The following is a 72089-nucleotide window of genomic DNA, read 5'->3' as shown; positions in this document are numbered from 1 at the left end:
TCAACAGTGTTGCTTTGTGTCAGTGGTACTTCGTGTCTGCTTGTGTCTTCACGTGCCCCCCTGTAGCATTGTTACCGTGCGTGTCGGTGTGTCACCGATGCGTTATAGCACATGTCATCACACAGGGTTCTCCCACTGGCACATCTGGCCCGTGAAGGCTTTTGTAGTGGCCTGCCGAGGTATAAATACAGGTTTCCCTCACTTTATGCGGTGGATAAGTTCCCAAAAAAAGGGCACACAAAGTGAAACCGCACAAGACAGCGTCCTGCCGAGTAGTATATACGTACACATGCAATGTTGTGTCACATCTGACCGCAAAGTGGCATATAGAGTGAGTTCAAAAGACATTTAGCGAATTTTGTGGAGAAATAGGTAAGCCGCATATACGTGAAATCGCACAAACCAAACCTGAATAAACTGTGGAAACCTGTAGATACAGGTTAGTGAGATGAAAAGTGATATACAAGAGATAGGGATGAGAGTTGGAGACAAACTATGGTGATTAGCTGTCACATAGCTGACGTTATGACGTAAATAAGTCACGTGACGTAACATGTACGCGTGGCACGTGATATTCCGTCGCTAACTTTTTGTAGCCCGCCAGATAATATTTCTGAAGAACCATTCGTTTTCATGTGCCTCTGTGCCAAGCACATGTCTGCATATCTCCATGTGGGTGACTCTGTGTTCCATAATCTCAAAATGCACCTAGCCTGGCACAGCTGCTATGGTCACATCACTCAATGGCGGCTGTTCTCTTAATTTATTCACTGGTCACTATCTGTGTCCTCAAATCTTGATGCTTGCATTTCCACGTGTGTGTGTGTCCCTCCACATCTTAAAAATAATATTCTGCATGTATTTAGCATCTTGCATGAAAATTCCATCTATAAACGTGGTAGAATTTGTAACACATGCAGTTTTCGCGTGGAGGCATGATAATACACAGACAAGCGGGCAAAATAGCCAGAACCAGTGCCAACAATTGCTCAAGCTCTGTGGTCCTATATTGAGCGGCCGGCATGTGGGTCAGGAGTGTTCCACTTTTCATCCCAGTGCGACCCGCGGTTGCACACTTCTCCGTGATGCAGGGGAGGCTCCCGGCAGGCGTTCCCGAAAAAATGAAGATGTGAAGAGAGGCGGTGAGAGTCCTGGAGGGGAGTGAACTGGCATTGGTGCAGGGAGGACAACAAACGTCTCCCATTGATACGAGGCGACATCAACAACAAACGCAATTAACAGCAACATCCAGGATCAACTGGCGAATTCGAACAACACGCAGTTAACAGCAACACCGAGTCAACTGGAGTATCTAACAATACATGGGAGTTAATAGCGACATCTATTCGGCCAGTAAATTCTAGCAACAGAGTTCACAGCAACTCCTAAAGTCTACCAGAGTACAAATAAGACACGTAGTTTACACCAACTGCTCGAGTCACACAGGGTCTCCTGTAACTGCGACGTTAACAACACACGGATACAAGTACCCTGTATTTTTATATGGCCAAGATTATATGGCCTTCCAAAGATACACAAAGAAGATACACCCCTTCGTCCCATCGTCTCTACTATCAGCTCCCCCACCTACAAACTGGCACGTTTTCTTGCTGATATACTGCGACCTTTCACTGGAAAAACCACCTCTGCGGTACTAAATTCTACTCACCTGGTATCGACAATCAAAGGCATTTCCCTGTCCCCAAACGACCTGCTTGTCAGTTTTGATGTGGTGTCCTTGTTCACCAAAGTCCCGGTACCTGACACCATCACTATCATTGAAGACCTGGTTCATCAAGGACTGCATACTGATGTACCCCCCCTGGTGAGACATTGCTTAACCAACACTTACTTCACCTGGAATGGAACTTTCTACAAACAAACTGAGGGCACCCCAATGGGCTCCCCCCTATCTCCGGTTGTAGCCAACGTATTCATGGAAAAATTTGAAACTGACGCCATCCAGACTGCCACTCTACGCCCGACCTTATGGAAGAGGTACGTTGATGACACCTTTGTCATCTGGCCACATGGCCAGCCTGCTCTAGACCAATTCCGCGACCACATCAATTCCATACACCCAGCCATCAGATTTACCATGGAGGTCGAAAAAGATGGCAAACTACCATTTTTGGATGTCTTAATTAAAAGAAGACATGATGGTTCAATGAGCCACTCTGTCTACAGGAAAGCTACCCATACAGATGCTTACTTGAAACCGGATTCCCACCACCATCCATCCCAGAAGAACTCCCTCATCAAGACTCTATACCATAGAACCCAATGCATTTCCGACCAGGAACACATTACCAGTGAACTCAAGCACGTACACCAGGCTCTCAGGGCTAATGGCTACTCCGACTACACAATCCGCAAAGCCATCACTCCAGTCATGAAGAAGGATCCTCTTGTGGAGCCACTCTTCCAGACATACAGTACCTGGGCGTTTACAAACTAAAGTGCCTCTGTGGTAGTAGCTACATTGGAGAAACCAAAAGACATATCTCGGACCGCATCCGCGAACACAAAGCAGACTTGAAACACGGTAGGACGAACTCCTCTGCCGTGGCAGATCACTGTTATAATTCAGTGGGCTCACATGACATTGACTTCTCCAAGACGGAGGTTCTTTGCAAACCAACCGGCTACCATGAGAGATTCGTTCATGAGGCCATTCACATATACAAGCACAGAGACAATTTCAACCGAGAAGATGGATTCAGGCTTAGTAACCACTGGAAAGATGTTTTAAATCATTTCTGTTCTTAATTAATTGTATTTTTACGATGACCTTCAGACCGCAGCTCTTTCGCCAGCATTGCCTCTTAATACCTCTCACACCACGGTTAATGGTATAGTTTTACAATATGGAGCATACTAGGGCCTCGCAGCTGTCTCTCTCCCCCTCCTCTGTTCCGACCATGGACGAACTCGTCCGTCTGAACGGGACCCGTAGCTATCCGTGGTGCTGAAATTTGAGGGTAAGAATTCACCCATTTTTTCGCCATATAGCATTGTGATATATAACGACTTATTGTTGGTAGCTTAGCTGATTGGAGAATATAGAGTTTATTGATAACATGAAGGTAATTTATATTTGAGTTTGTATTGGTTCACTATATAGTACTGTGAATAGCTCAGATGTGTAGTCATTTCTGTGACCAGTCACTAGCTAATCACTCAGTTGTTTCAATGCTGGATTCGCCTAGTTATTTCAATGCTAAATTCTCCTGTTTGATTTGTACTAAGGGCCTCGGTGAATGTGTATGCTCTGACTTTAACGTAGCTATTTCTGCAGCAGGTACAAGCTCTATTTCTGCAGCAGGTACAAGCTAACCACTCAGCTATCTCAATGCTAAATTCTATGCTAATTCCATTGTCAAGATGTGTATGCCTTAACTTAGCTATTTCAATGCTAAATTCTATGCTAATCCCTTTAACAATGGGTGCCTCTGCGGGTGTGTATGCTTTAACTTTTAACATAGCTATTTCTGTGACCAGTCACAAGCTAATCATTCAGCCATTTCAATGCTAAATTCTATGCTAATTCCTTTGTCAAGGCGCTTTGTTCCTCTCACACAGCTTAAAGGCCGTATCTGAACGTGGCTCTTTCACTCCAGCGCTGTCCTACCAGACAGTCTCGCCCCCTTCACCTGATGAAGGCCGCTTGTGTTGTGGCCGAAACGTCGTGAGAATATTATTGTTATTTTATTTTATCAATTTATTATTTTATTATCATTCTACGTGACTTTACCGAAAGAACCAAAGAAGAAGTACCCTGTATGGCCAGTAACACCCAGACTCAACGGCAACACCCCAAAATACACCCAGTGTCACCAACATCATCTCACATTATCATTAACAGCTGATAATACCAGCTACAGCCAGCTACATTGAGCATCACCAGCAAAATGAGTGATAAACCAGCTTTAATACTTTCCATCAAATAATGAGAAACTCATGTCCAGCGCGTGTAAATAATAAGTTTTCACACGTGCAATGCCCATGCACTCTCACACAATCACATGAACATAGATGTTAGCACTCACATGTGCACACATATGCGCAAGCTTTTTTGATAACCCTGCACCCCCTGCATTACCAGTTTAATGACTTGTTCCCACATGGATGTTGTGGTGCTGACAAGTAGACCGCAAAGAAATTATAGAAAAATAAATTTGGTTTCACGTTTTTAAGCCTTCTCTCCTGCAGGAGGGACTTTGTCAAACGTGTCTTTTGTCGCTGTGTGTGTAGGTGTTTAAGGTGGGGAGTGGTAATGAATGTTGAACTTTTTTCTTCATGCTTTTGGAGTCCCTGACTGCTCACAATCATTAAGGACCTTGATGATGGTGGGTAGGCCCGAGTAAAGCTACGTGGCTGGGAGTCAGAGCCATTCCCTGTTCACCTTTGGGTGCGACAGGGATGTGCTGTGGCTCCAACATTATTTAACATCTTTTTCGACAACGTAGTTCGAGAAGCCTTCCTTGGCTGTACTGGCGGAATATCCATCTGGTACAGATACAGTGGGAGGCTGATCAATGTGGTCAAGGGATAGCTCCCTATTGGTCAACCATTTATATATGCTGATGATCTGGTGATTGCTGTTCACTTAGAAGAAGTTGGAAGCGCTGCTGCTAGACCTGGAGCATGCTACAAACTTACCATCAGCCCCACCAAAACTAAGCACCTGGCTGGGTATTTTGTGCCATCAAACACTCCACCCCCTCAACTCCCGATTGGTGATGGGGCAGTTGTAGAGAGAGTGGAGAGTTTTCCATACCTGGGCAGTGTGCTTATGACCAGCTCCGATTTGATAGCAGAAGTCTCACTCCAAATCAGTCGAGTGGCATCTGTTCATCGGCTGGGTAAAGCTGTGTGGAAGCTTCCTGGTCTGTTGCTCCACATGAAGCCTCGGGTATTCACGGCCACCGTCATGCCCTCCTGTATTCTTGCGGAAAAGCGGACCCCCCCCCCCCCAATGGAACATCTTCGCCAGTAAAACACATTCAGGCTGGCATGCCTACGATCCATCCTGGGTTTAGCCAGGCTGTATTGTGTGAGGACTTCACAAAATCTTGAAAGAGCTCGACAAAGTTCATCGGTGAGCTCCGGGAGGCAAGGCTGCGTTGGCTGGGTTATAGAGCCTGCATGTACAGCCACCGCATGCCTAAATAGCTTTTGTTCAGCCAGATAGAGGGGGCCAAATGGACGTGGCAGGGGCTCGAGAAGAGATGTAATCATGTGGTACAAGAGGATGTAGAGCTAAGTGTGCTTTCCGATGACTGGTACCAGCGGTGTCAAGATCGGCCTCTGTGGAGGAGGCTTGTGAAGGACGCTACTGGGTAGTTGGAGGCAGTCGCCCTTCAGCATGAACGGAGGGCTATGGAGCGACGCTCACCAACCCGAGCAAGCGCCAGGTGGCTAAACATAGTAGGTGGGCACAGTTGGGTGCACAGGTGGTGCATCGGCCAGTCGCCTCACTTTAAAGTGCACTTCGCCTGGCATAATCACCGTGGTGATGTCACCGCCACGGAGTGGCGAATGGAGGTTGTTGTTGAACTTCTTTCGCACCGTCTGCATTCAACCGTGCTAATCAGAGATGCGGGGGAAGGACAAACTAAACACAGTTTTTTAAGTTAGTTTTTAATCTAGATTTAAAAGTGCATATCACCAGTCGTTTCCTAATATCGTCAAGAAAGCATTTCAGACGGCCGAATAGGACTCAAAATGTCATTCAATTTATTTTATTTTATTTCTACGTGACTTTACCGAAAGAACCAAAGAGTAATTCCTGCAGTCACGAAAGCTTCAAATCAAGTTTGGATCGTAATTAGGTTACAAAATTAAGGTATGGAAAAGTTGAACAAGATACAGGGGTGTCTATCGATGTGTAAATAATGAACAATTCGTTGATTGGGATTGACGTTTAGGTTCACCAGGTGAGAAGAGCGCAAGACCTGGGTCACCAACATGACAAAAGCGATAGAGTGAAAACATGTACATGTACAACGGTGCAGAAAATAGAAATTATAGCAAAAACAGCCAAACAAAAACGAACACGAAACAAAACTCAACACACTCGCCATTAACACCGCTGAAAAGGAAAACGGATAGTCTGCGAAATGGCCCTTCTTCATATCGCATATAATTTAGATCAATTATCGCTGGTATAACTCTAACACAATAAAAAAATCGCAAAAAAGTTGTATTATTATTACATATTTTTTAAATATAACTGACGCTGATTTAAAACTTTCGTGACTGCAGTAATTCATATTCTTAGCTCTTTCGGTAAAGTCACGTTGAAGGGAAACAATAAAATACTAAAATATATATAAAACAATAAAAATATTTTATTGTTTCCCTTCAACGTGACTTTACCGAAAGAGCTAAGAATATAACTGACGCTGTTAGCAGGGATATACATATTAATAGCTATATTTCATATTCTTAGCTCTTTCGGTAAAGTCACGTTGAAGGGAAACAATAAAATAATAAAACATATATAAAACAATAAAAATTCTCACGACGTTTCGACCATAACACAAACGGTCGTCATCAGGTGTGTGGGTTTGCATTGATGTAGACCACCCTTGGCAGTGTCACCAAAGCTCGGGGCGACGTTGAGTGACGCAGAACCGGCCAGGGTGGTGACACCTGGGGACAACACGTTGGGTCTCACGCAGGCCGAGTGGGGGCGGCTGCAGGTAGAGGATGTGACATTGTTGAGCTTGCGGCGCCGCGCTGAGTTGAATCGCAAAGACCCTGCTCATTGGGGACTTCGCAGGTAGTCCCTCAGAAGGACTTTTGATGAGGTGGGACGAGGGGCTGCAGCATCACTGCATGGTGGTTCCCACTAGCCTGCAGGGGTCGGTTGATGCGGGTAGTACACGAGAATAAATTGTTACACCTCAGGGTTCCAAAAACGTTGCCATCTCTGCAGGTGTCTGATTTGTCGCGACTTGCTTGTCGGGCTTGGGAAGTGGTTGTCGGTGGGACGGAGGATGTCGGCGGCATTGTCGTTGACAAGCCATCACTCTGGCACCCTGGCACAATGTGGCCCAGTTGCTCACACCGGAAGCAATTCGTGGGTTCTTGCGGTAGAGGGGGTCGCCCTCTCTCTCTCTGCCTCCGATCTCGGGGCCGTCGTCGTGATGTCTCCTCCCTGCGTCGACCCCAGCCTCGCACTGCCACCGCCAAGTAGCTACACAAGGGAGCAGACATCGCGGCTCTCGCGATTGTTCACCTGAAGACGGGCGCTTGTGTTGCGTTCGAAACGCCGTCATTTATTTTATTTCTACCTACGTGATTTTACCGTAAGAACCAAAGAGTATAGTGACACATGCCACGGGCCCCGCGCTTTCAAGGGCCCCCCACTTTCAAAGCGAGGGGCGTCTCGGCCTCCCCTCGCCTCCACTGCAGGAATTTCCTCTGCACATTGGATGGTGGATCGAAGGCGGCTGCCATTTCGGAGGGTGCCTCGTCCTTTCTCGGGGATGTCTCGGAACGCTGCCAGAGCGTTATCGTCGAGGGCCGTCGGCAAGGCCCGTAGAGCCTCCTCCTCCTCCGTTCATCCAACAGATTCGTATGCTGCTTCGAACCGACAGGTAAAGGCGGTCCGGTCACATTCCCTCTGCCACGAATTCCCTGACGGGAGGTAAATGTCTGGGTCGGCCCTCCGCTCCCTCGTGTGCTGCCGGAGCGATCGTGCCTTGCGTCGTTTCCCGTGCTTTGCACGAATTGGGGGGGCCGTCGGACGCGCTGTGCCGTCAGTGGGCGAATTGGTGGCCAGATGACCGCGTGGTCTCCCCAGCGGGAACATCGGCGGCTTGAAACCACCCCGTCTAAGTCCCCTTCTCGCCGCAGCCGTGGGTAATTGTGCGTCGAGCTGCGCGACGGACACCAAGAGGCTCTAGTTATTCTCATCATGCTGATCGATGTCTCTTGATGTCTCTTGTATTCTGTTCATCTGCTTCCCATTCTAGTGCTGGTTCGTCTTCGTCATCTGTTTTTCCCGACTTTCGGCATGCAGCGGACCCATATTTGTTTCCAAGGAGCCGTGACATAAAACATTGATTATATCACAATATACATTTTTGTAATCTAACTCGGGTCGCTGGGTAGGTAGTGCTGCGTGCTAAACATTGTGCTTGCGTTCCCCACACACAGACACGAGGTCACGTATGCACATGCAGAAACACCCACGCGCGTTTACACACGGACACTCACGATCACGCGCATTTTGTTTTTTACCAGCTAAGGCTCACTGAGCTATTTAGCACTTTTTTTAAGTGACCCAGTCGCAAATAAAATGTCAATGAAGTGTATTAAAGCTTTCGTGACTGCATAAAATTACTCATCATATATACGTGACTTTACCGAAAAAAACAATGAGTCAATGAAGTGTCTTATGTCGAAATATATTGCAGCCAAATACTCTAAACGCGTGTTTTTTAATGTGTATGGAAAAACCGGAGAACCTGTAGTGGATTGCCTTTATGAATCTTGGGGAGACCATAGAATCTAGGGGGTCTTGCAGCAGAAGGTTTTAAGGAGGGACGTTTAGTTGGTTCGATTAGGGAGGTCGAACTTGTGATGATCTTGTTGGTTTTTATAGTAAGGCTATTAGTAGGGTCATTTTTATTTTTTGAGTAACTTCCATCGTAGAGTAGGTTCTGGATTTTGTTGTTGTACGAATCTTTATCCATAATTACAGTAGCGTTTCCTTTGTCGGCTGAGAGGATGACTATATCACTTCTGTTTTTTTAAATTCGCGAGTTTAGAGCGTTCATTTTTGCTGATGTTGCTAATGGGTTTCTTAGCATTCTTAAGAATAGTGGCTATTTCAGCTCTCGCAACGTCTGCTTGGATGTGTCCTATGCCTTTAAGGGCCACATCGACCTGAGAGATGATATCATCTACAGGAATATGTTTCACCGCACGTCATGTTGCTCTCGTTTTGCGCTGAACAGCACACCATTCTAAAACCTAAAATGTTATGCCAAAAGGAAATATATCAGAACTCTGCTCTGTCTCTATGTATAAACAAAAGTATTATTTAGCACATTGGCCTATTGGCTTTTCAGTCCGTGTTTCACTGCTAAAATTAGTAATGGGCAGCCCCAAAACCCTCTTGCAGCCTCTCCATACAATAGCCATTGTTAACAGTTGATTGCATGCGATTCTGCATTACCCAAAATACCGTGCAGCATCTCCAATCTGTCGCGTTATTATGGCTGCCGTGGTCACGTGACGGACTCGATGGACCCCGAGGAGCGATTCGAAGGGCTGGTGGATGCCACCGACACCATCCTGGAGCGTGTGGTGAGTGAATCTTACTTTAGTACGAGTGCAGCTGGGCTAGTGCTGGGCTGATCTGTATTTCCATGAACTGTAGTGTTTTTCCACCGTGATTGCCACGCTCCCCTCTTATTGACCAGCTCTTGGTTCCCAGCAACCCTCGTCTGCCCGTATGGTCTTACTGTTGCTAAGCAGAGACACTGAAGTCTGAAATGCAAGGCGTTTGGATTGAAGACTACTTATGCTGATGTGGTTGTGTATTTTACACGTGTGTAGTTTGTACGTGTGACTGTGCTTGCTTATTGCACTTTGTATTGACGCTCAAGTACATGTCTGGTTGGGAGTATGGCGATGTGTGTGGTAATATGTGATGGTGTATATTTCTATGTTACTGGTTGTGTTTACATGTTGTGTTAATGTGTAATATGTAGGATGTATGGTTGCATTAGTCATCGGATGTGTGGAAATGCATGTATTGACCAAACCACCCTAGATCTCCAATGATTAGCAGGATTGTGCATGGATATTGCTTGCATGAATGATCACAATTCCTAATCGTTATTATATGTTCCCTGCACCTCCGATTAGCATGGTTGGCTACATATGGTGTGAAATAAGTTCAACATACAAAATTCATTTCATTCTCTACGTTCCCACATTGATGCTCCCCACCAACACACTAACCCACACTGAACAAATGTGAAGTATGGTCAATTAACCCCCTCAACCCAAATTGCATGGGGGAGGCCCTCATCGATGAAGTGGTGATTGAGTAAGTTGTAAATGGAGTTGTAAATAGGGTGTATGGTTGTTGCGACATGAGTAGTAGGTGTCATTTGATGTCATGTGATTGTTGAGTGTTGTATGTGATTGTATAATTTTTACGTGGCTTTTATGCCTTGTGTATACAATTGTGTAATTATGTCGCTGTGTGTAGTTACATAGTTGTGTTGTGTATGTGGTTGTGTCATTGTTTTGCTTCGTGTAGTGATTGTCGTCTGTTGTGCATGTGGTTGTGTAATAATTTTTCCCTGTGTGGTGCAGGGCACGTTGTTGGACGAGGTATCAGGGGTGAACAAAAATAAGGCCCCCGTGCTCCCCCAGGGAACCCTGCCCCCCAAGACCATCGTGTCCTCGTGGAATCGTCGGGTACACAAATACACGACATTCACGACGCAACACACGACGAGTATGCACTAAATTCACACGCCTTATACGTGAAGTGTTGGATCCTCGCTGTCTGAAGATCACAGGAGACGGTCTTAGATGATTGGCAGATGCACCAACTTTGACATACACACAACAAAGGCATTTGGGACCCCCACATACACAAGACATGTATGAAGTGGTTGGGTGGCTTACGATTAATACTGGATCAGAGATACTTGAGCTGGTACCACTGTGATCCTGGGTTTTAATCTGGGTTTCAGCCACCAAAATCTCAGGTGTATTGAGATGGTCTCCATCTAGTCACCAGAAGATTGAAAACACGTTTCAACCTTCTGTCAGTACACTGCTGTATGACTATAATTAATATAAAACGTGACACGCTCAATTCAAAGCGTGTGTCTTAAACGTACAAATCAATTTTAATGAATCTGTATCGTTGCATGCCTAGTTGTCATCGACAGTGATCCGCTGACTCAACGTTTCAGTACTCTGCTGAGTCAGCATCTCAGCTCTCACGCAGAACCAGGAGTCTGCCTCGGCGCGAGGCCGCACATTCCACGCGCTGCAGGCCAAGAACATCGCACGGCCACAGCTCAGCTCCACGCAGAGAGTGGACAACTCAAACGTGCCTTTCCTGCCCAAGCTGCGTGTGAAGCCCAATGCCCTCAAGCCGCTGCCAGCAGGTACGGAAACACATCAGGGGTACATACGGCCCATCGGGCCAGATGGCATGCAACCACATTTCATACAACCCATGACTTTGATGTGTGTTGAAATGTTTTCGCACCGTCTTACGTAGCCAACCTGTGCTAATCAGAGGTGCGACTGCACTTTATATATCCCGTAACCACATGAGGCCGAGCATTTTGAAATGGCACTCAAAGAATATTCATCTCTCGCTGAATATTCATCACACTCGTACAAATAAGCACATATGTTAATATGTAATAAATGACTAATGCATCTCAAATCTTCTCATGCTGTGACATGGATCACTTTACCTAAAGAACCAAAGAGTATGGATCATTGCAGTCACGAAAACTTCAAATCTAGAATATTGCATAAAAGCTGTATAGTATGCAAATAATTACATCGAGGTGCATGCTGGGAATTACTGACAAGAAGAAGACGAATACAAACTGGAAAACAAATGGAAATAAAATATTGATTGTTTTGGGGAATCAAGTTGCCTTTGGCAGGTAGCTTTACTCAAAGGGATGGACAAGAATGGTAATTAAATAACAGCCAAAGGAGTGAATCTTTTAATATGACCACTGTGGTGAATGGGTGATGAGATTTGCTCATGCACAGACGTGATATGATTTGTTGAATCACTCGACAGTGAAGTATGGGGAGGCCTTTACCCAGCAGTGATAAACGACGGCTAATGAGGTTGGTGTGAATGTGTGTTTGTGTGATTGCAGCACTGCGTTTACGCCGGGACGTGCACCCGGATGACCTGGACGTACCTCCCGCCCTCGCTGACCTCCTGCACCAGCAGCGTACGCATACACAGGAAGACGTGTACGTACACACACACACTAACATACAGACACACGCACAGATGCACACACCAATACCATCGGAGGCACAAAGATATGTACTCATGCATGCATCAACACAATAAGATGAATGTATATACGTACTAATGCAGGCACATAAAACAACAACAAGCACAATTTACCACTAGTGCTAGGCTAGGTACACTCTGAGGCCACGTGAAGTGTTGAAGGCTCACTGGCAGGAGATAATATAGATTGTTGTGCTGTTTGTGAGCACTTATGAAGATTGGCACAGCACACAAGGGGGTAGTGTGGGAAACACCATGCCGAGGTGCTGGTTATCTCCCCATTACGGATGTACAGTATATACACTGCACCAGGTACTCATTCAAGGCGGAGTTCACCTAGCAAAGGCTCAAGACCAGTTCAGAAATTCTCCAATTGTAATATGAGGCGCAAATATATCGACTCATACACTGATGTAAACAGTTGCGCAAAGATGTGTACACTTAAATCTTGACTTAAAGCTTTCGTGACTGCAGGAATTCATATTATTTGGGTATTTTGGTAAAGCCACGTAGATAGATCAAATAATAAAAAATAATAAAGATAGAAATAATAAAAATAATAACAATATCACGACGTTTCGATCGCAACACAAGCAATCGTCATATGGTGACGATTGCTTACAAGCAAATTCCTTAAATTGACATGCTAATCTCTCACAATGTAATGGCCACCCCCACAGCTTCATTTGTCAAGATTTACCTGATCTTATTACACAGACACGATTTCAACCGAGAAGATGGGTACAAACCGAGCAATCATTGGAAGGACGTTATTAACCAGTTTAGGTCATAACTGGCTGTGATGTTCCCTCTCTACTTACCTATGTGAGCAGTTACATTTCAACTCTCTGCGTTACATTCACTAACACAACCACTTTTAGAGGTGTTAGTAAATGGCGGCTTGCCATCCTTTTCCACCTCCATGTGGCAATGTTCTTGCCGAGCTCTCTCCGAGCTTACATTGACAAGCAAATGTCTTACATTGACATGCTAATCTCTTACAATGACAAGCAAATGTCTTACATTGACAAGCAAATCTCTTACATTGACATGCTAATCTCTTACATTGACATGCTAATCTCTCAAAATACAATGGCCACCCCCACAGCTTCGTTTGTCAAGATTTACCCGATCTTACATTTACATACAAATTTAATCTCTAGCCCGCCCACTGACCCTTCCGCTACACCCATCCCAAACCTTTATAACTCCTTAGCAGCGCTCCCACCATATATTCTCAGCAGCTCTCCTGCGATATTTCTCACCTGATGACAATAGCTTGTGTTGTGATCAAAACGTCGTGATATTGTTATTTTTTATCTTTATTATTTTTTATTATTTGATCTATCTATGTGGCTTCAACGAAAGACCCAAAGAATATGTGTACGGTTACATGCAGACACACAAATGCAAATTAGATACACAAACAAATAGACATTGGTACACACCAGTGTGTATTTGTGTTTCATACAAGTGTGCTTCTGTTCTGTGACTTCCCATCAGTGAGTATTCACTGATCGTCATGGCTTTGGAATGCACCTTGCCTGGTGCTGATGGTGTGCTGATGGTACCAGCCAGTGCTGAATTGTTGCTGCTGTTGTGTGCCCATGTGTGCGTGCAGCTTTGCCCACCATACCAGTTTGAGCTGGAGAGTTTCACTCCCAGTGAGGAGCTCCTTCAAGAGCCAGAACCACAGGTGAACACACACGTACACACAAGTACACACACGAATGTATATATACATACAAAGACAAAGATCCCCCATATAACCTGAACATACTTTTGCGGCAAGTGCTGTTAGCGAGCACCTCCGAAGGCCGGCATGGCAAACGAGGGGCTGGGTGGTCGATACCACACCCGGCCACCTTTATCTCTTCAGTACTAATGTTTACGCACTGCACCATTTACTCAGTTGAGGCTGAGTCGACCAAGGGGATGCCCAGAACCGGTTCAAGTGATCGTCACTGGTGTTGGCTTTGAGCAGGAATCGAACTTGGGTCGCTGGGTTCATAGCGTTGTGCGCTACCGCTCCTCACATACACGTATACACACAACAAAGTGCTGGTGCTACTGCTGGTGATGTTACTTTTAACAGTGTTGATGGAGATGATGAACATGGAGCTGGTAGTGGTTGTTGGTGTTATTGTTGATGGTGCTGATGTTGTTGGTTCTGCTTGTGATGTTGATGGTCTTGATGGTGCCGTTGAGCAGAAGTTCCGGCCTCTGGAGGAGACGCCACTGACCTTAGTGACCTCCTTGGAAGAACTAGCGCAGGTCAACGAAAAGCTGCTCCAGTGCAAGGAGTTCACTGTGGACCTTGAGGTAAGGGCGGTGTGAGTGTGTGTGTGTGTCGGCGTGAGTGTCAGTTTGTGGGAAGCTGTAGTGTAGTGGTTAGCATTCTACACTATGAACCCAGCCACCCGAGTTCGATTCCCACTCATGGGCAACACCCGTGACAATTATCTGAACCGGTCCTGGGCCTCTCCTAGTTTGACTCGGCCTCAATTGAGTACCTGGTGCGATGTTTAAAAACATTGCCGCTTGGGAGACAAAGGCGGCCGGGCATGGATGCTGGCCACCCAACCCCTCGTGTGCCGTTTCGGCCTTCATAGGTGCTCTCTAACAGCACTTGTCCCAACAGTCTGTTAAAGCTCTACGGGGGATCTGTGTTTGTTATCTGGGTGAGTGCCAGCATGTGTGTGTGACGTGTGTGGTCGTATAATATCGAGTTGTGATGTGCGGTTGGTTTGTTGGATTGTGCCGTCTGTGTGCTTTCGTCCCGCTCGACCGCCTATCTGCCTCTTCTACTGTTGTTTGTCCGCCGACCGTTGAGCGGCTATTCCTGTGCGTGGCCCCGTAGCATCACTCATACCGTTCCTTCCTGGGCATCACCTGCCTCATGCAAATCTCGACGCGCGAAGAGGACTTCATTATCGACACACTGATGCTGCGCGACGACCTGCACATCCTCAACGAGGCCTTCACCAACCCCAACATTGTCAAGGTGAGAGGCACGCGTGCACGTAGACATGCATAAACAAAATAATCGAGTGAGACAGCAAAACAAGGAGAGAGACATCCCTCTCCCTCGCCGACTTTGTAGCACGACGCCTGGGTCCCTCCAGCTTGCTGCCAATGTATCATTGCACTGCCTGCACACTCGATATGAATGCCATTGGGTGAATGTTTGCAACAATACATTGCACTTGTATTGCACCTAAAGCGTAACAAACATCTCGGTGCGCAAAATTACACGGGGAGAACAGGAGGGGGCAGAATTTTTATTTATTTAAAGCTTTCGTGACTGCAGGGATTGATATTCTTGGTTCTGTCGGTAAAGTCACGTAGAAGGCCAACAATAAAATAATAAAAATATAAAACAATAAAATTATTGCTGTAATTTTCAGACCTGATGATGATTGCTTGCGTTGCAGTCGAAACGTCGTGAGAATTTTATTGTTTTATATTTGTATTATTTTATTGCTTCCCTTCTACGTGGTGGTGACTTTACCGAAAGGACCAAAGAATAGGAGGGAGCAGGTCGGACCGAGCAAGGGAAATAGAGAAAGGAAGCAATTAAGGGGGGCTGGCTGCAGCCATGCCTTGTTGACAGCGGCGGCGACGATGGTTACTAGGGACGTAACCATCGAAACATGGGTCAACAGATAAATGTTGCGGTACATTAACATCTGCGTCTCATACACACTCGCATGCACACACTCACACACAAACACATACACACTCACAATTGCATACACACGCACACCAACACTTGCACACATCCACGTATGCACGCACACACACAGGCCTCTCCTACCAGACATGCTGCACTATGCGCGTGCCGACACGCACTACCTGCTGTACGTGTACGACCGCGTCCGCGCCGACCTGCTCACCAAGGTGCTGGGCCGACCCAACCTCCTGCAGCTTGTGTGGGACCAGAGCCGAACTGTGGCACTCAAGGTGAGTGGCGCGTGGACAATGGCTGAGCCAGGATTTTCAGGTGGGGGGGGGGGCAACCCCTCCAGCAATGAAAAAAGGTAGTGTTAGTAAGTAAGGACTTGTCCCTTGGAATCGAATTCGAACCGCATTGTGTGATCGGCGTCGCGCTCGCTGAAGGTGTTGATGCCTTCAGGGAAGTCGTGTCCTGTATACGCAACTGCGCACAATTCTGTGAGTCACTTATAACTGCTTTGCCGTTACTCATTGCCAATTATGGACTCGGACTATTGTCCTATCATCTCATCGAGTCCCTGACACGTAATAATATGCTACACTGTGGCAGTGGGGGTCGCAAACTGCTGATTTATTACCAATAAACCCCAATGATCTGATCTAAATTAGGGTTTTCGATCGGATCATTGGGGGGGCACGTGCCACCCCACTCCCCACTGGCTCCACCAGTGAGCAAGTTGCAAGCCTATCTTTGTAAGCAAATCCACCACTCTCACTGTCGATCGGGAAAATTTTCCCACCCCTCCAAAAATATTGTTTATTCTGTTTAAAGGCCTCGAGAAATAAACAAAGAATATATTTATCTTTTTAACTAGATCAACGAAGTGATCTAGTTCATGGTGTAATGTATAGACTATTGTCCTATCATCTCATAGAGTCCCTGGAATGTAATAATATGCTACACAGTGGCAGTGGAGGGAGTCGCAAAATGCCGATTTATGTTCAATGTGGTGACTCGGGCCCGCCGTACCGTTTTAACGTTCATGCATCCTAATTAGTGCATTCACGATGAAAATTCCCACTGGAAACATTGGTTACCGACTTTCAGAACTGGTAATTGATGCTGAAAACAATTACCAGTTAACCGATGATCGTTTTAACAACCCTGGTAATTACTCTTTGGTTTTTTCGGTAAAGTCACGTATAAATGAGAAATAATTAAATTACATAATAGCGTACGACGTTTTGGTTGCAACACAAGCAGCCATCATCAGGTACAGAGGAGCTAAATTTACGAGATAGAGGAAACACATAACCCCAGATGTATATACAGACACCCAAGTAGGGTGGAACTAACACAGATACAACATGGGACACAGAGAGAGAAGCATACCAAACAAGTCTGAACCCTGGTAATTATTGCTGCTGTCACTACTTGCGTTGTTCCATCTACCTCTCTCTCCCTGTGTGCGTGTGTGTGTGTCTCAGCGCTACCACAAGCCGGTGTTCACCGAGGACTCCTACCTGGAGCTGCTGCACAAGCACAAGCAGCCACTGGATGTGCAGCAGAACAGCGCCGCCCGGCTCCTGTACGCCTGGGGCCACCGCACGGCACGCACCGAGGACGAGAGCACGGGGTGAGAGCACACGCGGCGCTGAAATAGCCGTGTACTGCACTGCATAGCATAGTGCAGCAAAGCACGAGACTTTCCGACGGCGTAGAATAACACAGCAAACAGAACAACACCACAGTGTTAAAAATTTTTAACTTGATTTATCAGAATATTTATTTAGACTGGAGGAATCCGATGAGCTATGAACTCTTTATCACAGATGTCCAGAGTAGCGAAAAATGTATGAATATAAAGTATATAAGTACAAATTGTATAATTACATTAATTACTGTAGATTTTTTTACACTCAATGCACTCAAGGGCAAGGCAGCAAAACAACAACAAAAACGATCCAAGACCGCACCAAAACAACACACAGTCCCCCAATAAAATTGCACATTAAAATGGAAATATCGATCGATACACGGGTGTTTTATCATATAGCACAGTAAAACACTGGGGTGTACGACGCAGCACTTTTTAATTTACCTGATCGCGATCCTGAACCAGTTGTAGAAACTGCACATTCCAGTGCCGTAGGTCAATGGTTGCGTAGTACGATTACTGTTGCTGTTGCGTTGTTGGGCTTGTACGGCCTGTGTGATTATTGTTATTGCTGCGACGTGCATAGTGCCCTGGCCTGACCGGTGTGTGTTGTGCTCCTACTGTCACAGATACGTCCTCCCAAACCACATGCTCATGAAGATCGCAGAGGAGATGCCTCGGTAAGTCGCGCACGGTGGTGGTGGGGCCGGTGGTGGCAGGGACAGTTGGGATGGTGGTGCGAGTGATACCCATGATGGTAATGACAGTGGTGGTAATATTCGCCCTCCAACAACAACGAAGGGCAGAGGAGCGATGGTCACAATAAAGAGCGGAGTGCCGGGCGGCTAAAATGCAGCAAGTTGGCACAGTCGCGTGCACAGCTGGTGCATCTGCCCCAGTCATTGCAGTCAGTCAACCCATGGCACCTGGCTCTGTTCAGTGAGCCCCTGTTAGCGAGCCTTCGACACTGCACGTGGCTTCGGAGTGCACCTGGCCTGGGACAACAGCCGTGGTGATGTCACCACCACTTATTGGCATATGGCGCCTGTTCTTGTTGTTGGTAATAGTGGTGGTGGCTGATGATTGTGCTGGTAGTAGTGAGAGTGGTAGTGATAGTATTGATGGTGGTCCAACTCATAATGTTTTGATGTGGATGGTGATCTGGATGCTGGTGATGATATGGATATGGTGATAGTATGATGGTCATGATGAAGGTTGCATTGTGGTAATAGCATTGGTTAGTATGATCCTGATAATGACCAGGCTATATATACGCACGCCAGACAAGACAGGCTTTACGTACGTATGCCAGCCTGAACACAATATACATACGTACGCCAGGATGAACAGGCTATACATACTCATTGGTTTTTTCGGTAAAGTCACGTATGTAGAAATACAATAAATAATATAATTTTATTGTATTTCTACATACGTGACTTTACCGAAAAAACCAATGAATAAATAATATAATTTTATTGTATTTCTACATACGTGACTTTACCGAAAAAACCAATGAGTAATTTTATGCAGTCACAAAAGCTTTAATACTTTATTAGGCTATACATACGTAGACTTTCCTGAGCTGCCTATACGCACGTTCGCCAGAATGAACAATATACGTATGTACACCAGCGTGAATAGGATATATGTACGCCATCTTGAACGGATATGCTTTTGCCAGTATCAACGGCTATATGCACCCTAGTCCACGCCATTGCTGTTTGATGCAAGACAGAGAGGGAGTGCTGGCTTGTTGTAACGTTGTGCTGTTTCTGTGAGATTGTGTTGTTGCTGTGACGTGGTTTTTGCCGTGATGTTGCATTGCTCTGGCGTTGTGTTGTGACGCGTGTCGCTGCTCTAACATGTTGACATCGTCGTTGCCGACGCAGGGAGCTGCAGGGCGTGCTCGCGTGCTGCAATCCGGTGCCGCCCCTCGTGAGGCAGAACGCCAATGAGCTGTGGCAGCTCGTCAAGCAGGCACGCCTCGTCCCGCTCATCAAGGTGAGCGCAGAAGCGGAGGCGGCTCGGTGGAGCAGCGAGGGGTTCATAATGGACGGCCAGGGTTGAGATACGGATGAAGGATAGATAGGGCAAGAGAGTCGGAGAACGAGAACAGAGACAAAAGAGAGTGGGAGACAGAGACTGAAAGTCATAGGGGGAGAGGGATAGCGAGTGGTCAGAGGCAGAATGTTCATAAATAAATATAATCAAACATTTAATATAATCTTGATTTGAAGCTTTCGTGACTGCAGGAATCCATACTCTTTGGTTCTTTCGGTAAAGTCACGTAGGTAGAAAAATAATAGATCACGACGTTTCGATCGCAACACAAGCAATCGTCATCTGTCTTCAGCAGTTGGTGTGGTTGTCCCACCTGATGACGATTGCTTGTGTTGCGATCGAAACGTCGTGATCTATTGTTTTTCTACCTACCTGACTTTACCGAAAGAACCAAAGAGTATGGATTTAATATAGGTGGTGTCTGGGTGGCTCCTGGGGCCAATACTGGATCAAACACAATGATCCGGTCCTGCTTTAATAATAATTTTTTTACTTGTGACACACTGCACATTATTCGCTCACTCGAAGCGAGAGAACGACTCAGAGGCATGAGGAGGAACCACAGACGAGCGGGAAAGGCAACCAGGCGGTGAGCCCGTGCCAAATTTCCCCCCAAGCGTTGTGGTCGTCTATATATGAAGGTGTTATCAACCAATTAATGAGTGTTTACATATGGGAGGGAACCGGGGTTCCTGGAGAAAACCCACGCATGCGAGGAGGCAACAGTCGATCCCATACAGAACGAACAGATGAAGTCAACCTTTGCTGTACCCCCTTCTGGCAGGCCATACTATGACACTTGAACAGCAACGGGAAGGGTGGTTTAACAACATTTGTGTGATCCACCCACCCTTGTTGCCTCCATAGTGCTGGGTTACAGGACTTCGCCACCAACACCACCCGGGTTTTGGATCTTGGGAGTTTCAGCCACCCGTGGTTAAACGACGTTCACAAATGTAGCGAGTTGATGGTCACAACCAGGCACAAGTGACTGCAAAAATAATGACTCGTTGCAGTAAAGGTTGCCTTTGTTTAATAATCTTTGCTGCTGTTCCTGCTGAGCGAAACGCCCATCAAGGCTCCATCGAGAACATTCATCACCCGGACAGAGGTGACCAGAGACCAAAACTCATCACACAAATGCCCTCTTTACTTGCGATTATCAACTCTACATCTCATTTTCTCATCCGGCACAGAACTCTCATTTGTGGTTCTTTTTTTTAATTCCACGTCCCCAAACCGTCGTGACAATGAGGAGCTCAGTTCATGTCCGTCCTTAGAGTGTGAATAATGTTCCGATTGTTGTGTAGGTTGACACCCCTGTGTGATTTTGTTGGTTCATGGCCTGACCCTGACAGTACAATCTAGATGTTTCAATCCCCCAAAGGTGACATTAATGGTATCATTTGTATGCCCACCCTAGTGTGGCACTGATTGTTCAATCAATTTTCTTCTGTATTTTGACAGCGATTGGAAAACCCTCTCTTCTGTCCTCACGATGGCTTATCATTAGACGACAGGCAGCCAATCACAAGGCACGGTACTGAAGGTAGCTCACACTTAGTTGTGCTGGTTATATCGGCAAAGCTCATGATATGGATTATATTTTTTTATTCGTGACAGTTGATGAGTACACCTAGCCTGTCACGAGTAGATTTCATTTTATTGATATGAAAAAATACTGTGCTGTTTTTTAATCACACTCATAATTTGAGTAGTAATCATACAAATAATTGCCATGTTCTGTGTACAAATTAAACATAATTTATTGAAATAAATAACAAATAATGTCCTGACTGCATTTACAGTGGGGCGCAAGCAAAAATAACAAAATACTTTTCAGTAACATTGTCCTAAAAGTAAAACTTACATAATAGGTGATGTTTTAAGCAATGACCCTTCTTTGGCTGCAGCGTGTATGTGCATATTATTTATTTCGCTATCTTTGTGTCTGTGTTCAATTGCGTGCATTTTCATTCACATGTGTGTGTATTCATTCCTGTTTCTCTGTTAACGTGTCTTTATTTGCCTGTCTGCATGCGTATGTCTTGTGTGTCAGCGGTTGCAACAGGTGTGTGGCCATGTATATTATTGCGTGTGTGTGAGTGTGTGTTCACGTGTGTATTCTTCAGTCTGTATCTCTGTGCATCTTCTGTGCTAGCGTATGTCTGTAAGTCGCTAGAGAGCGGTTGTGCAGTGGTAGTGTGTAGTGGCACGTTCCTGACGGCCTAAGTTCCATTCCCGGTCACGACGAACAGCAGTAGTTTAGCTGGTTAGCGTGCTGCACTATTAACCTGGCGACCCAAGTTCGATTGCTGCTTATGGCCAACACCGGTGACGAATATCTAAAACGGTCCTGGGACTCCCTTGGATTAATTCAGCCTTAAATGAGTACTCAGTGCGTGTAAAGCATCAGCACTGGGGAGACAAAGGTGGCTGGGTGTGTGTTGGTCCTCCCATCCCCTTTGTGTTCTGTGCTGACCTTCGTAGATGCTCGCTAACAGCACTTGCCCTAAAAGTCTTTTCAAGGCTTTATTGAGGATCTTTGACTTTTGTCTTTGTGTGGTGCAGTGGAGGGAGCACGGAGGGCGGTGCCTGCCACGCGCCCGGTCCTCACCCTGTTTGACGTGAGCCCAACATCCTCACACGACCACAACCAACCCATGTCTCATCTCCCACACCGCTGGCGAAAGCACTGTGTGTGTGATCTCGTGTGCTGTAGCTTTCTGTACCGTGCTGTGTTTGCTGTGTTAGCCATCATGTGCTGGAGCGTTCTGTGCGTTCTCTTGTGTGCTGTCGCATTCTGAGCTGTGCTGAAATTGCTGTCATGTTGCTGTAGCGCTCTGCACTCTGCTGTGGTGTGCAGGACAGCGAAGAGCAGCAGAACGAGGCTCGCACTGCTCAGAGCTCCACGTCCCCAGATGAAGGCAGCGCGTGTCCTGCAGACGTTCGTCAACCCCTTTGGCATGGTGAGACATGGGGAGACAGGGACATGTGGAGGCACAGGGGTAGTTGAGTGCCAAGGAGATACATGGACTTTGAGACACGGGAATTACAAGGACACCAAGACAATGCAGCGATACAAGCGACTTAGGGACGTGGGGAACACACAGGAGGCATGGTAAATGAGAGACAGATAGGAGGCATAGAGACACAATATTAGCACAGGGTCACACGTAACACGGGGTCACTTAGGATTTGGATAAAACGGTCTTCATTGACACACAAATCCTGGAAACATGAAGACGTGGGGACTTGAAGTGGTTGAAAATAAAAAGTTCGCTTGTGCATCTGTTCATGTGCTTGTGCTTGCAGTATCTACCATCCAGTGACGGGAAATCTCTGCCATTTCAAGAAAAGAAATTGGATCCTAACTCAAAAGTGTTTGAGGTAATACGTGATTGTTGTGTGCTAACATCTTGCTCACATCATCATCTCCATCATCATTATCTCCATTATTCCATTTCACAAACCACTTGTGCGGATGGGTGCTGAGTGAGGAATTTTAGTGGTTTGGTGATTAATGTGGTTATTTGAGTGCATGTTTGAGCAGATGAGTGGGTGAATGAATGGTTGAGTGAGTGCTTGGGTAGGTGAGAGAGTGTAGTTGAGCGCATGAGTGGTTGGATCGTTGAACGAGTACCTGAGTGGCTGAGTAAGTGAATGAGTGTTTAAGTAGTTGACTGAGTGAGTGATGAGAACCCGTTGAGTGCTATCTCATCCGTCTCTGTAGATCTGTAGTCGCTGGAAACTGATGAAAGCGCCAGAGAAACCAAAGAAAAGCTCTGCACAGCCTGCAAAAGCCAAACACGGTGAAGGAACACACACACACACCATGAACACAGAGACATGCACTAATCCAGCAGTCGCAAACACTTGCACGTGCATGTGCACACACACACACATGCAGACAAGTACAGAAGTCGAGGCGTGGCTCACACACACACACACACGACAAAAACAAAATCGTATCACCTTTAACAGACTTGGGGCAAGTGCTATTAGCAAGCGTCTCTGAAGATCCAGGATTACACGAGGGGTGGGTAGTCAACACCAGGCTCGGCTGCCTTTGTTTCCCCAGCACTGATGATTACACATCGTGCCCGGTACTCATTTAAGGCTCCGTCGACCTCGGGGAGGCCCAGGACTTGATCAAATATTTGCCATTGCTGTTGATCGCAAGCGATGAAATCAGGTGACTGGGTTTGCAGTGCATTAACCAGCACACTACTGCACGCACGCGCCATGAGTGACGGATCCCCGTGTCTGCAGCTAAGAAGAAGATGAAGGTGGAGCTCCCTCAAGAGGAGCCGGTCGCCGTACCAACTGTGCGAGACCACAATTATCTGAACCGGTCCTGGGCCTCCCCTAGTTTGACTCGGCCTCAATTGAGTACCTGGTGCGATGTTTAAAAACATTGCCGCTTGGGAGACAAAGGCGGCCGGGCGTGGTGCTGGCCACCCAACCCCTCGTGTGCCGTTTCGGCCTTCATAGGTGCTCTCTAACAGCACTTGTCCCAACAGTCTGTTAAAGCTCTACGGGGGATCTGTGTTTGTTGTCTGGGTGCGTGCCAGCATGTGTGTGTGACGTGTGTGGTCGTATAATATCGAGTTGTGATGTGCGGTTGGTTTGTTGGGTTGTGCCGTCTGTGTGCTTTCGTCCCGCTCGACCGCCTATCTGCCTCTTCTACTCTTGTTTGTCCGCCCACCGTTGAGCGGCTATTCCTGTGCGTGGCCCCGTAGCATCACTCATACCGTTCCTTCCTGGGCATCACCTGCCTCATGCAAATCTCGACGCGCGAAGAGGACTTCATTATCGACACACTGATGCTGCGCGACGACCTGTACATCCTCAACGAGGCCTTCACCAACCCCAACATTGTCAAGGTGAGAGGCACGCGTTCACGTAGACATGCATAAACAAAATAATCGAGTGAGACAGCAAAAGAAGGAGAGAGACATCCCTCTCCCTCGCCGACTTTGTAGCACGACGCCTGGGTCCCTCCAGCTTGCTGCCAATGTATCATTGCACTGCCTGCACACTCGATATGAATGCCATTGGGTGAATGTTTACAACAATAAATTGCACTTGTATTGCACCTAAAGCGTAACAAACATCTCGGGGCGCAGAATTACACGGGGAGAACAGGAGGGAGCAGAATTTTTATTTTTATTTAAAGCTTTCGTGACTGCAGGGATTGATATTCTTGGTTCTTTCGGTAAAGTCACGTAGAAGGGCAACAATAAAATAATAAAAATATAAAACAATAAATTTCTTGCTGTGGTTTTCACACCTGATGATGATTGCTTCTGTTGCAGTCGAAACGTCGTGATAATTTAATTGTTTTATATTTGTATTATTTTATTGCTTCCCTTCTACGTGGTGGTGACTTTACCGAAAGGACCAAAGAATAGGAGGGAGCAGGTCGGACCGAGCAAGGGAAATAGAGAAAGGAAGCAATTAAGGGGGGCTGGCTGCAGCCATGCCTTGTTGACAGCGGCGGCGACGATGGTTACTTGGGACGTTGTGACCATATCTTGAGCACCGGCCACGTGAGAGGCGTGGTGCTTGACGCGGCGACGCAGTGGCGCAGTGATTGCCACGGTGACGTGGTGATTGACGCTGCGGTGTGGCGGGGGCGCAGGTTTTCCACGGAGCGGACTCGGACATTGAGTGGCTGCAACGTGACCTGGGCCTGTACGTGGTGGGCCTGTTCGACACGCACCCAGCGGCGCGCTCCCTAGGCTTCGCCAGAAACTCGCTCGCCCACCTCCTCATGCACTACTGCAGCCTGTCTACCGACAAGCAGTACCAGCTGGCTGACTGGCGCATCCGGTACGCACGCCGCACTTGCTCGAACCTCTGCATACGCGCGCGCATGCATGGGCTAACTTGTACACACGTACAAAAACAAAGGCAAAGATCCCCTGTATAGCCTCAACTAATTGTTGGGGAAAGTGCTGTGAAGGAGGGGGTGGGTGGCCAGTAGCATGCACGGCCGCCTTTGTCTCCCCAGTGGTGATGTTTACACACCGCTACACCAGGTACTCATTTGAGGCTGAGTCGAGCTAGTGGAGGGCCGGGACCGGTTCAAATAATTGTCACAGGTGTTGGCCGTGAGTAGAAATCGAACTCGTTTCACCAGGTTCATAGCACAGGGTGCTAGCCGATACTCTACTGCTTACACATTCACACACAAGGACAAAGATCCCCCGTGTCGCCTGAATAGACTGCTGAATCTAGTTGGCCAGGGTGAGGAATTGAAGTCCCATCACTGGGTTCATAGAACAGTACATATGAAGCACTTTCACCCCCCCCCCCTCCTCAAGTTATCTTAGCGAGCCCCTATTAAGGCTGGCACAATGTTTGAGAGGGTAATGTGGTAAGCATCATGCCTGACCTCCTTTGTTTCCCCAGTGCTGATGTTCATATCTTATACTAGGTACTCATTTAAGGCCCAGTCAGTCTTGGGGGAGGTCCAATACTGGTTACTATATCACTCCCAAATGATGTTAGCCTTCACCGGAAATGAAACATGGGTCAACAGATAAATGTTGCGGTACTTTAATATCTGCGTCTCATACACACTCGCATGCACACACTCACACACAAACACATACACACTCACAATTGCATACACACGCACACAAACACTTGCACACTTCCACGTATGCACGCCACACACACACAGGCCTCTCCTGCCAGACATGCTGCACTATGCGCGTGCCGACACGCACTACCTGCTGTACGTGTACGACCGCGTCCGCGCCGACCTGCTCACCAAGGCGCTGGGCCGACCCAACCTCCTGCAGCTTGTGTGGGACCAGAGCCGAACTGTGGCCCTCAAGGTGAGTGGCGCGTGGGCAATGGCTGAGCCAGGATTTTCAGGTGGGGGGGGGGGGGGGCAACCCCTCCAGCAATGAAAAAAGATAGTGTTAGTAAGTAAGGACTTGTCCTTTGGTTTTTATTTGACGCGTGTGCGGCGATGGCGCAGCCATCGATCGAGGGTCGAGTTCGAACCGCGTTGTGTGATCGGCTTCGCGCTCGCTGAAGGTGTTGATGCCTTCAGGGAAGTCGTGTCCTGTATACGCAACTGCGCACAATTCTGTGAGTCACTTATAACTGCTTTGCCGTTACTTATTACCAATTATGGACTCGGACTATTGTCCTATCATCTCATAGAGTCCCTGACACGTAATAATATGCTACAAAGTGGCAGTGAAGGTCGCAAAATGCCGATCGGATCATTGGGGGGGCACGTGCCACCCCACCCCCCACTGGCTCCACCAGTGAGCAAGTTGCAAGCCTATCTTTGTAAGCAAATCCACCATTCTCACTCTCGATCGGGACAGTTTTCCCACCTCTCCAAAAATATTGTTTATTCCGTTACAAGTCCTCAAGCAATAAATAAAGAATATATTTATCTTTTTTACTAGATCAACGAAGTGATATAGTTCATGGTGTAATGTGTGTAGACTATTGTCCTATCATCTCGTAGAGTCCCTGGAACGTAATAATATGCTACACAGTGGCAGTGGAGGGGGTCTCAAAATGCCGATTTATGTTCAATGTGGTGACTCGGGCCCGCCGTACCGTTTTAATGTTCATGCATCCTAATTAGTGCATTCGCGATAAAAATTCCCACAGGAAACATTGGTTACCAACTTTCAGAACTGGTAATTGATGCTGAAAACAATTACCAGTTAACCGATGATCGTTTTAACAACCCTGGTAATTATTGCTGCCGCTGTCACTACTTGCGTGGTTCCATCTCCTTCTCTCTCCCTGTGTGCGTCTGTGTGTGTGTCTCAGCGCTACCACAAGCCGGTGTTCACCGAGGACTCCTACCTGGAGCTGCTGCACAAGCACAAACAGCCACTGGATGTGCAGCAGAGCAGCGCCGCCCGGCTCCTGTACGCCTGGCGCGACCGCACGGCACGCGCCGAGGACGAGAGCACGGGGTGAGAGCGCACGCGGCGCTGAAATAGCCGTGTACTGCACTGCATAGCATAGTGCAGCAAAGCATGGGACTTTCCAACAGCGTAGAATAACACAGCAAACGGAACAACACCACAGTGTTCAACATTTTTAACTTGATTTATCAGAATATTTATTTAGACTGGAGGAATCCGATGAGCTATGAACTCTTTATCACAGATGTCCAGAGTAGCGACAAATGTATGAATATAAAGTATATAAGTGCAAATTGCATAATTACATTAATTACTGTAGATTTTTTAACACTCAATGCACTTTAGGGCAAGGCAGCAAAACAACAACAAAAACGATCCAAGACCGCACCAAAACAACACACAGTCTAAATTTTGATTTAAAACTTTCGTGACTGCAGTAATTCATATTCTTAGCTCTTTCGGTAAAGTCACGTTGAAGGGAAACAATAAATAATAAAATATTTATAAAACAATAAAAATTATCACGACGTTTCGACCATAACACATTAAAATGGAAATATCGATACACGGGTGTTTATAATATAGCACAGTCAAACACTGGGGTGTACGACGCAGCACTTTTTAATTTACCTGATCGTGATCCTGAACCAGTTGTAGAAACTTCACATTCCAGTGCCGTAGGTCAATGGTTGTGTTGTACGATTACTGTCGCTGTTGCGTTGTTGGGCCTGTACGGCCTGTGTGATTATTGTTATTGCTGAGATGTGCATTGTGCCCTGGCCTGACCGGTGTGTGTTGTGCTGTTGCTGTCACAGATAAGTCCTCCCAAACCACATGCTCATGAAGATCGCAGAGGAGATGCCTCGGTAAGCCGCGCACGGTGGTGGTGGGGCCGGTGGTGGCAGGGACAGTTGGGATGGTGGTGCGAGTGATACCCATGATGGTATTGACAGCGGTGGTAATATTCGCCCTCCAACAACAACGAAAGTCAGAAGAGTGATGCTCACAATAAAGAGCGGAGTGCCGGGCGGCTAAAATGCAGCAAGTTGGCACAGTCGCGTGCACAGCTGGTGCATCTGCCCCAGTCATTGCAGTCAGTCAACCCATGGCACCTGGCTCTGTTCCGTGAGCTCCTGTTAACGAGCCTTCGACACTGCACGTGGCTTCGGAGTGCACCTGGCCTGAGACAACCGCCGTGGTGATGTCACCGCCACTTATTGGCATATGGCGCCTGTTCTTGTTGTTGGTAATAGTGGTGGTGGCTGATGATTGTGCTGGTAGTAGTGAGAGTGGTAGTGATAGTGTTGATGGTGGTGCCACTCATAATGTTTTGATGTGGATGGTGATCTGGATGCTGGTGATGATATGGATATGGTGATAGTATGATGGTGATGATGAAGGTTGCATTGTGGTAATAGCATTGGTTAGTATGATCCTGATAATGACCAGGCTATATATACGTACGCCAGACAAGACGGGCTTTACGTACGTATGCCAGCCTGAACACAATATACATACGTACGCCAGGATGAACAGGCTATACATACTCATTGGTTTTTTCGGTAAAGTCACGTATGTAGAAATACAATAAATAATATAATTTTATTGTATTTCTACATACGTGACTTTACCGAAAAAACCAATGAGTAATTTTATGCAGTCACGAAAGCTTTAATACTTTATTAGGCTATACATTCATAGACTTTCCTGAGCTGCCTATACGCACGTACGCCAGAATGAACAATATACGTATGTACACCAGCATGAATAGGATATATGTACGCCATCTTGAACGGATATGCTTTTGCCAGTATCAACGGCTATATGCACCCTAGTCCATGCCATTGCTGTTTGAAGCAAGACAGAGAGGGAGTGCTGGCTTGTTGTAACGTTGTGCTGTTTCTGTGAGATTGTGTTGTTGCTGTGACGTGGTTTTGCCGTGATGTTGCATTGCTCTGGCGTTGTGTTGTGACGCGTGTCGCTGCTCTAACATGTTGACATCGTCGTTGCCGACGCAGGGAGCTGCAGGGCGTGCTCGCGTGCTGCAATCCGGTGCCGCCCCTCTTGAGGCAGAACGCCAATGAGCTGTGGCAGCTCGTCAAGCAGGCACGCCTCGTCCCGCTCATCAAGGTGAGCGCAGAAGCGGAGGCGGCTCGGTGGAGCAGCGAGGGGTTCATAATGGACAGCCACGGTTGAGATACGGATGAAGGATAGATAGGGCAAGAGAGTCGGAGAACGAGAACAGAGACAAAAGAGTGGGAGACAGAGACTGAAAGTCATAGGGGGAGAGGGATAGCGAGCGGTCAGAGGCAGAATGTTCATAAATAAATATAATCAAACATTTAATATAATCTTGATTTGAAGCTTTCGTGACTGCGGGAATCCATACTCTTTGGTTCTTTCGGTAAAGTCACGTAGGTATAAAATATTAGATCACGACGTTTCGATCGCAACACAAGCAATCGTCATCAGGTGGGACAACCACACCAACTGCTGAAGACAGCAGTGGGACAACCACACCAACTGCTGTCTTCAGCAGTTGGTGTGGTTGTCCCACCTGATGACGATTGCTTGTGTTGCCATCGAAACGTCGTAATCTATTGTTTTTCTACCTACCTGACTTTACCGAAAGAACCAAAGAGTATGGATTTAATATAGGTGGTGACTGGGTGGCTCCTGGGGCCAATACTGGGTCAAACACAATGATCCGGCACTGTTTCAATAATAATTTTTTAACTTGTGACACACTGCACATTATTCGCTCACTCGAAGCGAGAGAACGACTCAGAGGCGTGAGGAGGAACCACAGACGAGCGGGAAAGGCTACCAGGCGGTGAGCCTGTGCCAAATTTCCCCCCAAACTTTGTGGTCGTCTATATATGAAGGTGTTATCAACCAATTAATGAGTGTTTACATATGCGAGGGAACCGGAGTTCCTGGAGAAAACCCACACATGCGAGGAGGCAACAGTCGATCCCATACAGAACGAATAGATGAAGTCAACCTTTGCTGTACCCCCTTCTAGCAGGCCATGCTATGACACCAGAAAAGCAACGGGAAGGGAGTTTAACAACATTTGTGTGATCCACCCGCCCTTGTTGCCTCCATAGTGCTGGGTTACAGGACTTCGCCACCAACACCACCCGGCTAAGATCCTAGGTTTTGGATCTTGGGAGTTTCAGCCACCCGTGGTTAAACGACGTTCACAAATGTAGCGAGTTGATGGTCACAACCAGGCACAAGTGACTGCAAAAATAATGACTCGTTGCAGTAAAGGTTGCGTTTGTTTAATAATCTTTGCTGCTGTTCCCGCAGAGCGAAACGCCCATCAAGGCTCCATCGAGAACATTCATCACCTGGACAGAGGTGACCAGAGACCAAAACTCATCACACAAATGCCATCTTTACTTGCGATTATAAACTCGACATCTCATTTTCTCATCCGGCACAGAACTCTTCATTTGTGGTTCTTTTTTTTAATTCCACGTCCCAAAACCGTCGTGACAATGAGGAGCTCAGTTCATGTCCGTCCTTAGAGTGTGAATAATGTTACGATTGTCGTGTAGGTTGACACCCCTGTGTGATTTTGTTGGTTCATTGCCTGACCCTGAAAGTACAATCTAGATGTTTCAATCCCTCAAAGGTGACATTAATGGTATCATTTGTATGCCCACCCTAGTGTGGCACTGATTGTTCAATCAATTTTCTTCTGTGTTTTGACAGCGATTGGAAAACCCTCTCTTGTGTCCTCACGATGGCTTATCATTGGACGACAGGCAGCCAATCACAAGGCACGGTACTGAAGGTAGCTCACACTTAGTTGTGCTGGTTATATCGGCAAAGCTCATGATATGGATTATATATTTTTTATTCGTGACCAGTGATGTGTACACCTAGCCTGTCACGAGTAAATTTCATTTTATTGACATGAAAAAATACCGTGCTGTTTTTTAATATCACACTTATAATTTGAGTAGTAATCATACAAATAATTGCCATGTTCTGCGTACAAATTAAACATAATTTAGTGAAATAAATAACAAGTAATGTCCTCTTCTTTGGTTCTTTCGGTAAAGTCACGTAGCATGAGAATAAAATAATAAATTGATAAAATAAAATAACACAATAATATTCTCACGACGTTTCGGCCACAACACAAGCGCTGTCCTACCAGACAGTCTCGCTCCCTTCACCTGATGAAGGCCGCTTGTGTTGTGGCCGAAACGTCGTGAGAATATTATTGTGTTATTTTATTTTATCAATTTATTTTTTTATTCTCATTCTACGTGACTTTACCGAAAGAACCAAAGAAGATGAATCATTGCAGTCACGAAAGCTTTAAATCGAAAAGTAATGTCCTGACTGCATTTACAGTGGGGCACAAGCAAAATAACAAAATACTTTTCAGTAACATTGTCCTAAAAGTAAAACTTACATAATAGGTGATGTTTTAAGCAATGACCCTTCTTTGGCTGCTGCGTGTATGTGCGTATTATTTCTGTGACTATCTTTGCGTCTATGTCTGTGTTCAATTGCGTGCATTTCCATTCATATGTGTGTGTATTCATTCCTGTATCTCTGTTAACGTGTCTTAATTTGCCTGTCTGCATGTGTACGTTTTGTGTGTCAGCGGTTGCAACAGGTGTGTGGCCCTGTATATTATTGCTTGTGTGTGGGTGTGTGTTCACGTGTGTATTGTTCAGTCTGTATCTCTGTGCATCTTCTGTGCTAGCTTATGTCTGTATGTCACTAGAGAGCGGCTGTGCAGTGGTAGTGTGTAGTGGCACAATCCTGATGGCCTAAGTTCCATTCCCGGTCACGACGAACAGCAGTAGTTTAGCTGGTTAGCGTGCTGCACTATTAACCTGGCGACCCAACTTCGATAGCTGCTTATGGCCAACACCGGTGACGAATATCTAAACCGGTCCTGGGGCTCCCTTAGATTAATTCAGCCTTAAATGAGTACTCAGTGCGTGTAAACCATCAGCACTGGGGAGACAAAGGTGGCTGGGTGTAGTGTTGGTCCTCCCATCCCCTTCGTGTTCTGTGCTGACCTTCGTAGATGCTCGCTAACAGCACTTGCCCTAAAAGTCTTTTCAAAGCTATATTGAGGATCTTTGACTTTTGTCTTTGTGTGGTGCAGTGGAGGGAGCACGGAGGGCGGTGCCTGCCACGCGCCCGGTCCTCACCCTGTTTGACGTGAGCCCAACATCCTCACACGACCACAACCAACCCATGTCTCATCTCCCACACCGCTGGCGAAAGCACTTTGTGCGTGATCTCGTGTGCTGTAGCTTTCTGTACCGTGCTGTGTTTGCTGTGTTAGCCATCATGTGCTGGGGCGTTCTGTGTGTTCTCTTGTGTGCTGTCGCATTCTGAGCTGTGCTGAAATTGCTGTCATGTTGCTGTAGTGCGCTGCGATGTGCTGTAGCGCTCTGCGCTCTGCTGTGGTGTGCAGGACAGCGAAGAGCAGCAGAACGAGGCTCGCACTGCTCAGAGCTCCACGTCCCAGATGAAGGCAGCGCGTGTCCTGCAGACGTTCGTCAACCCCTTTGGCATGGTGAGACATGGGGAGACAGGGACATGTGGAGGCACAGGGGTAGTTGAGTGGCATTGAGATACATGGACTTTGAGACACGGGAATTACAAGGACACCAAGACAATGCAGCGATACAAGCGACTTAGGGACGTGGGGAACACACAGGAGGCATGGTAAATGAGAGACAGATAGGAGGCATAGAGACACAATATTAGCACAGGGTCACACGTGACACGGGGTCACTTAGGATTTGGATAAAACGGTCTTTATTGACGCACAAATCCTGGAAACATGAAGACGTGGGGACTCGAGGAAGTGATTGAAAATAAAAAAGTTCGCTTGTGCATCTGTTCATGTGCTTGTGCTTGCAGTATCTACCATCCAGTGACGGGAAATCTCTGCCATTTCAAGAAAAGAAATTGGATCCTAACTCAAAAGTGTTTGAGTTAACACGTGATTGTTGTGTGCTAACATCTTGCTCACATCTCCATCATCATTATCTCCATCATTCCATTTCACAAACCACTTGTGCGGATGGGTGCTGAGTGAGCAATTTTAGTGGTTTGGTGATTAATGTGGTTATCTGAGTGCATGTTTGAGCAGATGAGTGGGTGAATGAATGGTTGAGTGAGTGCTTGGGTAGGTGAGAGAGTGTAGTTGAGCGCATGAGTGGTTGGATTGTTGAACGAGTACCTGAGTGGCTGAGTAAGTGAATGAGTGTTTAAGTAGTTGACTGAGTGAGTGATGAGAACCCGTTGAGTGCTATCTCATCCGTCTCTGTAGATCTGTAGTCGCTGGAAACTGATGAAAGCGCCAGAGAAACCAAAGAAGAGCTCGGCACAGCCTGCAAAAGCCAAACACGGTGAAGGCACACACACACCATGAACACAGAGACATGCACTAATCCAGCAGTCGCAAACACTTGCACGTGCATGTGCACACACACACACATGCAGACACGTACAGAAGTCGAGGCGTTGCTCACAAACACACGACAAAAAAATCGTTTCACCTTTAACAGACTTGGGGCAAGTGCTGTTAGCAAGCATCTCTGAAGATCCAGGATTACACGAGGGGTGGGTAGTCAACACCAGGCTCGGCTGCCTTTGTTTCCCCAGCACTGATGATTACACATCGTGCCCGGTACTCATTTAAGGCTCCGTCGACCTCGGGGAGGCCCAGGACTTGATAAAATATTTGCCATTGCTGTTGATCGGAAGCGGGAATTGAAATCAGGTCACTGGGTTTGCAGTGCATTAACCAGCACACTACTGCACGCACGCGCCATGAGTGACGGATCCCCGTGTCTGCAGCGGAGAAGAAGATGAAGGTGGAGCGCCCTCAAGAGGAGCCGGTCGCCGTATCGACTGTGCGAGAGCAGAAACAGGTGCGCCCCGCTCACTCGCGCTCCGCTGTTTCCACGGCCAATGGGGGAACTGGGAACCTAGATTTAAAGCTTTCGTGACTGCAAGGATCCATACTCTTTGGTTCTATTCGGTAAAGTCACGTAGGTAAAAAATAAAACAAATCACGACGTTTCGGCCGCTTGTGTTGTGGCCGAAACGTCGTGATTTTTGTTATTTTATTTTTTACCTACGTGACTTTACCGAATAGAACCAAAGAGTATGAACTGGGAACCTGTTGCAGGACCTGCACCCCCGGGCCTTGCGTTTGTGACTGGGCTTCGTGGGACCCGGCCCCTCCTGGTGCCCTTAAGTCCCCACCCACCCACCCCCTCCCCACTCACTGCTGCCCTTTCCCATTCCATCTGAACACCAGCCTGTGTTGGGGTAAGACATTGCTTACAAAATTGCATACGAATTCAGATACGTTATTCTTGTGAACATTCTGCATGTGTTTGAGCGAATTACTTCGTGGCGTGCAAATTTTGGCCATCAATAAAGTAGGCATCGGTGCGCATCACAGCGGAATGGGAATGGTACATGGGCATAGAGCAATAAAAATGTAAAAAGAAACCCGTCGCGAACTCGGCGGCTTACACCGACTGAGCAAAATAAATTGCAACCGCATGAAAAAAAGTGCACAGGGAATCGCATAAGAAAGGTAAGGAGTAAATAATAATGAAATAAACTGTTTTTTCTTTCCCTGGTGCGGTGGTGATAACTCGACGAGGGTTAACGAATCGGTACCCTATCCTGTGACTCGTGACTTGATGCTGGTAGCATCGTGGGGATAACATTGGGGGAAAAGACAAAAATCCGACACAAACCAGAATACCTCCCCACTGCCGCTCTCCCCTCCCCACCCCCTCCCACTGTGTTGCCTTCATTCTCTCTCGTTCGGCCTCTCCCTTACCCCTTTCCATGGGCAGGGTGCCACACGTAGAGAGGCACCGGGGGCAGCCGAGGTCACGGAGGTCGGAGGGAAAAGGCAGCGTGCGGACTCGGACTCATCGCCAGCGCCACCACTCGTGCCAGATGACTTCACCCCCCACGAGTACACGGAGACCGACGCTCACATCTTCACAGGTACACACACATCTTCACAATTACATACGTGCACATCCACATCTTCACAGGTACACAGACACGCGCACATGTACATCATCATGGGAAAAACGCACATCTTCACAGGTAAGGTCAATAACACAACCATCACCCCTACAACTAAAGTATTATCTCCACTACTTTTAACACCATCACCGCTACCATGATCACTGTCATAACCACCATATTCATCACCATCACCGTTACCGTCACCATCAACACCATTACCATCATCTCTGTAACCAGTGTTGCCTTCACCTTTAACGTCATTAACACCATCATTAATGCCGTCACCACCATCATAACCACATTCATTGGTACCACTGTCAACATCATCTTCATTTCCACCACCATTACCACGATACACGTCGTGTAGTGCATTGCGCATTGTGTTAAATCTTTGTGCTCCGCGTGCTTTTTGTGTCGTGTGCATGGTGTCTGTTGTGCGCATAAACGCGCATTGTGTGTGGTGTGTGTTTGATGTTGAGTACACATTTGCTTGTATCCGTTGTGTGTTTGTGCAGCATAAGTTGTGCGGGCGGGGGCAAGGTGGTCGTACAGTCTTCAGAGGATCGGCACGGGGCATGACGTACATGCAGGGACACAGTGGCCGGTAGAAGATCCCTCTCCCATCACCTATGTCGCCCTACGTGCATTCACGTGTCTTTTGTGTCCGCGTCGGACCTTGCATATCTAAATGTTTACCCCACGTGTCCTTGTGTGTCCCTGTGGGTCGCCGCATGTCTAAATGTGTACGCACATGTCTCTGTAATGTCCCACCTTCTCTCGGTTAGTTCCCCGCATGTCCCCATGTCCCTCCGTGTCACTACGCATGCTGCGTCTTCCTTTAGATCATAGATCACGGTTCCGTGCATTTTCACGTGTGTTCCTGTGTATACGTATGCCTTTGTGTCTGCACATGCATCTGCTTGCCTTTGTGTGTCTCAGTGTCAACGGTGTCAACAGTGTTGCTTTGTGTCAGTGGTACTTCGTGTCTGCTTGTGTCTTCACGTGCCCCCCTGTAGCATTGTTACCGTGCGTGTCGGTGTGTCACCGATGCGTTATAGCACATGTCATCACACAGGGTTCTCCCACTGGCACATCTGGCCCGTGAAGGCTTTTGTAGTGGCCTGCCGAGGTATAAATACAGGTTTCCCTCACTTTATGCGGTGGATACGTTCCAAAAAAAAGGGCACACAAAGTAAAACCGCACAAGACAGCGTCCTGCCGAGTAGTATATACGTACACATGCAATGTTGTGTCACATCTGACCGCAAAGTGGCATATAGAGTGAGTTCAAAAGACATGTAGCGAATTTTGTGGAGAAATAGGTAAGTCGCATATACGTGAAATCGCACAAACCAAACCTGAATCAACTGTGGAAACCTGTAGATACAGGTTAGTGAGATGAAAAGTGATATACAAGAGATAGGGATGAGAGTTGGAGACAAACTATGGTGATTAGCTGTCACATAGCTGACATTATGACGTAAATAAGTCATGTGACGTAACATGTACGCGTGGCACGTGATATTACATCGCTAACTTTTTGTAGCCCGCCAGATAATATTTCTGAAGAACCATTCGTTTTCATGTGCCTCTGTGCCAAGCACATGTCTGCATATCTCCATGTGGGTGATTTTGTGTTCCATAATCTCAAAATGCACCTAGCCTGGCACAGCTGCTACGGTCACATCACTCAATGGCGGCTGTTCTCTTAATTTATTCACTGGTCACTATCTGTGTCCTCAAATCCTGATGCTTGCATTTCCATGTGTGTGTGTCCCTCCACATCTTAAAAATAATAATATTCTGCATGTATTTAGCATCTTGCATGAAAATTCCATCTATAAACGTGGCAGAATTTGTAACACATGCAGTTTTCGCGTGGAGGCATGAGAATACACAGACAAGCGGGGTAAATAGCCAGAACCAGTGCCAACAATTGCTCAAGCTCTGTGGTCCTATATTGAGCGGCCGGCATGTGGGTCGGGAGTGTTCCATTTTTCATCCCAGTGCGACCCGCGGTTGCTCACTTCTCCGTGATGCAGGGGAGGCTTCCGGCAGGCGTGGCCGAAAAAATGAAGATGTAAAGAGAGGCGGTGAGAGTCCTGGAGGGGAGTGAACTGGCATTGGTGCAGGGCGGACAACAAACGTCTCCCATTGATACGAGGCGACATCAACAACAAACGCAATTAACAGCAACATCCAGGATCAACTGGCGAATTCGAACAACACGCAGTTAACAGCAACACCGAGTCAACTGGAGTATCTAACAATACATGGGAGTTGATAGCGACATCTGTTCGGCCAGTAAATTCTAACAACACAGTTCACAGCAACTCCTAAAGTCTACCAGAGTACAAATAAGACGCGTAGTTTATACCAACTGCTCGAGTCACACAGGGTCTCCTGTAACTGCGACGTTAACAACACACGGATACAAGTACCCTGTGTGGCCAGTAACACCCAGACTCAACGGCAACACCCCAAAACACACCCAGTGTCACCAACATCATCTCACATTATCATTAACAGCTGATAATACCAGCTACAGCTAGCTACATTCAGCATCACCAGCAAAATGAGTGATAAACCAGCTTTAATACTTTCCATCAAATAATGAGAAACTCATGTCCTGCGCGTGTAAATAATAAGTTTTCACACGTGCAATGCCCATGCACTCTAACAGAATCACATGAACATAGATGTTAGCACTCACATGTGCACACATAAGCGCAAGCTTTTTTGATAACCCTGCACCCCCTGCATTACCAGTTTAATGACTTGTTCCCACATGGATGTTGTGGTGCTGACAAGTAGACCGCAAAGAAATGATGTAAAAATAAATTTGGTTTCACGTTTTTAAGCCTTCTCTCCTGCAGGAGGGACTTTGTCAAACGTGTCTTTTGTCGCTGTGTGTGTAGGTGTTTAAGGTGGGGAGTGGTAATGAATGTTGAACTTTTTTCTTCATGCTTTTGGAGTCCCTGACTGCTCACAATCATTATGCTGATGATCTAGTGATTGCTGTTCACTTAGAAGAAGTTGGAAGCGCTGCTGCTAGACCTGGAGCGTGCTATAAACTTACCATCAGCCCCACCAAAACTAAGCACCTGGCTGGGTATTTTGTGCCATCAAACACTCCACCCCCTCAACTCCCGATTGGTGATGGGGCAGTTGTCGAGAGAGTGGAGAGTTTTCCATACCTGGGCAGTGTGCTTATGACCAGCTCCGATTTGATACCAAAGTCTCACTCCGAATCAGTCGAGTGGCATCTGTTCATCGGCTGGGTAAAGCTGTGTGGAAGCTTCCTGGTCTGTTGCTCCACATGAAGCCTCGGGTATTCACGGCCACCGTCATGCCCTGTATTCTTGCGGAAAAGCGGACCCCCCCCCCAATGGAACATCTTCGCCAGTAAGACACATTCAGGCTGGCATGCCTACGATCCATCCTGGGTTTAGCCAGGCTGGATTGTGTGAGGACCTCACAAATCCTTGAAAGAGCTCGACAAAGTTAATCGGTGAGCTCCGGCAGGCAAGGCTGCGTTGGCTGGGTTATAGAGCCTGCATGTACAGCCACCGCATGCCTAAATAGCTTTTGTTTAGCCAGATAGAGGGGGCCAAATGGACGTGGCAGGGGCTCGAGAAGAGATGTAATCATGTGGTACAAGAGGATGTAGAGCTAAGTGTGCTTTCCGATGACTGGTACCAGCGGTGTCAAGATCGGCCTCTGTGGAGGAGGCTTGTGAAGGACGCTACTGGGTAGTTGGAGGCAGTTGCCCTTCAGCATGAACGGAGGGCTATGGAGCGACGCTCACCAACCCGAGCAAGCGCCAGGTGGCTAAACATAGTAGGTGGGCACAGTTGGGTGCACAGGTGGTGCATCGGCCAGTCGCCTCACTTTAAAGTGCACTTCGCCTGGCATAATCACCGTGGTGATGTCACCGCCACGGAGTGACGAATGGAGGTTGTTGTTGAACTTATTTCGCACCGTCTGCATTCAACCGTGCTAATTGGAGATGCGGGGGAAGGACAAACTAAACACAATTTTTTTTATAAGTTAGTTTTTAATCTAGATTTAAAAGTGCATATCACCAGTGGTTTCCTAATATCGTAAAGAAAGCATTTCAGACGGCCGAATAGGACTCGAAATGTCATTCTATTGTTTATTTTCTTTTCTTTCTACGTGACTTTACCGAAAGAACCAAAGAGTCATTCCTGCAGTCACGAAAGCTTCAAATCAAGTTTGGATCGTAATTAGGTTACAAAATTAAGGTATGGAAAAGTTGAACAAGATACAGGGGTGTCTATCGATGTGTAAAGAATGAACGATTCGTTGATTGGGTTTGACGTTTAGGCTCACCAGGTGAGAAGAGCGCAAGACCTGGGTCACCAACATGACAAAAGCGATAGAGTGAAAACATGTACATGTACAACGGTGCAGAAAATAGAAATTATAGCAAAAACAGCCAAACAAAAACGAACACGAAACAAAACTCAACACACTCGCCATTAACACCGCTGAAAAGGAAAACGGATAGTCTGCGAAATGGCCCTTCTTCATATCGCATATAATTTCGATCAATTATCGCTGGTATAACTCTAACACAATAATAAAAACATTCGCAAAAAAGTTATATTATCATTACATATTTTTAAAATATAACTGACGCTGTTAGCAGGGATATACATATTAATAGCTATATTTCATAATCTTAGCTCTTTCGGTAAAGTCACGTTGAAGGGAAACAATAAAATAATAAAATATATAAAAAACAATAAAAATTCTCACGTTTCGACCATAACACAAAAGCTATATTTCAGTTCACACTGCATTCACTGAATTAAATACATTAAAATCGATGTTCAGAAATGTTTCACTCCGTGTATATATTTACAAATGTACAGAGTTGGGGAAATATATTTATACAGAACGCGGGCGTCTATGTACAGAAGCCGTGACAGTGGGAGAGACATAGGGGCGGGGCCGTGTTGGGAGAGTGGCGTGGGAGGGCGGGGCCACAGTTTGGAGGGGGCGTGGCTACGCCGGAAGGGGGAGGGGCTGGGCAGCGTAGCGTCATTACGTGGGCGGGGCGACTTCACTTCTACGCGATTGGGCTCCCACGACGGCCGCGAGCAGCAGAATCGCGTCTCCAAACTTCAAGATATTTTTGTTTTTCTCAACGCAAGGTAAGAATCTATTTTATACTGGTAGGAACGAAGTTGTAAACTGAGTGTACCAGCCTGCAATAGATTCATGTGTCCGTCCGTGTAATACAGAATAATTATCTGCTGTTGCGTTTTTATATAGGCACGGGGGGGGGGGGGGAGTTTGGCTGTTGCGTTAGGCACGGGGGGGGGGGGAGTTTGCCTGTAGGGTTAGGCACGGGGGGGGGGGTTTGCCTGTAGGGTTAGGCACGGGGGGGGGGGGGGGTTTGCCTGTAGGGGTTAGGCACGGGGGGGGGGGGAGTTTGCCTGTAGGGGTTAGGCACGGGGGGGGGGGAGTTTGGCTGTAGGGGTTAGGCACGGGGGGGGGGGGGGGGAGGAGGAGTTTGGCTGTAGAGGTTCACAGGGGAGAGGGGGAGGGTTTGTGGTGTGCATGGACGGGTGGGGCTGGAGAAATTAGCAAGTAAATTGACTTGCAGTAATCGGACAACAAGACACACGGGTGGGTGAGTGAAAATCATAGCAGTTAAAATATAACGTAGTTGATCACATCCTTCCAATGATTGCTCAATCTGAATCCATCTTCTCTGATTTTCACTCACCCACCCGTGTGTCTTGTTGTCCGATGACTACAAGTCAATTTACTTGCTAATTTCTACAGCCCTACACGTCCATGCACACCACAAACCCTCCCCCTCTCTACAGCCAAACTCCTCCTCCCCGTGCCTATATAAAACCACAACAGCAGATAATTTTTCTCACCTGAAGACGGCCGCTTGTGTTGCGACCGAAACGTCGTGATTTCTTTCATTATTTTTTTTTACTATCTACATGACTTTTACCGAAAGAACCAGAGAGTATGGATTCCTGCAGTAACGAAAGCTTCAAATCAAAGATATCAGAATCTTTATTTATGCTGGAGAAATCCGGTGAGCTATGAAGCTCTTTTTCCTGTCTGTACTGCATACCTATGCCTGTGATTTAGCTTTATCACGTGTGTATCACACCTACATAGGTGATGCAGAGAGATGAAATTAGGACACAAACAAGACAAAGACATGTAGGGATATGATATGAGATACGGACAAAATTAAGTCGTACAATTAGATAAAACTAGATACAAATAAGATTTAGAGGTGTAAGGAGTTGTAGCCAAGAGACATAGTATGAATGAGATATATAGGCAAGAAATAACTATAAAAGAGAGTTCACAAAATATCCAAACTTAAGATACCTATTTAGCGATATGAGAGGAGTAGATAAGGGAGAGAAATGTTGTGAACTTGCTGAATGTATGCAAGCAGGAAATAAAGGCTATCATCAAACATGATCAATTCATTGGTGGATGAAGGCCTGATAAGCCTTTACCATCTCCCACAAGTCCTTTGATGCAACAATCCATCTAGTATCTAAAAACGAGCTGATTTCATTGCTCCATCTCCACGGATGTACTCCTCTTGGGTGTATTTAATGTTCACCCAGAAGTGAAAATGTTACACCACAGGTGGTAGTTTGGCAGCAAGTCGTGTGTGATGTGGTCGAGTGTGGCGACTCCCACCTCTATCAATACGTCTCATTAGGGGGAAAGAGCAGATAGACTACTCTATAGAGATCCTTCTCGTGGAGGCCCTTTCACCATAAGCTGTATGAGCAAGCAATTGCAGGGCTGTACTTACTTACATTTGAAGAGACTGGGTGCAACAATTGTCCAGCACCGTTTGAGCGACTGAAAAAGTCGAACCTATTTAATGAACCCAAGGGGCATGCCGGGTTGAGTTAACCCCATGTGGATTTTTTTATTGAAACTAATTTCAATTTAAAGAGTAATGAGGAGTTAGGAAACTACTGTCAAAACGGCCACTTGTACTGATTGCTTGCACTCTTCTGCACCACTCCCTCTTGACCAGATGGCGACAAATCTCCTCAACAATCGCTATGCGGTTTTGGAAAAACTGGGTGAAGGAACATTTGGCCAGGTGTTCAGATGCTGGGACCACAGGAACCACAAGGAGATGGCCCTCAAGATGATTGACTCCACATTAAGGTGAGAGACCAAGTCATGATTGTGCATCACAATCTTCACTGAAAAGTTTTCCTGCAACACAAACTCACGTGTGCCTACCTCGACATGAAGCATTCTATTTTAATGATGATCCTATTTTCGACATTCTCAAAAGTGTTTGTATTTCTTCACGCAGCGTCACGGACGCGGAAGGATATAACGAGGCTGGCTTCCTCAAGATGTTGAGACACGAAAGCATCATCCGGCTTGAGGAAAACTTCGTCGTGGGAGATTACCATTATCTCGTGTTGGACTACATCAAGTAAGAACACTAAGTCCATTACAAGCGTGACACTTACAGGATGTGTAAAACTACAAGCTTGGCAGCTGCTTCATCTCGATCAGTGCTCAATCCTTAGCTATGCTACACTGCATTGTTAAGAAGCAGATGCATTAACCATTTCGTAACCAGTTTGCAAAAAAGAAAACAACTATCTGCAGTCAGCACGTATTCCATGCATTGTTACACCTCGAATGTCTTACCTCACCTTTAGTGTTCTAGGACTTGCCGTGCATGTGTGGATGTGCTGGTGCCTTTGTGCTTGATGCTGTGTTTAATTAACCATCCTGCACTCTGTGTTGTGCGTTTTCCGTTGTCAGCGCGGGCAGCCTCTTAGACGTGGTGAAATCGAACGGAGCATTTACTCTGTCCTCCGTCAAGAGATACGCCCGATCCCTGATGGAAGTGCTGGCCTTCCTGAAGAAGAACGGCGTAGTCCATGGGGACCTCAAGCTGGTAAGGGTTTATCATTACATTTCTTTTAGAGGAATTAAGCAGGTCTAAGGGACGCTGCCATGGTGTCATGGGTAGCACACTAGACTTTAAACCCAGAGGGAATCAATTCAATTTGATCTCCCGGCTTGGCAATTGCAACAGTGGACAGGTTCTGAAATCCCAACTCTCCAACCACCCACCCACCCACCACCTCTATACACCCAGAAGTATAAATAAGTACAACACAGTTCATCACAACGTCACAAGTGGTGGCGTAAAGTGTGGGTACTCCGACCACTTTTGAGACATTTGGCTGTGTATACGAGTATCCCAAAACCATTTAAGTAGCTCTCTCGACCTACTCAATGATGGAGGCCTTTCTGGAAGTAGAGGGGTGAGCAAATAATTGCAGGCCTGCACCTTTACGGTGATCTTTTAAACATATCGAGCAGTGTATGCGCCTCATGCACCTGTAGCTCTTTGCCACGTGGTGGCCAGTTGAATTCCCATCACAGCTGCCTCATACAGAAGAGCTCTTATCCGTGATCATATTACCTATGACTCCCATTATCCATGGCAGCTGTAGAGTCCACAGAAACACCAATTATCCGTGACCCTATTTTCATTCTTGTACGTAATTATTCAGGTTTTTCTTTTTTTACCATCCTGAATTGCGGAACAACTCGGTTCGCGCCGATGAGAAGAGTCGCCATGTCAATTCTTCCCATTATAAGTGTTTTGTTTTCATGACCAACTTCAGTACAAGATGTTGTATTGGATCATCTTTACGATAATTTTTGATCCCCCTGCTTCCGACTCGAGAAATAATTCATTTACACTTATAACGTTAGATGTACAGTGCACAAAATGAACGCCATTCTTCCATACAGACAGGAATCATCTTAATGGACTCTCATTTGGTTAAATACAATACAAATAATGCATCCGTTTTCTTAATTTTTTCAGGAAAACATCTTGGTGAAAGATCACCACACGGCAGCCATCCGATTGGCCGACTTCGGAGGAAGTTTTTTTGAATCTGAATTTCGTAAGTTACACTTTATATACATTTATACACATCATCGCATTTCTAAATATTCCTACAGATCCTGTTATCTGGAATAATTTTGTGTTTTATATATCGTCGTTCATGCAAATTGTGTGAACGATGCTGATGTGAAATTAATATAGCAGATATCACAAGAGCTCACGCAGTGATGCCTGTGCATGGTAGCTCCACACGAGGTATTAAGGGAATGCTCACAACTCCTTAGAACCTCCAATTCACAACCGTGCATTGGGAATGTCCACTTCCGTGTAAAATCACGTCCTGTCATATTTTGTTTGTTGCGGTTGCACCCGACTTAAGAGCCGCATGGCTCACAGGGCTATACCTAATAAATGAAAACTTGAAACTTGAAAACTATCACATATCATGCAGGACAGGGTGCGAACACATTGGGGATTCTTTTAGTGAAACTATGACTCCTACAGGCCACCTAAGCAATATTGTATTTTTTTATTTTTCTCCAGCCGGTTATTCCTTTGGGACGCACGGATACAACGCTCCCGAAGTCTTGCTGGGCCAGCCGTTTGGAACATCAATTGACATGTGGGCTGCCGGGTGCATACTAGCTGAGATATCTGTCGGCAAACGACTGATGTCAATAAGCAGCAAGATTCAGGCGATCGCTGGCCTCACAAAGGTAACATTAATTGTATAATTTTGTATATTTATTAGCGAAAGATTGTGGGTTCAAATCTGGTTGGGGTTTATTCAGCCCTACAGTGTTGATAAAATGAGTACTACTTTTTAGGGAAGTCGACATTGGTTGTCATAGAGATATATTCACCTGTGACGTATGAATGGAGTTTTACCACTGACTCAGGGCTGCAGCCAGGCTATGATCACTGCCTCAATGCTCATTTGACTTTGAGTACAAATTCAATTTTAAACAGCTTCATATTACGTGAAATCAAGTGATTACTCAATAATGAATAATTCAATCAATAGGATACACACCATGTATGTAAGTACGTACAGAAAACGCCTCTTAACTCGCCAGTGACATAAGAGCAAATGTATCGTTTATTTTCAGATTGTGGGAACACCACCCTTTGAGATGCTGCACGCTGCACCAGACGGTCCTCGGTATTTCAGTGAGTACTGCAAATTTTAATTTTAATATGCGATTAGGTGTTATAACATCACTCGTCTGGCTGCACAATGACGTGAAAGTTGGGTTGTTTCCCCACGTCCTTCACAGCCTTCGTTGTACATCACAGCCTTGTGCACATTAATAATATTTTAATGCATGACATCGTTTGCGATTGTACCCACTGCAGACTTCTTTGGGCAACTGACCAAGGAATGTCTGCAGGAGACCCCTAAGTGTTGCCGACTCAAGAAGTTTCTGAAAACGAGAGACCCATTGTTCCTGGACTTCATCAGCTCCATCCTATGGTGAGTGTCCCACTCTTTAAGTTTCCCTCAACTGTAACAAAATTCCAGTCAATTTCTATATCACAAGGGAATATGCATCCCCTTTGCAATGTACAGCTATCTTGCATATCTCTGCAGAAGAAACTAGGTAAAGAATGAAAGGGCAAATGCAGTACTGTATCCTCATTTAACGCGCTAGTAGATGTTCTGTATTAAGAAAAAATGCATTTAGTGAGGAATTACCGTTTACACATTACAGAGATAAACAAATAAAAACCATGCACATTTGCACATTTTCACTATAAAATTAGCTTGCAGTCATCCCATGGCGAGAAAAAAAACTGTGATGAGGGTACGCCACCACGTACTATATCATTATATTATTCCGCGCATATACCTAGAATTCCTATACTGCTCAGCCATGCAGCTGAATAAAGTTGTTTGTCATGAACCGCTCAGAAAGCCCGTTCCCGAATGGAAGAACTTTACTTTAGCGATAACACGTTGTGTACGCACACTTTGAGCGTGGACTTACCATACCTATATTCACATACCTGCAAACCCTTAGATACTTTATCAAGTGGATGTAAGTTTATTGTATCACTATAATGTGTCATTTGGGTATGTATATTTTGCTGATCTTCTCATCGGTACTTGTCTCTTTGTTTTCAGCTGGAACCCAAATGACCGTCTAACTCTGAAAAGTGCTCTCAAGCACCCATGGATGAGTGCAGCTCCAGCTCCACCACCTGGACTTCACCAGGCACCAGCATGCAAGATCAACTCCCATCTGGCTCCTGCAACCAAGACCTTCCCTATTCTGGACCCCTACAACATCCCTTCCAAGACAATGGACCCCTACCAATTATGCTGGCTGGATTCGGACCCCAACAACTTCTTCATCCCGGCTCCAGCACCTTGCCACCTTCCCTCAATTCCACAACTTACTTCTCCTGGCCAAATTCCAGTCGAATCAGTTTGCTGCAGCTCTTCCGGAGTGGCAATTCCCATTTTGGCCACTAAGGTGTCCACTGCCACTTTCCTTCCATCTCCAGCCGCCGTTGCAGTCCCCTTAATTGAGCCAAGGACTGACGCCTTCCTGGCTTCTGCTTCTGTTGCATTAAGCGCCGGAACCATTTTGGATGTGGAGATGCCTACAGCCACTAGCTCAACATCCACCACAAAATGCAGCATTCAGGTGGAAGATGTGAACACTGCTGTGTCTTCGACAGCATCAATTGCTGACCCCCTCCCAGAGTCGGAGACCAGAATTGATGCGGACATCAAGCCTCTGGATATTGAGGAATTTCATATTTCAATTGAGGCAGTCGATGAGGCGACCCAAAATGGAGCCGAGACGAGCATGGGCTCCATATTGTCTCTGCCTATAAACGCAGACGACACTGTTAACCCTCTCCTGGAGTCCGAGAGCACGGTTAAGGCAGACTCTAAGCCTCACGATGCTGAACAAATGAAAGCCATGGTACAGAGTGACATGGACAGTGCAGAAAAAATTATTGAGGTCCCCAAATCCCAATCACCAACCATCCGCAAGAGATTGCATCGGTTCGGACGCGCTCTTATTAAGTTCGTCTGTTGTTGTGGGGGAAGTGGTGAGGGGGATTAAATGTTTTAATATTGTCAAATATATGGGCAGCCCTCGACTTATCACCTGTTCATAAGTCGAACGGTTTATAAGACGTTTTTAAAAGGGAAACATTGTTAAACTCATACAAAATATTGAACATTTGCATTTTATACTGTAATAAATACTATATTATACATAACATACCAAATAAATGTTGGTAAATAGAAAGAAAAATCAGTTTTAACTTCACTTGCCTTGATTCCCGATGATGCTGGCTTGTTTGTCGGAAGGCGCATAATGGATCCCAACAATTTCACACACAAGGGGGCATGTAAGCGCACTCACACAAAACATACACGACAACGATCCCCTGTATAGCCTGCCTTCACAGCGTTTATGAAGGTCGCCTTTGACTCAACAGTAGCGATGTTTACACACACCGCACCAGGTACTCATTTGAGGCCGAGTTGACCTAGGAGAGGCCCAGGACATATTCAGATTATCATCACTGATGTTGGTTGTGAGTGGGAATTAAATTTTTAATATTGTTAAGTATACTCTGGTTCCTTCGATAAAGTCACGTTGGTAAAAAGTAAAAAAACAATGAAAACAACTAAATCAAATCACGACGTTTCGGAGGCAACACAAGCTTCCGTCATCAGGATGAACAGCCACAGTAAAATATACTGTGGTGAGTAGAGAGAGCTATTTGTGACAAGCGATTATATATGGTAAGAAGGGGGGAGGAGCCAGGGAGGACGGATGCAGGGTAGGGAGGGGGGTGAGTGTTGGGGGACGGAGATTATTGAAGCTCCTGGGCATGGTACTCATGTACAACGGATTAGGGCGGGGGGCGGGGGAGAGTGGGATGGGGGACAATTTTGCACGATTGAAACGTTGCACGTCAAATTTCCTAGTAATGGTAGTGTGTAAGGCTGGGAGTAAAAGACCGGAGATATGGATATGAATATAAACTCTAAAGCAGCTAAAGTTTTACTTGATTAATAACATCCTTCCAATGAATGCTCAATTTTAAACCATCCTCTTGGTTGAAGTTACGACTATGTTTGTATATCTGGATGGATTCATGGACAAATCTTTGGTGGTATCCAGATGGCTTGCAGAGTACTTTGGTAGCAATGATCAGCCACGGCAGAAGAATTTGTCCTATCGTGTTTCAAATCTGACTTGTGCTCGTGAATGCGGTCAGATACGTTGCTTCGTTTCCCCAATATAACAATCACCACAAATGCAACTCAGTTTGTAGACACCAGGGTACTGTAAGTCAGGAATGACATTCTTTACGGATGGGATTAGATCACGTATTTTGTGTATTGTACTGAATCGGACCTGGATCTTGTGTTTGTTTAGAATTTTGGAAACCTTTTTGGTAACGCCTGCTATGTATGGTAACGTGATGGTTTTGATCGGAATCTCAGGGGGTTGTTTCTCCATGGTAGGAGAAACAACTCTGCGGATAGTACGGTCCAAATATCCATTCATCTTAAGGGCCAGGTGTACATGTTCTAATTCATTGGCCAGGTGGTGTTTGTCAGAGATGCAGTGGGCCCTATGGTGTAGTGTTTTGATGAGGGAATTCTTCTGTGCCGGACGGTGGTGGGAATCAGGTTTCAGATAGGAGTCTGTGTGGGTGGCCTTCCTGTAGACAGAATGTCCCAAAGAGCCATTGGACTCCCTCTCAAACAGAACATCCAATAATTTTAGCTTGCCATCCTTCTCCACTTCCATGGTGAATTTGATGGATAGGTGTATGGAGTTAATGTGGTCGAGAAATTGGTTCAATGCTGGAAGGCCATGTGGCCAAATGACGAAAGTGTCATCCACATATCTCTTCCACAGGGAAGGACACAGGGTGGATGTCTGGATGGCGTCTGTTTGAAATTTCTCCATGAAAACATTGGCTATCACTGGTGACAAGGGGTAACCCATGGGGGTACCCTCATTTTGATTGAAGAAAGTACCATTCCAGGTGAAGTACGTGTTGGTGAGGCAATGCCTAACCAGCGCAGGGATATCAGGGTTCAATCCATGTTGGACTAAGTCTTAAATTATTGTTATGGTGTCAGGCACTGGAACCTTGGTGAATAGAGAGACCACATCAAAGCTGACGAGGACATCATCAGGGGACAGTGAAATGTCCTTAATTAGATAGACCAAGTGAGTTGAATTAAGAACTGCTGAAGTGGTCTTGCCAGTAAAGGGAAGCAAAGTATCTGACAGAAAATGGGCTAGTTTGTAGGTAGGTGAGTTGATCGTGGACACGATGGGCCGCAGTGGGGTACCTTCTTTATGGATCTTGTGAAGACCATAGAATCTGGGTGGTCTAGGAGCTGAGGGTTTTAGGGAGAGCCGTTTGACTGGTTTTATTTGGGAAGTCGAACTGGTAATGATCTTGTTAGTTTTAGTAGTTAGACTGTTAATCGGATCTCTATTGATTTTGGAGTAACTGCTATCATTGAGTAGGTCCTGGATTTTGTTGTTGTATGTGGTTTTATCCATGATCACAGTGGCATTTCCCTTGTCGGCCGAGAGGATGACTATGTCATCCCTCTTTTTCAAATTTGCGAGTTCAGAGCGCTCATTTTTGCTAATGTTGCTAATGGGTTTCTTAGCATTTTTGAGGACAGTGGCAATCTCAGCTCTAGCAACATCTGTTTGGATGTGTCCCAAGCCTTTGAGGGCTACATCGACCTGGGAGATCATATCCTCCACTGGAGTATGTTTAGGGGTAACTGCGAAATTCAGCCCTTTAGCTTGTACCGATTTTAGATTGTCAGAAATTGGGATGCTACTCTGATTGATAACAATTTTGTTGACATCTAACTTTTTAATGTGTGGTTCTGTTTTTTCTTTGATAGGAGGTTGAATTTAACGATCAAGTTAGCTTTACATTTGGTTGACAATTAATTATCAGAGGTTGTTGTCATGTTGTCAACAGGGTCCCAATCCATCCTCCCTGGCTCCTCCCCCCTTCTTACCCTATATAATCTCTTGTCACAAAAAGCTGTCTCTACTCACCACAGTAATTTTGCTGTGGCTGTTCCACCTGATGACGGAAGCTTGTGTTGCCTCTGAAACGTTGTGGTTTATTTAGTTGTTTTAATTTTTTGTTTCATTTTTAATTAATTTTTTACCTACGTGACTTTACCGAAAGAACCAAAGAGTATGGATCCTTGCAGTCACGAAAACTTCAAATCTAGAATTGTTAAGTATGTAGTTGAACGACTCTGGAGACATAAACTGCAGAGGCTTCTCCTTTATTTCCTCACACTCACACGACTACGACTCGGTAGCACGGAATAAAACGCTAACAGTCTAGCTTTATGGCGCCCATTTGACTAGAGAGCTGGCTGACTATCTAGCGACGATGAAGACGAAGCGATGACAGCGACGACGAAGATGACAGCGACAATGACCAGGACTCCGACCCCTCACGATAGCCCAGAACCCAGTTCCTCGCTCGCTTATATCTTCCCAGCGTGGCTGTGGCTCAACCCTGGCCACGCCCCCTTTCTCAAACTCTCCAGCTGGTTCTGGGAACTCCCAGATGGATCCCCTCTCTGACCCTTGGCCCAGATATTCCCCCTTGTGGTCGCTCCCATGTATCTGTCTTTCGTTCTGCCCATACTGTTCTCACACCCGCAATTTCCACTTCTGGTCGCTAGTCAGCACACTATCTCTAAGTCACCCCCCCTCCATTAAAAAGATAGTCGTCCCGGCTAATACTTTTTAAAAATCAACTACGTGATACGGGAAGAACAACAATCCGCAATGAGAGGAGTTATTTTTTTTAAATAACCCGACGTACGACGATCATGATCCCGATGCAGTTAGCACAACAACGCACTGCAGGTGGTCCGAACCAACTCGATGGATAACGACAATTACCAATACATTGCCGAAGGCATAGCCCGATGCACACCTCCCCCACACACGACTCTGATATTAATTACACAACATGGGATCTCCGATATCAAAATTTTGCACATTTTGACCAGGTTCTTGACGCCGGTCCACTGCCTTGGGCGGCATCTTGCACCTCTTCGGACATTGGGGCATTGCACAAAAGCCTAGAAGGGGTAGGCTCATCCCTGGACTCTTTGGAAGAATTTGACCTGGCTCCAGCCGGCAGTCTTTCCCACATGGCGGATTCTGCTGATTCCCCGGACTTCAGTGGACGGCACAACACTTTTTCTCTGAGGCACAACTTTCGTGGCCGACTGCCTCGGCTCGCCGGACACACCAGACACTGGCCGAACAGGACTTGGGCATGAGTCGTCTATCTGGAGATGAACATATGGCTTCAGGCGCGAGGGGTGAACAAACCAACAGCGACGTCCTGCCTGTATCCATACACACTGTGGCCGTTTGATTTTTACCACCTCTACAGGACCTTGCCATGGCTGATGCAACTTGGGGGACGTCCACAGCGGTACTTGTGGGGAGTGTAGCCATGCCCCGTCCCCGATTCCCATGGAAGCACGTGCTCACACCGCTCCGCGATCTTTTCATAAGCAGCTTGCACCTTGGCAGTGCGTTCCTTAGCTGATTCTGACATGCATCCCAACGTAACCTGCAGATGTGCGGGGATGGCTGCCTCCTTTTTCCCCGAGGTCATATCCAGCTGAGTGTCTATGGGGGGGGGGTTCGTTTTCCCGCCCGAACATAAGGAAAATTAGGAAAATCCCATAGAGGCATGTGGGGCCATCCTGTATGCTGCCAAGACCCTTGGCACGTGCAAATCCAAATCAGTTTGTGCCTCATTCACCACCTGACAGAGCATTGATGTCAAAGTCCTATGGAGGCATTCTACCATACCATCTGTTTGAGGATGGTATGGGGTTGTTTTAATCTTCGTAGTGCCGAGTGCATCAATACATGTCGCGCAGCAGCTTGGACGAAACATTTCGATCCTGGTCTGTAAGAAGCTGCTCAGGGGCTCCCTTATCCATTACGTAGTCGTGCAAAAATGCATCAGCAATGGATACATGTATTTCCTTTTATCGTAGCTGCAAAAGGTCCCAGAATGTCAAGCGCAACCAATTCATTAAAACACTGTGATGGACTGCAACGGGTGCTGGGCTTTTCTCAACGGGGGTTTTCGGTGTGCACAATCAGTGCAGCCCTTTACCAGATGATATACATCATTCGATATTCCCGGCCAATAGAAATCTCACTGCAGAGATAGCAACGTTTTTGGAACCCTGAGGTGTAACAATTTATTTTCGTGTACTACCCGCATCAACCGACCCTGCAGGCAAGTGGGAACCACCATGCCGTGACGCTGCAGCCCCTCGTCCCACCTCATCAAAAGTCCTTCTGAGGGACTACCTGCGAAGTCCCCAATGAGCAGGGTCTTTGCGATTCAACTCAGCGCGGCGCCGCAAGCTCAACAATGGCACATCCTCTACCTGCAGCCGTCCCCACTCGGCCTGCGTGAGACCCAACGTGTTGTTCCCAGGTGTGACCACCTTGGCCGGTTCTGCGTCACTCAACGTCACCCCGAGCTTTGGTGACACTGCCAAGGGTGGTCTACATCGGCCCGTGCCCGATGAACATGCACAATGTTCACTCAGCGGCAAGCGGGACAATGCGTCGGCATTAGAGTGCCACAGACCTTTTCAGTAAATTACCCGGAATGAGTACTCTTGGAGTATTTCCAGCCAGTGTGAAAGCTGGCCGGAAGGCTGGTCAATTTTCAAAGAGAACTGGAGGGCTGCATGGTGCGTGCGGACTACAAAGTCCCTGCCATGAAGATAAGGCCTAAATTTCTGTATAAAGTACACCATAGCCAAAGTTTCCTTCAGGTCACACAGTATCGTTGCTATGCAGTGGACAGGACGTGGCTCCCATACGCAACCACTCTTTCCACCCTCTTCTTTATCTGTGATAGGACAGTCCCTATGCCTGTGTCACGAGCATCTGTGTCCAATTTGAATAGCAGGGAGAAATATGGATAGTCAAGGGGAGGCGCATTGGAAAGGAGATCACGCAGCGCAACGAACGCATCTTCTTCCTCCTCCCCCTTCTCAACTTATGGTTCTTAGCGGTCAAAGCACGGAGCGGTTTTGCAATTGTCACAAACTGTGGAATGAACTGTCGGTAATAGGACACAAACTCGACAAAACTGCGCAATTCACCCACCAACTTTCGGGGGTTGGCCAATCGCGTACACACGCTGTTTTGTCCGGGACCATGGCTATTCTGGAAGTGCTCATTGTTGTATCTAGGCCCCTTTTCCATCTTAATGTTAACAGGTAATTTTCCGATACATATAGATACATGTTTCTATTGTTTTTTTATAATAAATAAAAACACCAAACTAGGCCTCCGCATGGCATGTGGAGGTTATCTTTACCATGACCCACTAACACGATTTTGACATTAAGAGCCCTCCCAGGGTCAGAGGGAGCAGATAGAGAGCAGAGCACAGCGGATTGCAAGGGGCTGACATAAACACCAAGCCAGGGTCACTGGGAGTTTGCGTTAGCCTAGATATAGTTCAGTCAAAAAGCTGATTGGTTCTACATTACTATTAAAGTAACTGGAAGTCGGAATTTAACGACAGGGTAGGCTAAAGTTATTGATCTTCACACCCGCTTCAATTGAACCCTGCCACCAGCTACGTCAATGTAACCATCACCCGTCTATTGGTTTAATATTAAATCTATTTTCATATTTTAATAATTTCTATACGACTTGACCCAAAGCCTATAACAACCAGGTTTTCCGAAGTCAACATGAATGTCTAACCCAGACATGAGCGAATAATGAGCAGAGTGGATATAAGGTTGGAGAGGAAAGAAAAATAAGCGCAGCAAACTGCAAACGTAGGCAAAAAGCCAGGAACAACCAACCAACCTAACAACAGCAAACCGGGGCTAGACAGGCCATCAAATTAGATAAATCCCGGGGTCAGAGGTCACAGACCAAGTGCTGAGAGGCAGACGAAAACCAGAACTGACTCCAAGGCTAACCCGCCCTCACCTACACGGAGTGACGGAAATTAATGAGGCCTTGAATTGGCGGCGTCAGCGAAAACAGCGGCCACCACGCGCTAGAGAGAGTGAGGGCCAAAGAGTGTAGAGAGACTGAAGAGAGAATAAGGGCGGGACCTTAGAGTGTCAACGCATTTCAGCGAAAACACCAGGCTTAATAAAAATTCACAGTGCATTATTTCCTACATAACATTCGTGTTGGCACCATTCACCGAGGCTTATACAAAACATAAACTGCATAATGACTTGGGCGGTGTTTTACCCAAGGTTGGAGAGAAAGGGAGATTCCGGCCGTCTTTGTATCCCCGCAGCACGGGGTAGGAGTGGGTATACGCTTGGGAAAAAACCTTCCCTTGACATTAAGTACAATACCACAACGGAAGCTAACCCAGAACTTGGGTTACATACAGAGAATAACTGTGAAACTGTGAGGCATAAATGTTAACTTTACAAACCTTAACCATTTCTTTGTGCGTCGGTGAAAGTCGGAGGGAATATCGCCCCTCCCTCCAGGTTGTGCACCCAGACAGGGAGGCGCCTTCGAGACAATTTATAACATTTGATTGTTTTACTTGTGGGTTTTATGGTAGGAGTATGACAACGGAATATACCGTGGGTGATCCACACAAGAACACACACTGACACACGTACGGACACACACACGGACGCAGATACATACGGACAAATCCTGACACAGCAAAAATCGAAAGAAACCCCGCCTTGTGGGCAGGATCCGAGTGAAGGGATTTTTGGGCATAAAAAGAGGATCCTGAGCATTGAAACCTCAGTTCGACCAGGGGGTCGACTCAGGAGCGAGCTGCGACCAGCGGGTCGGCTCGACTCGTCCGCAGTTCATCGGAACTCAGATGAGTTCGATCGGCTCCCCGGAGCCGGCCATCGGGGGCTCGACTCATCGGAGCGGCTCCCCATCTCATCTGCAGGCGGGCAAGACCCGCTTGACAGCTCAACTCGCCCTGCGTGGGTCAGCCTCTGCCGACGCGGAGGTCTCTGCTGCCGCCGGGGTGGTGAGGGTCGCTGTTTGGCGACGAGGCTGCGTGCACACCGTGCATCGCCAGCCGAGTGCGCACCCGGGTCAACACTCAACCACCGTGCACGCTGCGAGCGAGCTGTGGGCGCCATCTACCGACCGCGTTCTGAACTGCAGCAGCCTATCGACGACATCCGAATCCGTTCAACACGGTGACCGCCGAATCGACTTATACGTTTGACGCGCACCGCCCCCTCACCACACGACAAGCAGGCGTCTGTTTGACACAAAGATCGACTCCGAACACTGACTATTCAAAACAATTCATGTCACTCAAACATACACGGGTCCTTAACCAGAAGCCAACACTCAAGTCTATCAGCCATCAGTGGCTGTGAAGGCGTCACATCGAGACCGAGTGACAACCACCCGTCGTTATAAGTATATCCATAGTTGTCCTCTTTACAATTTAGTGGGCTGTACTCTCAATCGCATAAATATTCAACAGATCCATCAATACGAATTGATTTTTGACACCTTCTTCCATAGAGCCACGCTCTTGTGGGGAAGGGTGTGTCCCACCAGATCCTCATTAGGCGATCTGGTCCACAATCAATTAAAACTTGGTATCAGGTAAGATCTTCAGGGGAAAGGAGCACACCATCGCATGCCCTTACTCCAAGCCATTATGTAGTCAGATAATATGCCGATGTATCTGTTGAGATTTGTGCCTTTAAGAATAATAACTGTTTTAATTGTTTTTCTTACCGCCGTATAATCTTTAAAGTACCTTTCGTTCGTAATCGCCGCACATACACGCGTACTCTACAGAATAATCACCTGTTCTGTGACCCAGTGTGCTAACAACGTGATAAGGGTTGCATATGATCTATGATCAATAACGAGTGCGATACTGCGGGGACGATTCAAGTATAGCATTTGGATGTTCTAATAACTCTCTTTCACTAACAACTATCGCTTTATGCGGGGTCCATGTGTTATCAAAGTGAAATCGTACAGTCGTTGATGATACTGTCTTGATACCGTGTGGATACCGTGTTGAAGTTCTGAGATTGAGAGTTCACATACATATTATAGTTAAGGTTTAATTAGAAAATAAATAGATTAATACAGTAGTGTTCGTGTGATTCTTTCCTGAAATTTTTGCATAAGATCTGTTTCCTGCGATGAGATATGAACTCGGGAACCTAAACTATAAACACACCAATCCACACTCATTAAACTTTAAAGCGAATGATATGAACTTGGGACCTAAAATATGAAGACTCGGGGAGTGTTAAAGCGAGAATCATTCTATTATGCTGATCAATAATACGAAGTTAGACAACGAGGCCGAATTGACACTAGCGTAACTGCACACGATTGATTGCGTTATCCTGATTGATAACCCCACCTCGTCAACGAGGCGGGACCTGATTATCATAAAGGCTATCATTAACACAACCACACCCACTCGTATAATTAATACGATTACCTCTCTAATTAGCATAGTTACATGCATAATTACACGAATTAACATAATTTTGGATTAAGTATGCAAATTTCGAATTTCATTTAATTTTCATTATTTTTCATCAATTTTCACACACCCACATATACAACAAATTGGGGTCTCGTCCGGGATCTCTCGCAGACAGGTTATGCTTAAATTAAGGAACGAATCACTGTTGTATTAATCAAGGTTTTGTGAACTAACATTGCCCTGTGACGGTAAACGGTGTAAAACAAACAAAAAACGCACTCTGAAGAAAATACCAGAGTAGCAGTGTATAACAAAGACAGTGGGAGTAAGATTATTTGCTCAAATCGAACCAACATATTCTGTGATGCAAATGTTTTTATGCGCGCTCTGAGGGGAATTCCAGAGTAACTCACGCCACACATGAGAGGCTAGAGTTAAGATACACTCTTAAGTCTATTAACTACACTACATAATAGAGATGGCACATGACCCGCAACGTTCTGAGGGTGACATCCCAACGCATAACACTGATACAGAGTGGACCTCCGAGGAGGAGATAGAATCGATGGAAAAACAATATCGTGAATTTGTGTTAAAACGTACTGGACGGACTGCTAGAGAGCAGACAGAGCAGAAAGACATATGGGAGGGGAGACATATAGAAGATGTTAAGGCACATAGGAGGAAACTACTTAAGGATGTGATGAAATGTAGCAAAGCCAAACGTGACTTAAAAATTGCAGAAATAGCAAGGTTAGACTCGTATCTCCTCACACAGACAGACAGAGGAGAAAGATTATGGACTGGGGAAAAATTTGACAGGGAAAGGAAGGAGAAACTGTCCCTAATAGAGGAGGTAGAGCGTCTGCACGCCCTCGTGAGAGAAAAAGAGTCGGCGCTGAATGCACCAGCGGGACCCCCAGACGTCGGTACACAGAACACATACGGGAGTAACAGTTTACCACACTCCGAGCCATGCGGACGTAGCCCAGGGCCAGATCCCACACAAAGTATGGCTACCATGCAAAACGATTTTGATAAAGAAACCCCCTCGCAAATCGAGGAGAGGGAAGGGGAAATACGGACACAAACAGGAAAACAGGAGGCCGACCACCCCGAGGTTAGAGAGAGGCAAAATATTAACCCTAAGTCACCAGGGTATTCTGTACTGATAGAGCGACAAAGGGCGGAGCTGGGGCGAAACGAGCAACATGACATAGACAACTCACCAGAAAGACGCACGCTACCCAAGTACGACCGACATGATGCAGATGACAGAGACGGCTCACTTGGTAGACTCCTTCCACGCAGGCACGACCGACGTGGAATCTATGGCAGGGACTACTCTCCGGAGAAGCGCACCTCGCGCAAACATGACCAACCAGTTCCAGATAGCTCAGTCAGCTCACCAGAAAGACGCACGCTACGCAAGTGCGACCGACATGGTGCAGATGACAGAGACAGCTCACTTGGAAAACGCACCTCACGTAAGCATGACCGACGTGGAACCTACAGCAGGGATCACTTTCCAGGAAGGCGTACATCACGCCAACATGACCCATCAGATGCAGATAGCTCAGACAGCTCACCAGAGAAACGCACCTCAAGCAAACATGACCAACATAACACGGGTACAAGGGACAGCTCACCAGAGAAACGCACGACACATTAAAATTACCAACGCAAAACCACCCGCACCACAGATGACAAACACAGGAATCCCGACAACCATGTAGCACCAGACAAACATAAACACAGCACATCACCTAGCAGCCACCACGCACGTAGTAGACGGCGTGAAGGTCAAGGACAAAAACACTCACCACATAGACACAGCTCAAGGAGATCACGCACACCAACCCACAGGCATGGATCACAAGACCCACATAAGAGAAATAAGGGACACAAGCCACGGGACAGATACGAATCCTCGGACAGAGGGAGACCACGACACAGACACGGGAAACATGACAGTAGTGATAGCGAAGGCAGGGACAGCTCGAGTGACAAATCCTCTGAATCTGACGCCTCTGACGACGATCAACTGTCCGAATACTCATTCAGTAGTAAGACTCTGAAATTGATGGACAAAGCGCTCGTCAGAATTCCCTATTTCGATCCACACAACAAAACCAGGGATATACACAACCACATAGCTACAGTAGGACAGGAGGCTAAGATCCGGGGTCTGGGTAAATCAGCAGAAAAAGCATGTTTATTGTCAAGGAGCTTACATGAAACCGCCAGACCATGGGTAACATCCCTGCCAAATAGGGTCAAGAGCGATTTTAAGCAATTAAGCCGAGCAGTAGTTAATAGATTTGGGGAATACTCCACACTATCTGAAGGATTGAACGCGGCAAAAATTGATGACTCAGCGTGCGGACGAAGACCCACGAGATTATCTCCTACGCCTCAAGAGAGCAAATTCCGCAGGTGACGTGGACAACGCCCAGGAAGAAGGGAAGATATTAAAAGTTATGTTCTTCCAATCACTAAGACCTGAAATAGTGAAGATAGTAGGAACGATGCTAGACCCCGAGACTGCCTCCTTGCGCCAGATTGAAAGCAAGGCCCACACGGCCTGGGTGAACGGACGGAGAACCACTAGCACAGCTAAAACACACATCATCACCAAAGACAAAGATCGTCTCAATCTGGAAGGAAACGAGTCTCCAGGGAATAATAACAGAACCACCCGGAACGAACATGAAACACCCCAGGAGAGGGCGCCAAATCCACGAGGATCAAAACTCAGCAGCAACACGCCGGACAACTGGTCACGGGGGACCTGGCACCCACGGCCCCCACAGCCCTGGAATATAGAAGAGGGCTGATCTTGGAACTATGGAGGATGGAGAGCGAATGACGGATCATACCTACCCCGCGGAGGCCGACGCCCACCGAACCAATCCCCATATCGTCTCCCACTGCCGCCTCCGCTAGCAATGGGGCATAGACCACAGGCAGCCAACAGGAGTCGATACGCTCACTATATTCGGATGGAAAGAGAACATCAAGAGAGTATGAAGACTCCCATGCGAACAGCCAAGAAAAGAATACCAACAGAACACACACAGGAAGAGGACGCACCCAACGCAAAGATAGCCCAAGAGAACATAAGAAACTCAAGAAACCCCAAAGCAGTCACCGAGGTGGTACCAGAGGGTAAAGGGTACCATCTGGGGGAATTAATTCCCGTAGGACCGGTCGGACGAGTCCACGTGGAAGTAATACTGCAAGACACCCTGACCAGCCAGGGCCTTTGTGATACGGGAGCAGAAATATCCATGATATCCAGAGACATGTTTGATGAACTCCAGACTGCCGTCCAGAGGAAGAATGAAACGTTACAGATGATGCCAAGTAGGCTCACCTACTCAGGATGCGAAGGGACCCACATGCGGCCATTGGGCAAGGTCATGATCAAGCTCACGTTCAACAAAGTCAACATGAGCCATCCACTATATGTCGTGCAGAACCCAGGAAAAGAGCTGATCATTGGGATCGAACTACTGAATCGCCTTAAACCCGTCATGAACCTTGAATCCCGACAAATATGGGCACAGTCAATGCCGGAGCAGCATAGGGATCCAGAAGATGAAGAAGTTGAAGACTTTACAGGAATTCAAATGATAACAGAACTCAACGACCTGTCACGGACAATCAAGAACGAAACCAAGCGTCCAGCAGAAATATGGACCACTCAACTACTGACCAACAGACTGGGAAAGGACCTTGAGGAAACCAACCTACGACCAGTAGTTCCAAAGGACTGTCCCTTAGCGGAGTATATACCGCCCACTAGTGGTCAAACAGGTGTTAACGTGTCTTTATTTGCCTGTCTGCATGCGTATGTCTTGTGTGTCAGCGGTTGCAACAGGTGTGTGGCCCTGTATATTATTGCGCGTGTGTGGGTGTGTGTGTTCACGTGTGTATTGTTCAGTCTGTATCTCTGTGCATCTTCTGTGCTAGCGTATGTCTGTATGTCGCTAGAGAGCGGTTGTGCAGTGGTAGTGTAGTGGCACGTTCCTGATGGCATAAGTTCCATTCCCGGTCACGACGAACAGCAGTAGTTTAGCTGGTTAGCGTGCTGCACTATTAACCTGGCGACCCAAGTTCGATTGCTGCTTATGGCCAACACCGGTGACGAATATCTAAACCGGTCCTGGGGCTCCCTTAGATTAATTCAGCCTTAAATGAGTACTCAGTGCGTGTAAAGCATCAGCACTGGGGAGACAAAGGTGGCTGGGTGTAGTGTTGGTCCTCCCATCCCCTTCGTGTTCTGTGCTGACCTTCGTAGATGCTCGCTAACATCACTTGCCCTAAAAGTCTTTTCAAGGCTATATTGAGGATCTTTGACTTTTGTCTTTGTGTGGTGCAGTGGAGGGAGCACGGAGGGCGGTGCCTGTCACGCGCCCGGTCCTCACCCTGTTTGACGTGAGCCCAACATCCACACACGACCACAACCAACCCATGTCTCATCTCCCACACCGCTGGCGAAAGCACTGTGTGTGATCTCGTGTGCTGTAGCTTTCTGTACCGTGCTGTGTTTGCTGTGTTAGCCACCATGTGCTGGGGCGTTCTGTGCGTTCTCTTGTGTGCTGTCGCATTCTGAGCTGTGCTGAAATTGCTGTCATGTTGCTGTAGTGCGCTGCGATGTGCTGTAGCGCTCTGCGCTCTGCTGTGGTGTGCAGGACAGCGAAGAGCAGCAGAACGAGGCTCGCACTGCTCAGAGCTCCACGTCCCAGATGAAGGCAGCGCGTGTCCTGCAGACGTTCGTCAACCCCTTTGGCATGGTGAGACATGGGGAGACAGGGACATGTGGAGGCACAGGGGTAGTTGAGTGCCAAGGAGATACATGGACTTTGAGACACGGGAATTACAAGGACACCAAGACAATGCAGCGATACAAGCGACTTAGGGACGTGGGGAACACACAGGAGGCATGGTAAATGAGAGACAGATAGGAGGCATAGAGACACAATATTAGCACAGGGTCACACGTGACACGGGGTCACTTAGGATTTGGATAAAACGGTCTTCATTGACGCAGAAATACTGGAAACATGAAGACGTGGGGACTCGAGGAAGTGATTGAAAATAAAAAAAAGTTCGCTTGTGCATCTGTTCATGTGCTTGTGCTTGCAGTATCTACCATCCAGTGACGGGAAATCTCTGCCATTTCAAGAAAAGAAATGGGATCCTAACTCAAAAGTCTTTGAGGTAACACGTGATTATTGTGTGCTAACATCTTGCTCACATCATCATCTCCATCATCATCATCATTATCTCCATCATTCCATTTCACAAACCACTTGTGCGGATGGGTGCTGAGTGAGGAATTTTAGTGGTTTGGTGATTAATGTGGTTATTTGAGTGCATGTTTGAGCAGATGAGTGGGTGAATGAATGGTTGAGTGAGTGCTTGGGTAGGTGAGAGAGTGCAGTTGAGTGCATGAGTGGTTGGATCGTTGAACGAGTACCTGAGTGGCTGAGTAAGTGAATGAGTGTTTAAGTAGTTGACTGAGTGAGTGATGAGAACCCGTTGAGTGCTATCTCATCCGTCTCTGTAGATCTGTAGTCGCTGGAAACTGATGAAAGCGCCAGAGAAACCAAAGAAGAGCTCTGCACAGCCTGCAAAAGCCAAATACGGTGAAGGCACACACACACACACCATGAACACAGAGACATGCACTAATCCAGCAGTCACAAACACTTGCACGTGCATGTGCACACACACACACATGCAGACAAGTACAGAAGTCGAGGCGTTGCTCACGCACACACACACACGACAAAAATCGTATCACCTTTAACAGACTTGGGGCAAGTATTGTTAGCAAGCGTCTCTGAAGATCCAGGATTACACGAGGGGTGGGTAGTCAACACCAGGCTCGGCTGCCTTTGTTTCCCCAGCACTGATGATTACACATCGTGCCCGGTACTCATTTAAGGCTCGGTCGACCTCGGGGAGGCCCAGGACTTGATCAAATATTTGCCATTGCTGTTGATCGCAAGCGGGAATTGAAATCAGGTCACTGGGTTTGCAGTGCATTAACCAGCACACTACTGCACGCACGCGCCATGAGTGACGGATCCCGGTGTCTGCAGCGGAGAAGAAGATGAAGGTGGAGCGCCCTCAAGAGGAGCCGGTCGCCGTACCGACTGTGCGAGAGCAGAAACAGGTGCGCCCCGCTCACTCGCGCTCCGGCGTTTCCACGGCCAATGGGGGAACTGGGAACCTAGATTTAAAGCTTTCGTGACTGCAAGGATCCATACTCTTTGGTTCTATTCGGTAGTCACGTAGGTAAAAAATAAAACAAAAATCACGACGTTTCGGCCGCTTGTGTTGTGGCTGAAACGTCGTGATTTTTGTTGTTTTATTTTTTACCTACGTGACCGAATAGAACCAAAGAGTATGAACTGGGAACCTGTTGCAGGACCTGCACCCCCGGGCCTTGCGTTTGTGACTGGGCTTCGTGGGACCCGGCCCCTCCTGGTGCCCTTAAGTCCCCACCCACCCACCCCCTCCCCACTCACTGCTGCCCTTTCCCATTCCATCTGAACACCAGCCTGTGTTGGGGTAAGACATTGCTTACAAAATTGCATACGAATTCAGATGCGTTATTCTTGTGAACATTCTGCATGTGTTTGAGCGAATTACGTCGTGGCGTGCAAATTTTTGCCGTCAATAAAGTAGGCATCGGTGCGCATCACAGCGGAATGCGAATGGTACATGGGCATAGAGCAATAAAAATGTAAAAAGAAACCCGTCGCGAACTCGGCGGCTTACACCGACTGAGCAAAATAAATTGCAACCGCATGAAAAAAAGTGCACAGGGAATCGCATAAGGTAAGGAGTAAATAATAATGAAATAAACTGTTTTTTCTTTCCCTGGTGCGCTGGTGATAACTCGACGAGGGTTAACGAATCGGTACCCTATCCTGTGACTCGTGACTTGATGCTGGTAGCATCGTGGGGATAACATTGGGGGAAAAGACAAAAATCCGACACAAACCAGAATACCTCCCCACTGCCGCTCTCCCCTCCCCACCCCCTCCCACTGTGTTGCCTTCATTCTCTCTCGTTCGGCCTCTCCCTTACCCCTTTCCATGGGCAGGGTGCCACACGTAGAGAGGCACCGGGGGCAGCCGAGGTCACGGAGGTCGGAGGGAAAAGGCAGCGCGCGGACTCGGACTCATCGCCAGCGCCACCACTCGTGCCAGATGACTTCACCCCCCACGAGTACACGGAGGCCGACGCTCACATCTTCACAGGTACACACACATCTTCACAAGTACATACGTGCACATCCACATCTTCACAGGTACACAGACACGCGCACATGTACATCATCATGGGAAAAACGCACATCTTCAAAAAAACGCACACACACACACACATCTTTACAGGTAAGGTCAATGTGTGAATGTGAGGGTGGGTATGTGAAGGTCAATGTGAGCGAGTTTGAGTGGGCGAGTGAGCGAGTTGTTCTCTGTTCCAGCCGGGTGCTCTCGAGGAAGAGATCAGAACAGACACACGACTCGGCAGGACAAGGAGCGTACGTACTTCACATCACCGCTATCATCATCGTCGCCGTCATAACCACCACTACCATTGTCATCACACCATCACCACCCCTAATATTACAGTTTTATCACCATCACCACTACCATCAACACCATTACAGCTACCATCATCACCATCATGAAAATCACTGCTACCAACATCACTATCATAACTCCCATATTCATCACCATCATCACCACTATCATTGTCATCACCATCACCATCAATAACACAACCATCACCCCTACAACTAAAGTATTATCTCCACTACTTTTAACACCATCACCGCTACCATGATCACTGTCATAACCACCATATTCATCACCATCACCGTTACCGTCACCATCAACACCATTACCATCATCTCTGTAACCAGTGTTGCCTTCACCTTTAACGTCATTAACACCATCATTAATGCCGTCACCACCATCATAACCACATTCATTGGTACCACTGTCAACATCATCTTCATTCCCACCACCATTACCACGATACACGTCGTGTAGTGCATTGCGCATTGTGTTAAATCTTTGTGCTCCGCGTGCTTTTTGTGTCGTGTGCATGGTGTCTGTTGTGCGCATAAACGCGCATTGTGTGTGGTGTGTGTTTGATGTTGAGTACACATTTGCGTGTATCCGTTGTGTGTTTGTGCAGCATAAGTTGTGCGGGCGGGGGCAAGGTGGTCGTACAGTCTTCAGAGGATCGGCACGGGGCATGACGTACATGCAGGGACACAGTGGCCGGTAGGAGATCCCTCTCCCATCACCTATGTCGCCCTACGTGCATTCACGTGTCTTTTGTGTCCTCGTCGGACCTTGCATATCTAAATGTTTACCCCACGTGTCCTTGTGTGTCCCTGTGGGTCGCCGCAAGTCTAAATGTGTACTCACATGTCTCTGTAATGTCCCACCTTCTCTCGGTTAGTTCCCCGCATGTCCTCATGTCCCTCCGTGTCACTACGCATGCTGCGTCTTCCTTTAGATCATAGATCACGGTTCCGTGCATTTTCACGTGTGTTCCTGTGTATACGTATGCCTTTGTGTCTGCACATGCATCTGCTTGCCTTTGTGTGTCTCAGTGTCAACGGTGTCAACAGTGTTGCTTTGTGTCAGTGGTACTTCGTGTCTGCTTGTGTCTTCACGTGCCCCCCTGTAGCATTGTTACCGTGCGTGTCGGTGTGTCACCGATGCGTTATAGCACATGTCATCACACATGGTTCTCCCACTGGCACATCTGGCCCGTGAAGGCTTTTGTAGTGGCCTGCCGAGGTATAAATACAGGTTTCCCTCACTTTATGCGGTGGATAAGTTCCCAAAAAAAGGGCACACAAAGTGAAACCGCACAAGACAGCGTCCTGCCGAGTAGTATATACGTACACATGCAATGTTGTGTCACATCTGACCGCAAAGTGGCATATAGAGTGAGTTCAAAAGACATTTAGCGAATTTTGTGGAGAAATAGGTAAGCCGCATATACGTGAAATCGCACAAACCAAACCTGAATAAACTGTGGAAACCTGTAGATACAGGTTAGTGAGATGAAAAGTGATATACAAGAGATAGGGATGAGAGTTGGAGACAAACTATGGTGATTAGCTGTCACATAGCTGACGTTATGACGTAAATAAGTCACGTGACGTAACATGTACGCGTGGCACGTGATATTCCGTCGCTAACTTTTTGTAGCCCGCCAGATAATATTTCTGAAGAACCATTCGTTTTCATGTGCCTCTGTGCCAAGCACATGTCTGCATATCTCCATGTGGGTGACTCTGTGTTCCATAATCTCAAAATGCACCTAGCCTGGCACAGCTGCTACGGTCACATCACTCAATGGCGGCTGTTCTCTTAATTTATTCACTGGTCACTATCTGTGTCCTCAAATCTTGATGCTTGCATTTCCACGTGTGTGTGTGTCCCTCCACATCTTAAAAATAATATTCTGCATGTATTTAGCATCTTGCATGAAAATTCCATCTATAAACGTGGTAGAATTTGTAACACATGCAGTTTTCGCGTGGAGGCATGATAATACACAGACAAGCGGGCAAAATAGCCAGAACCAGTGCCAACAATTGCTCAAGCTCTGTGGTCCTATATTGAGCGGCCGGCATGTGGGTCAGGAGTGTTCCACTTTTCATCCCAGTGCGACCCGCGGTTGCACACTTCTCCGTGATGCAGGGGAGGCTCCCGGCAGGCGTTCCCGAAAAAATGAAGATGTGAAGAGAGGCGGTGAGAGTCCTGGAGGGGAGTGAACTGGCATTGGTGCAGGGAGGACAACAAACGTCTCCCATTGATACGAGGCGACATCAACAACAAACGCAATTAACAGCAACATCCAGGATCAACTGGCGAATTCGAACAACACGCAGTTAACAGCAACACCGAGTCAACTGGAGTATCTAACAATACATGGGAGTTAATAGCGACATCTATTCGGCCAGTAAATTCTAGCAACAGAGTTCACAGCAACTCCTAAAGTCTACCAGAGTACAAATAAGACACGTAGTTTACACCAACTGCTCGAGTCACACAGGGTCTCCTGTAACTGCGACGTTAACAACACACGGATACAAGTACCCTGTATTTTTATATGGCCAAGATTATATGGCCTTCCAAAGATACACAAAGAAGATACACCCCTTCGTCCCATCGTCTCTACTATCAGCTCCCCCACCTACAAACTGGCACGTTTTCTTGCTGATATACTGCGACCTTTCACTGGAAAAACCACCTCTGCGGTACTAAATTCTACTCACCTGGTATCGACAATCAAAGGCATTTCCCTGTCCCCAAACGACCTGCTTGTCAGTTTTGATGTGGTGTCCTTGTTCACCAAAGTCCCGGTACCTGACACCATCACTATCATTGAAGACCTGGTTCATCAAGGACTGCATACTGATGTACCCCCCCTGGTGAGACATTGCTTAACCAACACTTACTTCACCTGGAATGGAACTTTCTACAAACAAACTGAGGGCACCCCAATGGGCTCCCCCCTATCTCCGGTTGTAGCCAACGTATTCATGGAAAAATTTGAAACTGACGCCATCCAGACTGCCACTCTACGCCCGACCTTATGGAAGAGGTACGTTGATGACACCTTTGTCATCTGGCCACATGGCCAGCCTGCTCTAGACCAATTCCGCGACCACATCAATTCCATACACCCAGCCATCAGATTTACCATGGAGGTCGAAAAAGATGGCAAACTACCATTTTTGGATGTCTTAATTAAAAGAAGACATGATGGTTCAATGAGCCACTCTGTCTACAGGAAAGCTACCCATACAGATGCTTACTTGAAACCGGATTCCCACCACCATCCATCCCAGAAGAACTCCCTCATCAAGACTCTATACCATAGAACCCAATGCATTTCCGACCAGGAACACATTACCAGTGAACTCAAGCACGTACACCAGGCTCTCAGGGCTAATGGCTACTCCGACTACACAATCCGCAAAGCCATCACTCCAGTCATGAAGAAGGATCCTCTTGTGGAGCCACTCTTCCAGACATACAGTACCTGGGCGTTTACAAACTAAAGTGCCTCTGTGGTAGTAGCTACATTGGAGAAACCAAAAGACATATCTCGGACCGCATCCGCGAACACAAAGCAGACTTGAAACACGGTAGGACGAACTCCTCTGCCGTGGCAGATCACTGTTATAATTCAGTGGGCTCACATGACATTGACTTCTCCAAGACGGAGGTTCTTTGCAAACCAACCGGCTACCATGAGAGATTCGTTCATGAGGCCATTCACATATACAAGCACAGAGACAATTTCAACCGAGAAGATGGATTCAGGCTTAGTAACCACTGGAAAGATGTTTTAAATCATTTCTGTTCTTAATTAATTGTATTTTTACGATGACCTTCAGACCGCAGCTCTTTCGCCAGCATTGCCTCTTAATACCTCTCACACCACGGTTAATGGTATAGTTTTACAATATGGAGCATACTAGGGCCTCGCAGCTGTCTCTCTCCCCCTCCTCTGTTCCGACCATGGACGAACTCGTCCGTCTGAACGGGACCCGTAGCTATCCGTGGTGCTGAAATTTGAGGGTAAGAATTCACCCATTTTTTCGCCATATAGCATTGTGATATATAACGACTTATTGTTGGTAGCTTAGCTGATTGGAGAATATAGAGTTTATTGATAACATGAAGGTAATTTATATTTGAGTTTGTATTGGTTCACTATATAGTACTGTGAATAGCTCAGATGTGTAGTCATTTCTGTGACCAGTCACTAGCTAATCACTCAGTTGTTTCAATGCTGGATTCGCCTAGTTATTTCAATGCTAAATTCTCCTGTTTGATTTGTACTAAGGGCCTCGGTGAATGTGTATGCTCTGACTTTAACGTAGCTATTTCTGCAGCAGGTACAAGCTCTATTTCTGCAGCAGGTACAAGCTAACCACTCAGCTATCTCAATGCTAAATTCTATGCTAATTCCATTGTCAAGATGTGTATGCCTTAACTTAGCTATTTCAATGCTAAATTCTATGCTAATCCCTTTAACAATGGGTGCCTCTGCGGGTGTGTATGCTTTAACTTTTAACATAGCTATTTCTGTGACCAGTCACAAGCTAATCATTCAGCCATTTCAATGCTAAATTCTATGCTAATTCCTTTGTCAAGGCGCTTTGTTCCTCTCACACAGCTTAAAGGCCGTATCTGAACGTGGCTCTTTCACTCCAGCGCTGTCCTACCAGACAGTCTCGCCCCCTTCACCTGATGAAGGCCGCTTGTGTTGTGGCCGAAACGTCGTGAGAATATTATTGTTATTTTATTTTATCAATTTATTATTTTATTATCATTCTACGTGACTTTACCGAAAGAACCAAAGAAGAAGTACCCTGTATGGCCAGTAACACCCAGACTCAACGGCAACACCCCAAAATACACCCAGTGTCACCAACATCATCTCACATTATCATTAACAGCTGATAATACCAGCTACAGCCAGCTACATTGAGCATCACCAGCAAAATGAGTGATAAACCAGCTTTAATACTTTCCATCAAATAATGAGAAACTCATGTCCAGCGCGTGTAAATAATAAGTTTTCACACGTGCAATGCCCATGCACTCTCACACAATCACATGAACATAGATGTTAGCACTCACATGTGCACACATATGCGCAAGCTTTTTTGATAACCCTGCACCCCCTGCATTACCAGTTTAATGACTTGTTCCCACATGGATGTTGTGGTGCTGACAAGTAGACCGCAAAGAAATTATAGAAAAATAAATTTGGTTTCACGTTTTTAAGCCTTCTCTCCTGCAGGAGGGACTTTGTCAAACGTGTCTTTTGTCGCTGTGTGTGTAGGTGTTTAAGGTGGGGAGTGGTAATGAATGTTGAACTTTTTTCTTCATGCTTTTGGAGTCCCTGACTGCTCACAATCATTAAGGACCTTGATGATGGTGGGTAGGCCCGAGTAAAGCTACGTGGCTGGGAGTCAGAGCCATTCCCTGTTCACCTTTGGGTGCGACAGGGATGTGCTGTGGCTCCAACATTATTTAACATCTTTTTCGACAACGTAGTTCGAGAAGCCTTCCTTGGCTGTACTGGCGGAATATCCATCTGGTACAGATACAGTGGGAGGCTGATCAATGTGGTCAAGGGATAGCTCCCTATTGGTCAACCATTTATATATGCTGATGATCTGGTGATTGCTGTTCACTTAGAAGAAGTTGGAAGCGCTGCTGCTAGACCTGGAGCATGCTACAAACTTACCATCAGCCCCACCAAAACTAAGCACCTGGCTGGGTATTTTGTGCCATCAAACACTCCACCCCCTCAACTCCCGATTGGTGATGGGGCAGTTGTAGAGAGAGTGGAGAGTTTTCCATACCTGGGCAGTGTGCTTATGACCAGCTCCGATTTGATAGCAGAAGTCTCACTCCAAATCAGTCGAGTGGCATCTGTTCATCGGCTGGGTAAAGCTGTGTGGAAGCTTCCTGGTCTGTTGCTCCACATGAAGCCTCGGGTATTCACGGCCACCGTCATGCCCTCCTGTATTCTTGCGGAAAAGCGGACCCCCCCCCCCCCCCAATGGAACATCTTCGCCAGTAAAACACATTCAGGCTGGCATGCCTACGATCCATCCTGGGTTTAGCCAGGCTGTATTGTGTGAGGACTTCACAAAATCTTGAAAGAGCTCGACAAAGTTCATCGGTGAGCTCCGGGAGGCAAGGCTGCGTTGGCTGGGTTATAGAGCCTGCATGTACAGCCACCGCATGCCTAAATAGCTTTTGTTCAGCCAGATAGAGGGGGCCAAATGGACGTGGCAGGGGCTCGAGAAGAGATGTAATCATGTGGTACAAGAGGATGTAGAGCTAAGTGTGCTTTCCGATGACTGGTACCAGCGGTGTCAAGATCGGCCTCTGTGGAGGAGGCTTGTGAAGGACGCTACTGGGTAGTTGGAGGCAGTCGCCCTTCAGCATGAACGGAGGGCTATGGAGCGACGCTCACCAACCCGAGCAAGCGCCAGGTGGCTAAACATAGTAGGTGGGCACAGTTGGGTGCACAGGTGGTGCATCGGCCAGTCGCCTCACTTTAAAGTGCACTTCGCCTGGCATAATCACCGTGGTGATGTCACCGCCACGGAGTGGCGAATGGAGGTTGTTGTTGAACTTCTTTCGCACCGTCTGCATTCAACCGTGCTAATCAGAGATGCGGGGGAAGGACAAACTAAACACAGTTTTTTAAGTTAGTTTTTAATCTAGATTTAAAAGTGCATATCACCAGTCGTTTCCTAATATCGTCAAGAAAGCATTTCAGACGGCCGAATAGGACTCAAAATGTCATTCAATTTATTTTCTTTCTACGTGACTTTACCGAAAGAACCAAAGAGTAATTCCTGCAGTCACGAAAGCTTCAAATCAAGTTTGGATCGTAATTAGGTTACAAAATTAAGGTATGGAAAAGTTGAACAAGATACAGGGGTGTCTATCGATGTGTAAATAATGAACAATTCGTTGATTGGGATTGACGTTTAGGTTCACCAAGTGAGAAGAGCGCAAGACCTGGGTCACCAACATGACAAAAGCGATAGAGTGAAAACATGTACATGTACAACGGTGCAGAAAATAGAAATTATAGCAAAAACAGCCAAACAAAAACGAACACGAAACAAAACTCAACACACTCGCCATTAACACCGCTGAAAAGGAAAACGGATAGTCTGCGAAATGGCCCTTCTTCATATCGCATATAATTTAGATCAATTATCGCTGGTATAACTCTAACACAATAAAAAAATCGCAAAAAAGTTGTATTATTATTACATATTTTTTAAATATAACTGACGCTGATTTAAAACTTTCGTGACTGCAGTAATTCATATTCTTAGCTCTTTCGGTAAAGTCACGTTGAAGGGAAACAATAAAATACTAAAATATATATAAAACAATAAAAATATTTTATTGTTTCCCTTCAACGTGACTTTACCGAAAGAGCTAAGAATATAACTGACGCTGTTAGCAGGGATATACATATTAATAGCTATATTTCATATTCTTAGCTCTTTCGGTAAAGTCACGTTGAAGGGAAACAATAAAATAATAAAACATATATAAAACAATAAAAATTCTCACGACGTTTCGACCATAACACAAACGGTCGTCATCAGGTGTGTGGGT

At 46.6% G+C, this 72089-nt stretch overlaps 2 long non-coding RNA genes across 2 annotated transcripts; both read left to right on the top strand.

Annotated features, from left to right (window-relative positions):
* Positions 1-33996: 33996 nt before the first annotated feature.
* On the top strand, positions 33997-38265 carry LOC142930978 (uncharacterized). Its single transcript, XR_012946973.1, has 2 exons — positions 33997-34276; positions 35222-38265. It is a non-coding gene; the product is annotated as an uncharacterized LOC142930978 (long non-coding RNA).
* Positions 38266-43941: 5676 nt separating this feature from the next.
* Positions 43942-46858, top strand: LOC142930953 (uncharacterized). The gene is made up of 4 exons (XR_012946950.1): positions 43942-44386; positions 44872-45044; positions 45438-45802; positions 46454-46858. It is a non-coding gene; the product is annotated as an uncharacterized LOC142930953 (long non-coding RNA).
* The last annotated feature ends 25231 nt before the right edge of the window (positions 46859-72089 follow it).

The sequence above is a fragment of the Petromyzon marinus genome, chromosome 46, assembly GCF_048934315.1.
Source record: "Petromyzon marinus isolate PM22_M1 ecotype Great Lakes invasive population chromosome 46, UKy_Petmar_22M1.pri1.0, whole genome shotgun sequence".
NCBI classification, from domain to species: domain Eukaryota; kingdom Metazoa; phylum Chordata; class Hyperoartia; order Petromyzontiformes; family Petromyzontidae; genus Petromyzon; species Petromyzon marinus.
This window is presented reverse-complemented; position numbering and strand designations above follow the sequence as displayed.